The sequence below is a fragment of the Pelodiscus sinensis genome, chromosome 20, assembly GCF_049634645.1.
Source record: "Pelodiscus sinensis isolate JC-2024 chromosome 20, ASM4963464v1, whole genome shotgun sequence".
Classification (NCBI taxonomy): domain Eukaryota; kingdom Metazoa; phylum Chordata; order Testudines; family Trionychidae; genus Pelodiscus; species Pelodiscus sinensis.
In genome coordinates, this window is record NC_134730.1 from 21,147 (window position 1) to 82,094 (window position 60,948).

At 47.4% G+C, this 60,948-nt stretch overlaps 1 protein-coding gene across 1 annotated transcript; it reads right to left on the reverse strand.

Moving 5' to 3' along the window:
• Positions 1-31,238: 31,238 nt before the first annotated feature.
• Positions 31,239-60,718, reverse strand: LOC102446383 (myosin-1B). Its single transcript, XM_075903408.1, has 40 exons — positions 60,615-60,718; positions 60,347-60,396; positions 58,061-58,298; positions 57,833-57,976; positions 57,584-57,740; positions 56,317-56,344; positions 56,108-56,216; positions 55,912-56,004; positions 55,647-55,710; positions 55,445-55,543; positions 52,387-52,490; positions 52,169-52,307; positions 50,480-50,598; positions 50,231-50,380; positions 48,865-49,035; positions 47,995-48,301; positions 47,778-47,848; positions 46,679-46,766; positions 46,467-46,584; positions 46,036-46,159; positions 45,705-45,841; positions 43,825-44,080; positions 41,941-42,183; positions 41,658-41,834; positions 41,426-41,571; positions 41,242-41,332; positions 40,339-40,728; positions 38,625-38,751; positions 36,976-37,094; positions 36,444-36,640; positions 35,849-36,032; positions 35,597-35,762; positions 35,319-35,443; positions 34,765-35,073; positions 34,460-34,663; positions 33,840-33,965; positions 33,576-33,746; positions 33,388-33,492; positions 32,999-33,094; positions 31,239-31,516 (listed from the first exon to the last, which is right to left on the reverse strand). The coding sequence occupies exons 3-40, from the start codon at positions 58,262-58,264 to the stop codon at positions 31,364-31,366; spliced, it is 5,811 nt and encodes a 1,936-aa protein (XP_075759523.1). The 5' UTR covers positions 58,265-58,298; positions 60,347-60,396; positions 60,615-60,718; the 3' UTR covers positions 31,239-31,363.
• Positions 60,719-60,948: the final 230 nt, after the last annotated feature.

A 60,948-nucleotide genomic window follows, 5' to 3' on the forward strand; every position in this document is an offset into this window, starting at 1 on the left:
CATTCCACCAGGTTTCAGTGATGCCTATTATGTAAATCTCCTCATTTAATACGAGATTCTCTAGTTCACCCATTTTATTAGTCAGACTCCTAGCATTTGTGGACAAGCACTTTAAAAATTTGCCACTGCTTATTTGTCTGCCCTTCCCTGATGCATTGGATTCCTTTATATGAGGTTGTTTGTCTGCTCTGGGCCACCGTTTGCCCTCTCCCCTCCTCTCTTTCTGACTACAGCTTAGACAATCTCTATCAACGGATTCTCCTCTAAGAGAAGTCTCCCTCCGATTTACATGCATCTCCGCACCAATCGGCTTTCCCCCAAAGAGAGAAAACACAACACAGTCACTGTCGGGACGATCGAAACATTAGATTCTGCCTCCACGTCCCACCCACACTCCCAGGGAAGTGAAATCAGGGAGGGAAACTGACTGATCTTTGCCTTGATGCTATGATGCCTGCTGACTGCAGCCCTGTTCTGGGTGAGATGGAGCAGCATGAGGGCTCTGGCTCACAGCACATTTTGGGAGTCCCATTTTTTTCCTTCACTCGACAGATGTTTCCCTAACTCCTCACCTGTGCAGGTACCTCTTGAGCTCTCCATTTCCTCGATGACCTGGCGATCCAGGACCCACGGCTCTTCCCCTCGTTCCAGATGAGTGATGAGGGAAGGTTTGGGAATGGGCAAACCTGTGCAGGGGGTAAAATGAGGCAAGGTCAGGGTGCATGGAGCATTGGTAGAGTATTGGTCACAAGGAATATTCCCAGAGTTTAACATGGCTCTCCAGGGGACTGTGGTCACTCAGAACCCTTGGGAGCAGCAAATATCTGGGGTGGGGGGGGTTGTTACACCCTTACTAGGTGTTCTCAGGGTAGAAGTGCTCTGGGGAACTTGCTGCCACACACACAGCTTGGGTGTTAAACTCCTGCCTCTTTCCAAACCTGCAGAACCTACAGCCCTTTCCACATCTGGAGCTAGTCCCAAGACTGCAGGCGAATGGTCTATGAAGGAGAAATACTATATAGGGCAATACCCTGCCTCTGACTCCTTGAAAGCTGGAGAGATGGGGATGACTGAGCACGTCCATTAGGTGCTCCCTCGGAGGGAGTATGGAGAAGCAGGTCTCTCTCACACTAGCATCTGGGATCCGCTGCCTTAATCCAACTGACCAGGGAGAACCTGGCCAGGTTCAAACCTATGGCTTCTACTAACCAAGGGGACAGGAATCCTTACCCAGCGAGGTGACCATCTCGTAGTTCTCCTGCATGACGTCCCTGTAGAGAGCTCTCTGAGCGGGGTCCAGCAGAGCCCCTTGCCCCGCAGAGAAATACACAGCCACCTCCTCGAAGGTCACCCGCATCTGAAACAACAGGGGCCCCCACTCAGTGCCTGCTGCCTCAGCTGCAACCCCACTAGTCATGGAGGAGGAAAGCCGGAGAAGCAGAATCCCACCCCACCCTGCTCAGAGCAGCCACGACACTGCAGGAGGTGGGAGATGGTTGGGAACAGGGTAGGCTCTTCTCCTTTCCCACACACCTGCCAGCCATAGGCTGATGCAGGAAGAAGGTCTCTGGGAAGTCCCCACAAGATCTACTGGCCCCGGGTCTGGGGAGCAACTTCTCAGCTGGGGGCCACATCTGTGAGGAGTTTTGTTCTCCTCGCCTGGAGACCAGGTCGGGGAGGAGGGGTTGTTTTTGCTTTTCACTTGTGTGTGGCCCTTGACTTATTTCTCTTTGTCAGTGGCCCTGGACCCCGAAAAGGTTCCCCATTCCTACGTTCGGGGCTGCAGCTCAGGGCCCCAGACCAATGCCCTTAGTCCGGGGCCTTGGGCTGCAGCCCACAAAGCCCCTGTGTTCTGGGCCAGCCCTAGGGGGTGCCACACACTGCTGTTCCTTCCCTGCCCTGACTGGAGCCACATCCCTGCGCTGCTCTCCAGTGGGGGCTCTGCCCCCACAGCTCACACTGGCTGGGATTCATGGCCAAAGACCTGCAGGGAACCACCTGTGTCCCCGCCACCACCAAATGGGAGCTGCCCCAGGTAAATGCCCTGCACGCCAACCCTCTACCTTGGTCCTGAGCTCCCTCCCACACCCTAAGTTCCTAACTCTTTCCCACACCCCACACTCCAACCCAGAGGTCCAGCTCTTAACCTGCTCCACCACCCTAGCTCTCTCCTTGACCCCATACCCCAACCCTGAAACCCCTCCTGCACCCTAACTAACACCCAGTCCTTGCGCGCTCACCCAGCCTCCTGCCCTGAACCCACTCCCACACTCCAAACCCCTTGGCCCCAGCCTGGAGCCCCCTCATGCACTCCAAATGCTCAGCCCCACCCCAGAGCCTGCACCCCCCAGCCAGTGTCCTCAACCCCCCAACCCTGAGTCCCCTCCCACATGCTGAACCCCTTGGCCTAACTCCTACCATGGATCGTCCTCGTGCAGAATGGATGTGGTTATGTGCACTAATTTGGAGGTGATGTGTCACACATTTTGTTTCATCATCTCCATATTAGTGCACATTACAAAATTCATTCTGCACATGGACATAAAAAATGGAGGGAACACTGGCCCGCAGCTCCCTGAAAACCCCCTACCTGACTTGGCTCCATCACAGCCATTTCCCTTGCTTGTGCCCTGGAAGATGGGACGACCTGAGGTGAAATGTGGACGTAATTCCTCAGCCTGTTGGGGTGAAAGAGGTGATAAGAGAAGTTGTAGAAGGGGCTTGAGTCCATTTCACACCTCGAGTCCCCAAGCAGCCAGCCAGCCAGCCAGCCACTGGACTTTGCCATGCTGGAAAAACCCTCAGTCACTTGATCACAACGTAGACCCGTCTCCCTCCTCTCTGGGCAACCTTTCCAGGGACAGAGTCCTGCAGCCAATTGTTTTAGTATTTTGGTCATTTATTGTGAGATCATATGATTAATTAACAGGTGATGTCATATATAAACACTGTATGCTGAATAGAGTGAAACTAGGATTATAAAAGTACAAGATTGCCTGGAAGTTAGAAGGGATAATTATGCATTAGGTATCAAAGTAAGCAAAACGCAAATCAAGGCCTACAGGTTGAAGTCTGTAAGGGTATGTCTACACTACAGAGTTAGTTCGAACTAACTTTCATAGGCGCTACACTAGCGCTCCGCTAGTTCGAACTTAATTCCAACTAGCGGAGCGCTTAGTTCGAACTAGGAAAACCTCATTTTACGAGGATTAAGCCTAGTTCGAACTAGCTAGTTTGAATTAAGGGCTGTGTAGCCACTTAATTTGAACTAGTGGGATGCTAGCCCTCCCCAGCTTTCTGAGGTAACTCTTCTGCCCCCCTCCCGGCCCCGGAGCCCTTAAAGGGGCACTGGCTGGCTACGGTGCCCGTGCCAGGTGCAAGCCTGCCAGCACCCAGCCAGCAGACCCTGCACCTGGCACGGCTCGAGCCACCCACCCACTGCCACCCAGCCCTCCGCCTCTTCCCAGGACCAGGCTGGCAGCTCCCAGGAGCCTGCCCGGGTCCGCAAGAGGCGGGTGCCCACCTGGTCTAGTGTGGACATTGTGGACCTCATCCACGACCTCCGCACTAGGCACAGGAAAGTGGCCGGCTAGGGCAGGAGAGCTGCCAGCCTGGCCACCCAGGAGCAGGTGTGCAAGAGAATCAAGGGGGTCCACTGAGACCCCCGACCCTGAGCCCTGAGCTTACAATGGCCGTCCTGGGTCAGACCAAAGGTCCATCTAGCCCAGTAGCCTGTCTGCCGACAGCGGCCAACCCTAGGGACCCTGGAGGGGATGGACCGAAGACAGTGACCAAGCCATTTGTCTCGTGCCATCCCTCTCCAGCCTTCCACAAACCTTGGGCAGGGACACGACTCCTACCCCCTGGCTAATAGCACTCCATGGACCCAACCTCCATGACTTGATCTCACGTCCCTTTAAGCTCTGTTCTAGTTCTAGCCTTCACAGCCTCCTGCAGCAAGGAGTTCCACAGGTTGACTCTTTGCTTTGTGAAGATCAACTTTCTGTTACTAGTTTGAAGCCTGCTACCCATTCATACAATCATAGAATCATAGAATAATAGGACTGGAAGGGACCTCAAGAGGTCATCGAGTCCAGCCCCCCGCCCTCAAGGCAGGACCAAGCTCCGTCTACACCATCCCTGACAGATGTCTATCCAACCTGTTCTTAAATATCTCCAGAGAGGGAGATTCCACCACCTACCTTGGCAATTTATTCCAATATTTGACCACCCTGACAGTTAGGAATTTTTTCCTAATGTCCAATCTAAACCTCCCCTGCTGCACTTTAAGCCCATTACTCCTTGTCCTGTCCTCAGAAACCAAGAGGAACAAATTTTCTCCTTCCTCCTTGTGACACCCTTTTAGATATTTGAAAACAGCTATCATGTCCCCCCTTAATCTTCTTTTTTCCAAACTAAACAAGCCCAGTTCATGAAGCCTGGCTTCATAGGTCATGTTCTCTAAACCTTTAATCATTCTTGTCGCTCTTCTCTGTACCCTTTCCAATTTCTCCACATCTTTCTTGAAATGTGGTGCCCAGAACTGGACACAGTACTCCAGCTGAGGCCTAACTAGTGCAGAGTAGAGCGGCAGAATGACTTCACAAGTTTTGCTTACAACACACCTGTTGATACAACCTAGAATCATATTTGCTTTTTTTGCAACAGCATCACACTGTTGACTCATTCAACTTGTGGTCCACTATGACCCCTAGATCCCTTTCCGCCATGCTCCTTCCTAGACAGTCGCTTCCCATCTTGTATGCATGGAACTGATTGTTCCTTCCTAAGTGGAGCACTTTGCATTTCTCTTTATTAAACCTCATCCTGTTTACCTCTGACCATTTCTCTAACTTGCTAAGGTCATTTTGAATTATGACCCTATCCTCCAAAGAAGTTGCAACCCCACCCAGTTTGGTATCATCTGCAAACTTAATAAGCGTACTCTCTATCCCAATATCTACATCATTGATGAAGATATTGAACAGTACAGGTCCCAAAACAGACCCTTGAGGAACTCCACTTGCTATCCTTTTCCAGCAGGATTTAGAACCATTAACAACAACTCTCTGACTATGGTTATCCAGCCAGTTATGCACCCACCTTATCGTGGCCCTATCTAAGTTATATTTGCCTAGTTTATCAATAAGAATATCATGCGAGACCGTATCAAATGCCTTACTAAAGTCTAGGTATATGACATCCACCGCTTCTCCCTTATCCACAAGGCTCGTTATCTTATCAAAGAAAGCTATCAGATTAGTTTGGCATGACTTGTTCTTCACAAACCCATGCTGGCTATTCCCTATCACTTTATTACCTTCCAAGTGTTTGCATAGGATTTCCTTAATTACCTGCTCCATTATCTTCCCTGGGACAGACGTTAAACTGACCGGTCTGTAGTTTCCTGGGTTGTTCTTATTCCCCTTTTTATAGATGGGCACAATATTTGCCCTTTTCCAGTCTTCTGGAATCTCCCCTGTCTGCCATGATTTTTCAAAAATCATAGCTAAAGGCTCAGATACCTCCTCTATCAGCTCCTTGAGTATCCTGGGATGCATTTCATCAGGACCTGGTGACTTGCTGACATCTAACTTTCCTAAGTGATTTTTAACTTGTTCTTTGTGTATCCTATCTTCTAAACTTACCCTCTCTCTGCTTGTATTCACTACGTTAGGCACACCTCCAGACTTCTCGGTGAAGACCGAAACAAAGAAGTCATTGAGCATCTCCGCCATTTCCAAGTTCCCTGTTACTGCTTCTCCCTCCTCACTAAGCAGTGGGCCTACCCTGTCCTTGGTCTTCCTCTTCCTTTTAATGTATTTATAAAAAGTCTTCTTGTTTCCCTTTATGCCCGTAGCTAGTTTGATCTCATTTTGTGCCTTTGCCTTTCTAATCTTGCCCCTGCATTCCCGTGTTGCTTGCCTATATTCATCCTTTGTTAGTTGTCCTAGTTTCCATTTTTTATATGTCTCCTTTTTTATTTTGAGATCATGCAAGATCTCCTTGTTAAGCCAAGCTGGTCTTTTGCCATATTTTCTATCTTTCCTACACAGCGGAATTGTTTGCTTTTGGGCCCTTAACAACGTCCCTTTGAAATACTTCCAACTCTCCTCAGTTGTTTTTCCCTTCAGTCTTGCTTCCCATGGGACCTTACCTACAAGTTCTGAGCTTATCAAAATCTGCCTTCCTGAAATCCATTACCTCAATTGTGCTGGTCTCCCTTCTACCTTTCCTTAAGATCATGAACTCTATTATTTCGTGATCACTGTCCCCTATACTGTCTTCCACTTTCAAGTTCTCAACTAGTTCCTCCCTATTTGTTAAAACCAAATCCAGAACAGCTTCTCCTCTGGTAGCTTTTTCAACCTTCTGAAACAGAAAGTTGTCTCCAGTGCAGTCCAGAAACTTATTGGATAGCCTGTGCCTCGCTGTGTTCGTTTCCCAACATATGTCTGGATAGCTGAAGTCCCCCATCACCACCAAATCTTGGGCTTTGGATAGTTTTGTTAATTGTTTAAAAAAGGCCTCATCCACCTCTTCCACCTGGCTAGGTGGCCTGTAGTAGACTCCTAGCATGATATCACCCTCGTTTTTTACCCCTTTTAGCTTAACCCAGAGACTCTCTACACAGCTATCTCCTACGTTCATCTCCACTTCAGTCCAAGTGTGTACATTTTTAATATACAAGGCAACCCCTCCTCCCTTTTTTCCCTGTCTGTCCTTCCTGAGCAAGCCGTACCCTTCCATACCAACATTCCAATCATGCGTCCCATCCCACCAGGTTTCTGTAATACCAATGATATCATAGTTGTATTTATTGGTTAGCAATTCCAGTTCTTCCTGCTTATTACCCATACTTCTCGCATTTGTATATAGGCATCTAAGATACTGATTTGATCTTGCCTCCCTGTTGTGCCCTGACCCTCCTTTCTCCTTGCCATTATAGGCCGTAGTCCCCCCCATTTCCAACCCATCTCCCAGTCCCGCACATTTAGCACTTACCTGTGGGCTTTGCTCACCTGCCCCCGTCGAACCTAGTTTAAAGCCCTCCTCACAAGGTTAGCCAGTCTGTGTCCAAACAAGGCCTTCCCGCTCCTGGAAAGGTGAACTCCATCTCCGCCAAGCAGTCCTTCCTGGAAGAGCACCCCGTGATCAAGGAAGCCGAATCCCTCCTGGCGACACCATCGTCGCAGCCAGGCATTCACCTCCAGGATGCACCTCTCTCTGCCTGGGCCCCTACCTTTGACAGGAAGGATAGAAGAGAATACCACCTGTGCTCCAAACTCCTTCACCCGTACTCCCAAAGCCCTGTAGTCACGCTTGATCCGCTCAGTGTCACACCTGGCAGTATCATTTGTGCCCACGTGGATGAGTAGCATGGGGTAGTAGTCAGAGGGCCGGATAATCCTCGACAATGCCTCCGTAACATCTCGGATACGGGCCCCTGGCAGACAGCATACCTCTCGAGATGAGCTGTCAGGGCGACAGATGGGTGCCTCTGTTTCCCTCAGAAGAGAGTCTCCAACCACCACTACCCTACGTTTCCTCCTCGCAGTGGTGGCAGGAGACTGCTCAACCTTGGTGGTGCAAGGCCTGGTCTCCTCCACTGTGGGGGGTGACTCCTTGTCTCCTGCAGAAAGTAAAGTGTAACGGTTATGTAACAACACAGTGGGAGGGTTAGGAGCAGGGGTGGAACACTGCCTGCTGCCGGAAGTAACCAGCTGCCAGTGCTCACCCTGCACCACTGCCTCCTCCGTAAGTGGCTGGTCAACAGTCCCACATCCTAGGACAGTGACCTCCGTGGACTCCACAGGAATACTGTCCAGGAATTCCTCATGGCTTCGAATGCTCCTCAGCCTGGCCACCTCCTCCTGTAGCTCTCCCACCTGCTGCTTGAGAGATTCCACCAGCAGGCACCTTTCACAATGGTTGTCTCCCCCAGCCTGGAGATCACTCAGTGGGAATTGCAAGCCACAAATACAGCAAGACCACACCAGGACCTGGGTAGAGGCATCCATGCTCAGGTTCTCTGTCTGGATACAGGCACAGGTGGAGGAGACAGGAGAAGTACTGGCACACGCGCTTCGGGTCTTCATCACCATCAGTCACTCCCTCTGCCCAACTCCCTCTTCAACTCCCCTGTCTGCAGTCCCCTGTCCACTTCGCTCCCCTGGTCGCACTGCTCTGGCTTTTTAAAGCCTGCTTGCCTAGGTCAGGCCTGCCCCCTTCTGAGTCACACAGGGGAAGGCTGAGCCTGAGGCTAATCAGAGGCAATCAAGGGAACAGTGGCAGGCTCTCAGTCCCAACTGCCACAGAAACTGAAACTGAAACTGCTAGCACTCACCTGGAATCAGACTCTCAATTCACACTTCAAACTGTAAAATTCAAACTGTCAGGCACAGGCACAGGCACACACTCACACCACAGCTTGTACTCTCACCGGGTAGCCTCTTCGGCGGTGGGGTCGCTTTGCTCTCCCTCTTCAACTCCCCTGTCTGCAGTCCCCTGTCCGCTTCCTTTCCTTTGGTGTCCTCTAGTCCTTCTTTATGGGAACTAATGAAGAACTTTTCTGTATGCACCCTCTCCACCCAGCTCCTGTGTTTAGAGACCTCTATCCTGTCCCCCCTCTGTCTCCTCTTTTCTAAGCTGAGAAGTCCCAGTCTCTTTAGCCTCTCTTCATATGGGACCTGTTCCCAACCCCTGATCATTTTAGTTGCCCTCCCCTCTTCTAGCCTCTCTTCCCCTCTCCCACCTCCTTTTTCCAATCTCCCCCAGTTTTGTTCAATAAAGACAGATTCCATTTTGGAAGACATGTTATTTTTATTTTGTACATCAAGAAGAGGGGCTAGGGAAGGGTAAGTGGAAGGAGGTGAGGGAGAAATGGGGCACGAGCCCCCGATGGGGAGGACTGGGCTGGCTCTGCGGGCTTCTGGGGGTATGTCTACACTACCCCGCTAGTTCGAGCATACCTCGAGGTGTACCGGTAGTTCGGAATAGGAAGCCTAGTCCGAACTACCTAGTTCGAGCCCCGTGTAGCCGCGCTGCACGGGGTTCGAACCAGCGGGGTTTTAAAAATGGCGGATCCCCGCTTATGCAAATGAAGCCTGGGAAATTCAAATCCCGGGCTTCATTTGCAAGTGCGGTATGCCTACATTACCCTCCTAGTTCGAACTAGCGGGGTAGTGTAGACATACCCTGGGGGTGGAAGCTCTCCTGCAGCCCCCCAATTGCCCCCTCTCCCCAGATGGCAGCCTGCGGCAAGTGCAGCCGGGCTGATGGCCGAGTGGTGTGATGTGCCCAGTGTGGGTAGTCCAGGCAATCCTTAGCCAGGACTGCTTTGCAAGCGGGGCACCCCTGAGAACTGTCTGTCCGGGGTGGGGGTCGGGACCCTTTAAGCACAGCCCTCGGCTAGCCTGAGACAGCATCTCCACGCTCTAAGTCCTCCTCTGATGCCCTGCCGGTGCTGCTTCCGGCCATCCTTAACCCCGGTTCAGGGTCCACTTAATGTGGACATGCTAGTTTGAATTAGCAAAACGCTAATTCAAACTAGTTTTTTAGTCTGGATCCGTTAGTTCGAATTAGCTTAGTTTGAATTAACTAATTCGAACTAAGTTAGGGTATGTCTACACTACCCCGCTAGTTCGAACTAGCGGGGTAATGTATGCATACTGCACTTGGTAATGAAGCCCGGGATTTGAATTTCCCGGGCTTCATTAGCATAAGCGGGGAGCCGCCATTTTTAAATCCCCGCTGCTTCGAACCCCGTGTAGCGCGGCTACACGGGGCTTGAACTAGGTAGTTCGGACTAGGGTCCTATTCCGAACTACCGTTACTCCTCGTGAAACGAGGTGTACCGGTAGTTCGGAATAGGCACCCTAGTCCGAACTACCTAATTCGAGCCCCGTGTAGCCGCGCTACACGGGGTTCGAAGCAGCGGGGATTTAAAAATGGCGGCTCCCCGCTTATGCTAATGAAGCCCGGGAAATTCAAATCCCGGGCTTCATTAGCAAGTGCGGTATGCATACATTACCCTCCTAGTTCGAACTAGGAGGGTAGTGTAGACATACCCTTAGTTCAAATTAACATTGTAGTGTAGACATACCCTAAGGCTACGTCTACACTGGCCCCTTTTCCGGAAGGGGCATGTTAATTTCAGCGATCGCAATAGAGAAATCCGCGGGGGATTTAAATATCCCCCGCGGCATTTAAATAAAAATGTCCGCCGCTTTTTTCTGGCTTTTAGAAAAGCCGGAAAAGAGCGTCTACACTGGCCCCGATCCTCCGGAAAAAGCGCCCTTTTCCGGAGGATCTTATTCCTACTTCAAAGTTGCCCTCCCCTACTTCAAAGTAGGAATAAGATCCTCCGGAAAAGGGCGCTTTTTCCGGAGGATCGGGGCCAGTGTAGACGCTCTTTTCCGGCTTTTCTAAAAGCCGGAAAAAAGCGGCGTACATTTTTATTTAAATGCCGCGGGGGATATTTAAATCCCCCGCGGATTTCCCTATTGCGATCGCTGAAATTAACATGCCCCTTCCGGAAAAGGGGCCAGTGTAGACGTATCCTATATGTTCCTACAGACTGTGAATCTGGAGCAAGCAGAAGAGTGGATGTTCGAACCCATGGTGGTGTAAACCCATATTACTAAATTCACTTTAAATACAATATGCCGCTACAAATACTCTGACAGACTAGAAAAGAGGGAATCAAAGGAGCTACTTTCGGGGAGCCCCCTGACATTGTTCCCAAAGGCTGAACGTCCCCCCAGCAGCGATGGGACGAGGAGGGACAGGACCCAGCTTTTCCTGGGCCAGCTCCTCGCCTTGTTCCCAGCAGAGTCACACTGCCCAGGGTGATGCAGCGAATGGACTTGGGCAGGGCTAGGAACTGGGATCCTCCCTCCCCACTTATTGATCCTGTTGCCCCTTTTGGTCTCACCATTCCCCTTTCTGTCTCCTTCCCTCTCCACTCGCCCTGTGGGAACTGGTGACTGTCCTGCTCCCATGGGCAATTGCTCTCTACTGAGCTTGTGCCCCTGAGGGCAGCAGTTCTGGGACCCACAGACACATGGGGACCCCTCCCTTCTGCTACAAACTCACCAGCAGACCCCAGAGAATGTCCTTTACACAGAGCCGCTTTTCCGCCTGGCCCCAGCCCTTTCCAATAGTCAGCTGAATGCTGGGGGCTACCCCATAGAGCCAGTACAAGGCATCAGGGAATGGCCCCGCCTAGGCTAGGCACAGAGGGACTTTACTGAAGGTCTCACCCTGGCAGAGACCCCCACTGGGGGAGCAGCAGCCACTCAGTCTGGGCTCCCAGAGCACAAAGGAGGAGGCAGCACCAACTGACGACGAAGCTCAAAGATCTGCAGGGCTCTACTATCATGAGCAGAGACACCAGTGCAGCAGAAATAGACACTGGCATTAAAAGCAACCACCCTACTGGAGAACAGGTGGGGAGCAAAGGGCCCAGCTCTAATGATGCTACAGATTATTAAACACTGTACAGACCAGCCAGCTGCACTGCAGCCCCTGGCAAACTACCTGAAAGTCTCCTTGAAAACAGAATTCCAAGATGCAAAGAGAATCATGCTGTGATGAGGGGAGGGAAGTGCGGAGCAAAGGACAATGCAGCCTCTGCAAAGGACAATGGTAACACCCCTCCCCTCAGCCCAGCTGGACTCGCACCAGAGCAGAACCAGACCAGCTGGAGCCGATCTGTTACACCGACCTGGAACCGGGTTCAAACCATCATTTTCCTCTTCAGCAGCAAGCCTGCATCAGAGCCACACTCGGGAAAATGGCTGCCCGTACAGTAAAGATGCAGCGATTTTTCAGCTCAAGATTTGACAAAACAAAACTAACCCATCTCTGATCTCGCGTTCCCTGCAAAGCCAGGCAACAAAGCAGCGGCCTGGCCCACGAGAAGGGGCAGGGGGGCTCCCTGGTCCCATGAATTAACAAGAACCCCTCAAGCCCAGGGAACAGGCTGCTCAATTCTTCTTCCCTTAAACAGGCCTCCTCTCACACCTGTTACCCCCACGGCCTCTCACCTACACGCCCGCCCTCTTCAACCCCGCACCGGCCCCAGCTCTCTGCCCGCTCCCAAGCCGTGCCCCCGACTGGCCGCCGGGCTGCCCTCCCCCACGCCGAGTTACACATCCCAGTGTCTCCTAGTGCCCTCTGGCTCTCGCCCCGCAGCCCCTCTCCCTGGGGGGGTCTCTCTTACCTGCCCCAGCGCTGCCCTGCCTGGGTCCGGGGTCCTGGTCGGGCTGGGGGCGCTGCCCTGGAGGGGGGGATCTCTCTCATCTGCCCCAGCGCTGCCCTGGGGGGAGTCTCTCTTACCTGCCCCAGTGCTGCCCTGCCTGGGTGCGGGGTCCTGGCCGGGCTGGGGGCGCTGCCTGGGAGGGGGGTGTCTCTTACCTGCCCCAGCGCTGCCCTGGGGGGGGTCCTGGCCGGGCTTGGGGCGCTGCCTAGGAGGGGGGGAGGTGTCTCTTACGGGGTCCTGGCCGGGCTGGGGGCACTGCCCTGAGAAGGGGGGTGTCTGCAGCACCTGCCGCTCTACAGCTGATCTGCAATCAGCTGTTCAGGCCCGCCCAGGCACGTCTTTTGAGACTGCCTATTGGCGGAGGCTCTTCTGCTGCCTTAAAGCAACAGCTGCTCTCTCCTTTTTGCTACACTGGATCCTCTGCTATCGGCTGTGGATCTGCTCCGCTGGACCTGGACCTGGACCTGGACCTGGACCTGGACCTGGACCTTCCTGCTGCCTTTGGACCTGCCCCTGCCTCCTGCTTCTGCTTCCTGGGACCTGCTCTGGACCTGCTCCTGTTCCCTGCTCCTGGGTCCTGCTCCTGCCTCCTGAGACTTGCTCCTACCTCCTGAGACCTGCTCCGGACCTGCTCCTGCCTCCTGGGACCCACCCCTACCTCCTACCTTTGCTCCGCGTCTGCCTGGTCTGCTTGCCCTCCCCGGCCCCCCCCCCCCCCGGTCTGCTGCCCCCCCAGCAGACCAGGGAGATGCAGCAGAAGCTATAGCATGGCAGCGTGGGGCCATCGCCTGCCCAGGGGCAGCTCAGGCTCCATGGCCAAAAAGAGTGAAAAGCAGAAAAATACCCTGCAAATAAACTGTGTCTGGTGTCCGAGGAAGCAGGGCAACCAGAGCAAGAACTGCAGCAGCTTTGCTTTCCCTCTAGGAGGTAGGCAAGCCAGAAGCAGGAGCAGAGCAATGGCTGTCCAGGGGGATCCCTTTAAGCACGCGTCTCTGCAAAGGGCAGGCAGCAGCACCTGGAAATAAAGGCTGCCCCCATGCCCTGCCAGAAGGACTTCCGGGTGCCTTCTTTTTTCCACAGAACGTCCGGCAGGCTGGACGCTCCTTTTTGAAAAAGCGAATCGACAAAAACAGAACCCAGTACTTTGTCTAAGGCACTAGCCACTGTCTTGCACTTTGAGTAGTCAGTGAAAAATGGGTGTAAATGCTGCCAATGTGTGTATACAAGTGGCTCATTCTTACTAACAGCTTACAAATTCATCAAAGAGAAAAATCAACAGTCAGATGGGATCACGATAGTCCTTAACACTAATCCTAATACCAGCACGTAGCTCTTATTGACAGAACTGGAAACTGGACTCCATGTCTCTGGAGTCCTCGCATTCTACCCGCTGGACCCCACGCCCATAACCACCTGTACCAGTCCGGGTCAGTGGGCAGCCATGCTGACTCCCTACAAAGGCTAGGCATGCTAGGAATTTCTCGTTTATTGTTCAGGATGGGCAACAAACAGTCAGGCAGTTATATAGTTTCAATACTGTGCCCCTAGGTCAGGGCAGGCCAGAAAACAAACAGGTAAATCTATAGCCCTGTTACCATAGCCCTGGGTCCGGGCAGGGTAGCAAACAAACAAAGAAGTCTATAAGGGTATGTCTACACTAGTCCCCTAGTTCAAACTAGAGAACCTAATGTAGGCATCTGAAGTTACAAATGAAGCCCGGGATTTAAATATCCCGGGCTTTATTTGCATCTTCCCATCTGGGCGCCATTTTTAAATCCCCTTAGTTCAAACTAACTGCCCGTGGCTACACGCGGCAGTCAAACGTTAACTCAAACTAAGTCCTTAGTTCGAGTTAACTGTTACACCTCGTGGAATGAGGGGAAGATGCAAATAAAGCCCAGGATATTTAAATCCTGGGCTAAATTTGCAACTTCGAATGCCTACATTAGCTTCCCTAGTTCAAACTAGGGGGCTAGTGTAGATATACCCTAACAGTTTGAGGCTCCAGCCTGTCTGCAGGCTGAGTTGGGGGTCAGCTCTCCTAAGCTTTGGTGGAGAGCCAACAAGCACCGGGGTTTTTCCCCTACAGAGGGAACCTGCCACCCCCAAGTGAAAGGGTGGGCAGAGGGGGACAGAATCCCACCCATTCCACTGTGTCCCAGCCCAGGGCCATAGCAGTGGCTGCACAGGCTGCCACTCGGTCGGCGAGGATCCATGGTACTGCCCACCTGACCTCCATCTCATGAGCTGGCCTGGGGTCAGCTCTATCTAGACCATTTCTTAATTCTTTCTGTTGGGTTTCCACATGCTCTGGGTCTGGGCCTCTCTGGAGTCCTGGTGCTGCAGCCCAGGCTCCGGGGCCTGGTGTGGGCTCAGAACCCTGCTAGACACCGAGGAGGGACTGAGGGGACCAGAGTGGCCTTGGTTTATCTCCAGGGTCAGGCAGTGCTTCTGGGGGCCCTATCATTCTCTGGGACTGTGGCCGTCGGGCCTCCTTCCTGCAGAGGCCAGAGAGAGTGTCTGGCCCGATCACCCGCTGGGCTCCCACTGATCTCTTAAGTCCTGCTCTTATAGTTCCAGCCCTGCCCTTCCACTTCCTGGTAGAGTGGCTGGGTTGCTCTTGCCTTGCTCACCAAGCAGTCTTATGGAGGGCTTTCCCTTCCAGGTCAGTGGGCGGCCATGCTTACTCACTATACCACCCCTCACACCATCAGTTTGGTGAATCTACATCTCAGCTTTCTCTGCCTAAAACTGAGCTTTTGCTCTTTCTCCCCATCCTGCCTTTCTTCCCCATCCTATGTCACTGCAGACAAGAAACATCCCCCATGACTTTTCCTACATTCATGGCCAATATCGAGGTTGTGTCCAAATTTTTCCACTTATTTTTGTACTTTTTTCTCCAGACACCTAGAAAATTCTCTTCTCCCCTATAATAAACTCACACTGCAAATAGTCAACCTGTGGAACTCCTTGCTGCAGGATGCTGTGAAGGCTAGAACTAGAACAGAGTTTAAAGAGAAGTGAGATAAAGTCATGGAGGTTGGGTCCATGGAGTGCTATTAGCCAGGGGGTAGAAATGGTGTCCCTGGCCTCTGTTTGTGGAAGGCTGGAGATGGATGGCACGAGACAAATGGCTTGGTCATTGTCTTCGGTCCATCCCCTCCCGGGTACCTAGTGTTGGCCACTGTCGGCAGACAGGCTACTGGGCTAGATGGACCTTTGGTCTGACCCAGTACAGCCGTTCTAAGCTCAGGGCTCAGGGTCGGGGGTCTCAGTGGACCACCTTGATTTTCATGCACACCTGCTCCTGGGTGGCCAGGCTGGCAGCTCTCCTGCCCTAGCCGGCCACTTTCCTGTGCCTAGTGCGGAGGTCGTGGATGAGGTCCACAATGTCCACACTAGACCAGGTGGGCACCCGCCTCTTGCGGACCCGGGCAGGCTCCCGGGAGCCGCCAGCCTGGTCCCGGGAAGAGGCGGAGGGCTGGGTGGCAGTGGGTGGGTGGCTCGAGCCGTGCCAGGTACAGGGTCTGCTGGCTGGGTGCTGGCAGGCTTGCACCTGGCACGGGCACCGTAGCCAGCCAGTGCCCCTTTAAGGGCTCCGGGGCTGGGAGGGGGCAGAAGAGTTTCCTCAGAAAGCTGGGGAGGGCTAGCATCCCACTAGTTCAAATTAAGTGGCTACACACCCCTTAATTCGAACTAGTTAATTGGAACTAGGCTTAGTCCTCATAAAATGAGGTTTACCTAGTTCCAATTAAGCGCTCCGCTAGTTCCAATTAAGTTCTAACCAGCGGTTCGCGTGTGTAGCGCCTAGCAACGTTAATTCGAACTAACGTCTGTTCGTTTGAATTAACTTGGTAGTGTAGACAGACCCTTTGAAACCATCTACCAAAAGCCCAAATGCAGTAACGAAGTCACGTGCAGAATGAGACTGGATTGCAGAGGGGCAGAACAAAAGATCACAGCCCTGTGGCCTGGCAATGCTGAAGGGTTTGCTGGGCCATGTTGCTGCCTGCCTGAGCTTGTTTTAGCCTTAGGAGCAAAGGGGAGGACGTGCAGTTTAAAAGTTCCAGTCCCACCAGCATGGCTGCACTGTGTTAGTGCCCTCCCATTCCTGGGCAGGCTGCAGGCATCCGGACTATGCTGGAGGGAGACCTTAAGCTCTTTTGAGCCCCACGTTTTGCAATGCCAGTGCAGTGGCACTCCTTGGGTGTACGTGTGCACAGGGCCTAGGTTTGGGGAGGTGCCGGGTGCTATGCCAGAGGAGGGTCCGCACTCAGACTTGTGAAAAGCATGAGTGTGTGCAAAGGCTGCTGTGCTTTATAGTACAAGGAGTAGGTCAGTGAGGCAGGAATGTTGGCCAGAGGGTACTAACAGGCCTATCATCTCCTTACAGGGGGGCAAGGGAGGGGCAGGTCCATATTCCTGGAAGAGGTGGGGCCTCAGGTAGAAGGGGTGGGGTGGGGCAAGCCAGCCCTCAGTGCTGCCCACCTACCAGCCTACCCAGCTTCCTGGAGCACAGAGCACCGTGCTCCAGCGGTGATTTAAAGGGGTCAGGGTTCCAGCCGCTGCTGCTTCTGTAGTAGCAGCAGACAGGAGCCCTGGGCTCTTTTAAATCGCCATGCCCTGGGGCAACAGTCCCCTTCCTGTCTCCCCACCCCCAGTGGCAGGCCTGTTCCCTGCTGACCATATTTTTGCGTGCATTGCCAAGCACTGGGAACTTCTGCCATGCCCAGGACACCCTTGGGCATGGTGCTGTGCAGGCCCTGAGTGAGAGCTGCCCCACACCCTGCGGTACTCACCTGTAGCCAGCAGCTCCTCGCTGTCTTGATGCCAGCCACAGTGAGCGCGCCCTGGCTCACAAAGGGGAAGCCTTAGGGGTTGGTGAAAATGAGAAGCAGTTCTGCATGTCATTAGTTTGGGAGCCCCCAGACAAATGGCTGCAGGATTCTAAAGCCATGGAACTGAACACCACATGGCCAGCACGCACCAATGATCTCCCACTTCTTATTGGACATTATCTGGTAAAAAATGTGATAGTCTCTTTCACTAGGCAACTGACGGTTACTCGGGATTTCTCCAGAAGATTTAAAGGGAAAAGAGTCAGACCAAGTTATTGTCCCAGGCAAATTCATTTCCATGGCTGGTCAAGTGCTGCCTGGAACCGCTTACTGCCACTCACAAGTTTCAATATCTGCTGAAGCCAGCTTCCTTGTGGCGGATGTAAGCAGGGACTGAACTGCTGCTTGCTGTCAGCCAGCTGAAAGGAGGGGTGGGTGTGCCCACTACAGTTGTTTAGCTCTACAAGGTAATTAACTGTTAACTGTTGAAATGCAAATACTGCTCAGGAGAGAATCCGAGGTGTGGCTATGGAAATCCCATTCAGCCAGGGCTGATGGAGGGTCGGTGTTGGAATGGAATGTGGAGAATTGTATATAATTTGGGACTGTTGTGGGGGTCACTAATCATGCTACCCCTAAATGTGGGAACTGTCAAACATGCCACCAGTGCTTGCAGGAGAGACACCACCATCATGGGAAGAGGTCTCGGAAGAACAAGCCTCCCCCCTTCCAGAGTTGAGTGAACAGAGCTGGGGGAAAGGGTTAAAGGACCTGAGTCAGCCTGCTTCACACCTGCCAGGTGTGAGCTATAAGATTGGCCCAGCCTGCACCTTTCCCTCTTTGTTTTAAGGACAGACTGAAAGCAGACTCCCTGAGGAGTCTTTTTGTTTACTAGTCCAGTGAAAGCTGGATTCGTTTGACAGCCCAGCTGGTGGCTAAAGAGTTGAAATCACTGAGAGCCAGACCTATTGCAGCCAGTAAAGTGGTGGCAGTCAATGGCCTGGCGTGGAGCAGCGGCAGGCGAAGGGCAGCCATCAGCGGCATGGCGTGGAGTGACGGCGGATGAGGAGCGGCTGTCAGCGGCGTGGCGTGGAGCAGCGGCAGGCGAGGAGCGGTGACCAGCGGCGTGGCGTGGAGCGGCGGCAGGCGAGGAGCGGCCGTCAGCGGCGTGGCGTGGAGTGACGGCGGATGAGGAGCGGCTGTCAGCGGCGTGGCGTGGAGCAGCGGCAGGCGAGGAGCGGTGACCAGCGGCGTGGCGTGGAGCGGCGGCAGGCGAGGAGCGGCCGTCAGCGGCGTGGCGTGGAGTGACGGCGGATGAGGAGCGGCTGTCAGCGGCGTGGCGTGGAGCAGCGGCAGGCGAGGAGCGGTGACCAGCGGCGTGGCGTGGAGCGGCGGCAGGCGAGGAGCGGCCGTCAGCGGCGTGGCGTGCAGCGGCGGCAGGCGAGGAGCGGTGACCAGCGGCGTGGTGTGGAGCGGCGGCAGGCGAGGAGCGGCGACAGGTGCCCAGCGGAGGTCCACAGGTGTGGGATGAGACAGCTGGTGAAGCATGGCGGAGTTTCGTATAAGGTGCCCCCTATCTTTCCCTCTGTGACGGACCGGGCCGTGTCTGGGCACAGCTGAGGGCGTCCACTCAGGGCGAATTGCTCAAATCCGGGGCTCCTTACAGCCCCCGACTGGCGACCTCTCCATACAGGCCACAAACCAGTCTCACAGAGCGCTTCAGCAGCCTGCCTGAAGCCTCCCGAGCAAAACCCCTCCGACATCCCAGCAATATCCGTGCCCCAGATGGCCCTGGGCCTATACACAGGTGGGGGGTCCTAGCACCCAATCCCACCTACCCCGAACAAGTTCTGTCCGGTTCCAAGAAACCAGCCACAGATCTCTGGTCAATTTACCCTCTGGACCTTACCCACAAATCACGCTGGGCCAATCCTTTAGAATCTATATCTAAAGGTTTATTATTACAAGAAAGAAAAGCCTGAGAATAAGGTTATTAAAGTACAGTACGTTACATGCACCGAATCTCCCAGTTCTCAATGCAGGCTCTAGCAGAGATGTTGCAGCTGCTGGTTTAAAAGTTCTTATTGCACATCCTACGATCAGGATGGGTTCACAGGTCTTCCGGGCTCTTCAATCCCTGCAGTGCTCCCTCTGGGATGAAGTGCTGAGCTGAGAACAAAATGGCATCGACCACATGGCCTCTTTGTACTCCTTCCTGGCCTCTTCTTGTATGCAGCAAGTCACCTGGTCAGAGGCCAATCTCTATGTTTCCTGCTGGCTGCCCTCAGGTGACACATCCCATTCTTTGGGTGTGTCCATAGCCTATTGAGAGTCATTGTTCCACAGGGCTTTGCTACTCAGCCTGTCCATAGCCATGCTTAACCACATTCAGAGAAATATTCAGCTTCCACACAGATTACAGATTCCTACCTACACACACAGACATTATACACTCACATAAATAGCGTACATAAGATCAACAAACAATAATCTCCCATTCAATGCCCCACATGGCTCCCCCCGCACCAATTTCTGGGGCCAACACCCCCACCTAGGGGTGCAGCAGCGATCTGGCTGCTTCCCTCCAATTCAGCAACGTGACACCCCCAACGCAAAATTGATGCAGGAAGTGATGCCAGTAACATCACTGAGGGCATCACAGGCCTCCCCCAACAAAATGGTGGTGTGCCTCAGTTTCCCTTCTTACACAGGACCTTCTGGCTGGAACCCTTTTTGTCCTGTAAGAAGTTCCAAGACCAGTTACAAGTGTTAACCACGAAATAGCAACATCACAATGTCCCCTTAGATACTGTCTGTCGTTTGGTACATCTCCAGACAGATTACATGGTATTTTCATAAGCTCATGCACACTGTATACCGTTACAATTCTCTGCAACAATAATACATTGGTTACAAGAATTAACATCAGTAACAAGAACAATCCTATACCAGGTGTATACTGAAATTCTCCCTCAGGCCCCTTCTCTGGCCCCACACCATTGCAGTTTTGGCCCCTCAGGTTTAAACTGCAAATCTTCTTGGCCAAAGCAAGTCCTGCTCCTCCCCCTTGTCCTCTGGGCTCCAGGCCTGAAACCTCTGGCCTGACCAAGACAATGGGCTGGCTGGGCGTGACTCCCTGGCTCACAATGGCCCTGGAATTCTCCCCCTTCCCCCACTCAGTGGGGTAACAGCAGTGAGCTGTAGACTCCCAAGTCTCTCCTCTGTCCACCTCCAACCTCTGTTTCCACATGGAACCAGATATCAACCTCCCTGATTGAGTATGAGTGTCCACTGTGTCCGGGGATGGGAGCTTAACTGCCATCTCCTGCATCCTAGGGAGAGTAACCACACAGCTGTTCTGCTCTGCATACTTGGCTACACAGTCCATCTCCTGAATCTGAGACACTAAGTTCCCACTCTCCTCATTCACCTGGGAAGAATCCTGTTCCAATTCGCTGGCTGTTCCTGCCTCATCTGGAACAACCCTCAGTCCCTCTGAGACTTCTCCACCACCATCCACTCTGGGTTTCCCTGAACCCAAGTCAGTGGAGTCACTGCTAACAGACAAATTCTGTCTGTCAGGCACCAAAACAAGTGCCTCACACAAGAAGCTGCTGCCGTTTACAGGCAGAGCTTTCTTGTCACCTCCCTCAGTCATAGCAAACTGCTTGCTACAAGCACTGCCAGGACTCTCCTCCCTATGAGCTTCCTTAAGCAACAGTTCACCCTTCTCTGGCTCTGCAGCAGCCTTGCCCTGCTGACCCACAACCAACTCCTCCTGCAATTCCCTAACTCCCTGAGTTATCTCCAGCCCCTCTGGTGGATTCACAAACAATCCCCTCTCAGGCACACAGATAGACTCACAAGAGACAGGGTCAGAGGCATCTTCACTCCCTGTGCAGCTCTCTAGATGGCTGTAAACGTCCACACCATCATTAGGCACCAGAGTTAACACACCCTCATTCTCTCCTTGTGCCCGGGCTAAGGGGTCTCCCTGCTCCCACAGAGTCACTCCCGCCCCTGCCAGCAACACAGCAGCATCAGGCACAATATCAGGGTCACCACTGTCCGGTCTCTGGGGTTCTGGTAAAACACTGACTGACTCTACCTGAGTCACCTCATCCCTCTCCCCAGCAGACACAAACCTTGGGCCACCCCCTTCCTGGGCCTTAGCCATATCCAGACCCAACTCTGGGATAACAACACTGCTCTCAGCCTTTACAGGCTGTGGGGCACCTTCCTCAGACAAAGGAAGAAACTCTTCCCCACACACAGCCAGACAACCAGAGACAGCTTCTCCCTTGTCCCAACACCCCTGGCTAATCTCAGGCATACAGCTAGCCACTGGGACAGCTTCCTTCCCTTCCCCATAGCTACTTCCACCCTCCAAATTGCCAGCTTGCACACACTGTGCTTCTTCACACAAATCACTTTCAGCTTGTGCAGGTTCAATTCCACAAACCTCACCAGCCACCAACTCCTCAACTAAAACTTCACTCTGGCCAGCCACTCCAGGCTGCCCCAGAGAAACATTTCCCTGATTTCTGGGCTCTTCCTGCCCTGGTTCTGATTCCAGCCTCACCTCTGAGGCATCAGATGGGCCCTCACCCACAGGCTCACATGTAGAGACACTTTCCCCTTGGTTACAGGGAGACTGACCAGCTCCAGGAAACTTTTCATACCCACATGCACCCCCTTTCCAAACCTCCCTGCTAGCTACAGGTAACACAAAAGGTTTGCATTTACACATGCTTTGGGGTTGGGTTCTCACATCAGCTGGGTAAAATACGTCTGCCATATAATAAGCACACCGCATACCCACAGAGTTATACATTGAACCTTCAGGAGAATACAGTCTCTCTTGTTCTTTTAGTCTCTTAAGCTGGAGGTCAAGTCTAGCATATTCCTCCTTGGCTAGGGCCATCTTCTTTGCATGCTCTGCCCTTCTCTCTGCATGTTCTGCTTTTCTCATCTCAAGTTCCCGATCCATCTCCTTCTGTCTCTTAGCAATTTCTTCATCTGCCTTCCGCCTTCTTTCAGCAGCCTCCTTGGCTTGCTTCTGCTCCCTTTCATCCACATCTCTGGTTAATAACAGCACTACCAGATCTAGTTTAGAGGCCCTTTTCCTAAAGGCAATGCCTCTCCCCAAGCACAAATCCTTCAGAGCACTTTTGCTCAGACTCTCATATAATTCCGGGTTCATTGCAGCGGCTCTTTAATCAACCAAACTCTCAACACCAAAAATCAAATTTAGACAGCGTGGGGTCCTGATCCCAAAGCTCAATTGACCAAGATCTGTGGATCCTGCCGACTACGCCACTGTGACAGACCGGGCCGTGTCTGGGCACAGCTGAGGGCGTCCACTCAGGGCGAATTGCTCAAATCCGGGGCTCCTTACAGCCCCCGACTGGCGACCTCTCCATACAGGCCACAAACCAGTCTCACAGAGCGCTTCAGCAGCCTGCCTGAAGCCTCCCAAGCAAAACCCTCCGACACCCCAGCAATATCCGTGCCCCAGATGGCCCTGGGCCTATACTCAGGTGGGGGGTCCTAGCACCCAATCCCACCTACCCCGAACAAGTTCTGTCCGGTTCCAAGAAACCAGCCACAGATCCCTGGTCAATTTACCCTCTGGACCTCACCCACAAATCACGCTGGGCCAATCCTTTAGAATCTATATCTAAAGGTTTATTATTACAAGAAAGAAAAGCCTGAGAGTAAGGTTATTAAAGTACAGTACGTTACATGCACCGAATCTCCCAGTTCTCAATGCAGGCTCTAGCAGAGATGTTGCAGCTGCTGGTTTAAAAGTTCTTATTGCACATCCTACGATCAGGATGGGTTCACAGGTCTTCCGGGCTCTTCAATCCCTGCAGTGCTCCCTCTGGGATGAAGTGCTGAGCTGAGAACAAAATGGCATCGACCACATGGCCTCTTTTATCCCCTTCCTGGCCTCTTCTTGTATGCAGCAAGTCACCTGGTCAGAGGCCAATCTCTATGTTTCCTGCTGGCTGCCCTCAGGTGACACATCCCATTCTTTGGGTGTGTCCATAGCCTATTGAGAGTCATTGTTCCACAGGGCTTTGCTACTCAGCCTGTCCATAGCCATGCTTAACCACATTCAGAGAAATATTCAGCTTCCACACAGATTACAGATTCCTACCTACACACATAGACATTATACACTCACATAAATAGCGTACATAAGATCAACAAACAATAATCTCCCATGCAATGCCCCACATGGCTCTCCCCGCACCAATTTCTGGGGCCAACACCCCCATCTAGGGGTGCAGCAGCGATCTGGCTGCTTCCCTCCAATTCAGCAACGTGACACCCTCCACCCCCATTTCTTCTCTGGTTGGGAGGTGAAACCCTGCGGGTGAACTTTGGGACTCTGAGTGGCACAGAGACTTGTGGGGACAGAGACTTTTGGGGAGTCAGATTCTGTGGACTTTGGGCGATTCTTGGCTGGGGTGGGGGCTTGGCTCATGTCTGGGTTATGAACTCTGTTTGTGGTGTTTTCCCCAAGCTAATGCCGTATGAATTCTCTCTCTGTTTCATTAAATGCTCTTTTCCTACACTCAGACTCAGTGCTTGCGAGTGGGGAAGCATGGCCTCTCAAAGGTGCCCAGGGGTGTGGGGGCTCGAGCTGGTTCTTTGTGAGATTGACCCCAAGATATTGAACCCAGCCCTGGTTACTGCCAGGCCTACCCGGCAGAAGGGTTACACCCCAAAGTGGAATTTGCCCCATTGAATTATAGAAACCCGTCTCAACATGGCTGCTGTGAGCTGAGCATTGGCCGTAGTTTTCTCATGGGATTTGTTCTCCGCCCACATTCCAGCCCCAGGACTGAACTCACAAAGCGCGATGAGTTGTCATTCCTCACTGTCTTGGCATTGCCAAAGGCCTGGATGATTTGATCCTCTAAGGTGTCCTAGGTTCAGCACAAAGACCTTACAAAAGAAGCAGTCATGGCATCCCGTGGGGCTTGGGCTTAGCAGGGCCTTTCCGAACATGTCCACTGCCAAGCAGGGGCCCACCTGCTGACTGCAGGGAGACCTGGTTAAAAACAGCCATTTCCTTAGCTGCTCAGCTGCAGTCTGGACAGTCGCCATGACGCCCCACCCACCCAGTGCCCGAAATGAAGGAGAAGTTCAGGCTTGTGCAGGGATAGTAAATCTGCCTAAGGGAATGAAGCCACCAATCCCACTCGCTGACGTGCAATGGAGTGTGGGCATGTGACTCCCTTTCACATGCTGCTGCCCACAGAGGTCACATAGGAGTGCATTACCCTCAGCACAGTCACACGTGTGTGCATCCCACCCCCTTGAAGTACACAGCCATCACACGTGCACCCCCCTCCAAAACCCACAGTAATCACACGTGTGTGGTCCCTCCCTGGGCAACCACCAGTCACACGTGTGCATCCTACCCCCTCAAGGTACACAGCCATCACACACGTGTGCATCCTGCCTCTGCCCCCCGGCACTTAGCTGTCATACTTCATAGAATCATAGAATCATAGAATAATAGGACTGGAAGGGACCTCGAGAGGTCATCGAGTCCAGCCCCCCGCCCTCAAGGCAGGATCAAGCTCCGTCTACACCATCCCTGACAGATGTCTATCTAACCTGTTCTTAAATATCTCCAGAGAGGGAGATTCCACCACCTCCCTTGGCAATTTATTCCAATATTTGACCACCCTGACAGTTAGGAATTTTTTCCTAATGTCCAATCTAAACCTCCCCTGCTGCACTTTAAGCCCATTACTCCTTGTCCTGTCCTCAGAAACCAAGAGGAACAAATTTTCGCCTTCCTCCTTGTGACACCCTTTTAGATATTTGAAAACCGCTATCATGTCCCCCCTTAATCTTCTTTTTTCCAAACTAAACAAGCCCAGTTCATGAAGCCTGGCTTCATAGGTCATGTTCTCTAAACCTTTAATCATTCTTGTCGCTCTTCTCTGTACCCTTTCCAATTTCTCCACATCTTTCTTGAAATGTGGCGCCCAGAACTGGACACAGTACTCCAGCTGAGGCCTAACTAGTGCAGAGTAGAGCGGCAGAATGACTTCACGAGTTTTGCTTACAACACACCTGTTGATACAACCTAGAATCATATTTGCTTTTTTTGCAACAGCATCACACTGTTGGCTCATATTCAACTTGTGGTCCACTATGACCCCTAGATCCCTTTCCGCCATGCTCCTTCCTAGACAGTCGCTTCCCATCTTGTATGTATGGAACTGATTGTTCCTTCCTAAGTGGAGCACTTTGCATTTCTCCTTATTAAACCTCATCCTGTTTACCTCTGACCATTTCTCTAACTTGCTAAGGTCATTTTGAATTATGTCCCTATCCTCCAAAGAAGTTGCAACCCCACCCAGTTTGGTATCATCTGCAAACTTAATAAGCGTACTCTCTATCCCAATATCTACATCATTGATGAAGATATTGAACAGTACGGGTCCCAAAACAGACCCTTGAGGAACTCCACTTGTTATCCCTTTCCAGCAGGATTTAGAACCGTTAACAACAACTCTCTGACTACGGTTATCCAGCCAATTATGCACCCACCTTATCGTGGCCCTATCTAAGTTATATTTGCCTAGTTTATCAATAAGAATATCATGCGAGACCGTATCAAATGCCTTACTAAAGTCTAGGTATATGACATCCACCGCTTCTCCCTTATCCACAAGGCTTGTTATCTTATCAAAGAAAGCTATCAGATTAGTTTGGCATGACTTGTTCTTCACAAACCCATGCTGGCTATTCCCTATCACTTTATTACCTTCCAAGTGTTTGCATATGATTTCCTTAATTACCTGCTCCATTATCTTCCCTGGGACAGACGTTAAACTGACCGGTCTGTAGTTTCCTGGGTTGTTCTTATTCCCCTTTTTATAGATGGGCACAATATTTGCCCTTTTCCAGTCTTCTGGAATTTCCCCTGTCTGCCATGATTTTTCAAAGATCATAGCTAAAGGCTCAGATACCTCCTCTATCAGCTCCTTGAGTATCCTGGGATGCATTTCATCAGGACCTGGTGACTTGCTGACATCTAATTTTCCTAAGTGATTTTTAACTTGTTCTTTGTGTATCCTATCTTCTAAACTTACCCTCTCTCTGCTTGTATTCACTACGTTAGGCACACCTCCAGACTTCTCGGTGAAGACCGAAACAAAGAAGTCATTGAGCATCTCCGCCATTTCCAAGTTCCCTGTTACTGCTTCTCCCTCCTCACTAAGCAGTGGGCCTACCCTGTCCTTGGTCTTCCTCTTGCTTTTAATGTATTTATAAAAGGTCTTCTTGTTTCCCTTTATGCCTGTAGCTAGTTTGATCTCATTTTGTGCCTTTGCCTTTCTAATCTTGCCCCTGCATTCCCGTGTTGCTTGCCTATATTCCTCCTTTGTTAGTTGTCCTAGTTTCCATTTTTTATATGACTCCTTTTTTATTTTGAGATCGTGCAAGATCTCCTTGTTAAGCCAAGCTGGTCTTTTGCCATATTTTCTATCTTTCCTACACAGCGGAATTGTTTGCTTTTGGGCCCTTAACAACGTCCCTTTGAAATACTTCCAACTCTCCTCAGTTGTTTTTCCCTTCAGTCTTGCTTCCCATGGGACCTTACCTACAAGTTCTCTGAGCTTATCAAAATCTGCCTTCCTGAAATCCATTACCTCAATTGTGCTGGTCTCCCTTCTACCTTTCCTTAAGATCATGAACTCTATTATTTCGTGATCACTGTCCCCTATACTGTCTTCCACTTTCAAGTTCTCAACTAGTTCCTCCCTATTTGTTAAAACCAAATCCAGAACAGCTTCTCCTCTGGTAGCTTTTTCAACCTTCTGAAACAGAAAGTTGTCTCCAAAGCAGTCCAGAAACTTATTGGATAGCCTGTGCCTCGCTGTGTTAGTTTCCCAACATATGTCTGGATAGTTGAAGTCCCCCATCACCACCAAATCTTGGGCTTTGGCTAGTTTTGTTAATTGTTTAAAAAAGGCCTCATCCACCTCTTCCACCTGGCTAGGTGGCCTGTAGTAGACTCCTAGCATGATATCCCCCTCGTTTTTTACCCCTTTTAGCTTAACCCAGAGACTCTCTACACAGCTATCTCCTACATTCATCTCCACTTCAGTCCAAGTGTGTACATTTTTAATATACAAGGCAACCCCTCCTCCCTTTTTTCCCTGTCTGTCCTTCCTGTCCTTGTGTGCATTTCACCCCCTGGGCACGTGTGTGCATTCCCCCAGCAGTCACATGTGTGCAATCACACAGCAGTCACACGTGTGCATTCCTCTGTCCTCCAGGGACATGCTAGACACACGTGTGTACCCTGCCCCCCCAAGGCCCACAGTCACCACACATGTGTGTTCCCTACCCTGGGCACACACCAGTACACGTGCACATTCCAGCTCCTGAAGCACACAGCAATCACATGTCGGTGCATTCTCCCCCCCACCGTATCACATTCCAGTCCCACACATGCACATTCCACCCCCCAGGCACACAGCTGTCATGGAGGTGCACATGACCTTCGACCTCATCCCAGCACAAAGTGCCCTTTCAGTGTGCTCTACATCAGAGGGACTTTCAGCTAAATATGGTCAGAATGTCATGTGGGTCTGTAGCAAAAACCCTATTAAAATCAAAGAGACCATGTCTCCTGCTTCACCCTGTCCCCTTGCTCAGTGAGCCTGACTATAAAGGTAATTAATTTGTTTGGCATGATTTGTAATTTACAAATTAACCCTGACTGGTTTTTTATTACCCTGCTATCCTCCAGATGCTCACAAATGATTGTCCTTCATAAATTATACAGTCAATTGCTCGATCACACTTTGGTTTGTTATAAAGTATATTCCAGAGACCAAATATCAATCAAGTGTATTGCTGTGGGCCAGTAATAATATAGTACAGGAGACAGTTCTCTATGATAACCGTTTCTAGGAAGCTGGATTGTGCAGCAATGTTTCATTCCCCTTACACAGAAGGGATGTACTCAGAGTGATTCATTTCTGTCAGTATTATTTATATGACAATTTTACAAGTTCTATGTCTCTTTTACACATCGCTAAAATCCACCCCAGCAATATGTCCCAGTTCTCGTGATTGCGTTTGAGTGCACTGTGTCCAGTGTTGTACCTGCAAGTGTTGTGTTTTGCAGAGCCTCTTACATTCAGCTTTGAGAACGTGGGCCTCAACATTTTGTCTGACATGATAAAAGAATCTGTGTATTTGACTTTAAAATGATGATCATTTCCCTTTCTTAAAATACTATTTTAAATAGTTCAAAATCGGAGCGAAAGTAACCAACATGGAAACTATATAAATGTCAATGATCCTTCTTGCTAGGTCTCTGCACTGCGAGAAGCCGTTTTGACATTCCCATGAAAGGCAGATAGGGTTTGATAGATTCCTTTCTAAAATATATCTGCGCGCTTGTTTCACCGCAGCCATCCCTATCCCACACACCAGAATAGTTTCCACTGTCAGCGAGTATGGGCAGGAAAAGAGGCATGCAGCCGGAGGCTGAGCACCGCAGCGGATAATCCTGCTGCACATCACAAGTCATTGGGAAATGATGTTCACTACAATAAGCCTCTCACTTTCACCTACCAGTATAAATCTGACAAATAACTACGGTCTGTCTGCAGCGCTCAGGGAATAACTGTTGTTGGATTTGCTGGCCAAAGACACTCACAAATAAAAAAGCATTCGTTTCAGATCAGCCAAGTCTTTCTTTTCACCTTCAAGGTTTTCTAAATTAGAAAAAGTGAACTAAAATTCAAAACTAAAAGTTATTTTGACTTGAAAGAATGTTTCATTAAAAATATTATTGACTGAAACAACAAAGTGAATCCAATACAAATCCACAAAATGTTTCAGTTAAAGCAAATCTCTATTCTTTGGTTAAAAAAAATTGTCCATAAAGTTTTGTCTGGCTCTAAAAATTTCATTATGTATTCTGAAAAGACAGTAACAGCTACTTGCAGTTGTTTTTTTTTTTTTTGAAGGTAGAGGGTGTAATGGATTCATTCCTAGATCGATAGGTGAACCCCTAGGTTTAATAATCTGTCCCACATTGTATTTAGCTTGGACACTCTGGTTACTTTGTCCACAGAGCTCTTCCTCTGGTCTGTAGTTCAAAAGCTTGGAATCATAGACGATTAGGATGGGAAGAGACCTCAGCAGTCATCGAGTCCAACCCCTGCTCAAAGCAGGACCAGACCAACTCAATCATCCCAGACAGGGCTTTGTCAAGCCAAGCCTTAAAATCCTCTAGGGAAGGAGATTCCACCCCCTCCCTAGGGAACCCATCCCAGTGCTTCACCATTCTCCTGGGGAAATAGTTTTTTCTAATATCCAACCTAGACCTTTCCCACTGCAATTTGAAACCATTGCTCCTTGTTCTGTCATCTGTCACTACTGAGAGCAGCCTGGCTCTGTTACTAGCTATCTCCAATCACTGATTTGCTCATCGTCTATGTAACTGTGATAATTGAACTGCACTCACTAAGCAGGGTTTAGAGGAGAGAGAGGGTGGCGAAAGGTGTTTGTGACTGATGGTGTGGACTGCCCAAAGAGTCCAAGGTACCCTTTGACCTATCCCCTTCTGCACTGTTTAATGATAGACCTGGTTAGTCTCAATTGGAAGTCTTTTATTTTGTCGTGGATAACAAGAGCTGAAATCACTGACAACCAAGTGTAAGTGCTATGTGTCTGCTCGGGGACAGGGGCGGCCTGTGAGTATAGGCAGACTCGTCGGTCGCCTAGGGCACCCAATGATTAAGTCACAGCCACTGACGGCCGTGCAGGCAGTGGCACTGATTGTGTGTTCCGCCTGGGGCGCCAGCTGCCACAGCCAGCCTCGGGCAGCTCCTGCTCGGTGACATATCTTCAGTGAAAGAGACTGACCAGCCTGCTGTAGTAGTGAGGGTCCTGCTTGCAACTACTACGAGCTGTGTTACGTGGTAGGGCCTAAACACACCACAGAGGTTGCAGTAGGCTGACCCTGCAGGTGAGAGTGCAGTGGTAGAGTAACTGGTAACTAGCAGATGTGTAGATGATGAAGCTGGGTGACGATGGAGTCTTAGGATGTGTCTGCACAGCACAGTTATTTCAAAATAGCAATGCAAGTGTTTACATAGCAATTCTATTATTTCACAATAATTTTGAAATAACGGACGGCTTATTTCGAAATCTGTAAATCTGATTCCACAAGGAATAATGCTTATTCCAAAACAGCGATTTCAGAATAACAATAGTGTGAATGCTCCACTGCTGCTCTTTCAAAATAGTTTAAAAAGGACAAATGCAAAGTGTTCCACTTAGGAAGGAACAATCAGTTTCACACATACAGAATGGGAAGCAACTGACCAGGAAGGAGTAGGGCAGAAAGGAATCTAGGGGTCATAGTGGACCACAAGCTAAACATGAGTCAACAGTGTGACACTGTTGAAAAAAAAAGCGAACATGATTCTAGGATGCAATGACAGGTGTGTTGTGAGCAAGACATGAGAAATCATTCTTCTGCTCTACTCTGTGCTGATTAGGCCTCAGTTGGAGTATTGTGTCTGGTTCTGGGCACCAAATTTCAAGAAAGACGTGGAGAAATTGGAGAAGGTCCAGAGAAGAGCATCAAGAATGATTAAAGATCTAGAGAACATGACCTATGAAAAAAGACTGAAAGAATTCCACATCATAGTCTTTAAGTACTTGCACAGGGGAGAAGATCTGATTTGTGGCATCAATTTAATCTAACACAAGTTCCAGGAAGCTGAATTTTGAAACATTCAAATAGGAAATAGGTTACAACTTATTAACGGTGAATAAATAACCACTGGAACAGATTACCTAAAGGTGTGGTAGCTTCCTCATTGCTTTTAGTCTTTGAATCAAGACTGGATGGATTGACAACTTTCACTTACATCATATGGAAGAATAATTTTCTCTACTTCAGGAATTCCTGGGTGAATGTTCTGGCTTTGTATTTGCAGGTGGTCAGACTGGATTAATTCTTTAAAAATATCGAGATGACAATTTACTAATGTTCAATTTATGTTTAGTTAGAAAAGTGTAGGGGCACAGACTTTAATGAGATTCTAGACCTATACAGAAACTGCTTCCAGTTCTCTCAATGCAATCTTTATTTCCTATACACTGGGGACAAGATAAACAATAAATACAAAGCAGAGTGACAGAGAGTTTCACATTTTGTTCATGTCTTCAGTCACTTTGCAGCACGGTGAAATCCTCACTCTTCTACTTCCGTTTTCTTATGAATCTCGCGGCTCTTCACCCGCAGCTTGTTGACCTGGGACTCCGCAATGTCAGCTCGCTCCTCAGCCTCTTCTAGCTCGTGCTGGATCTTGCGGAACTTGGTAAGGTTGACGTTGGATAGTTCCTCCTGAGGATGGAGAGAGCTTTGAAAACCAAAAGACTAATCTTCTCTCCCACATTTGGGACTTGATGGGAGGTGATTGTTTGCTGACAGGAAGGCCCAGATTTTGTCACTCATTAACCGTTTTTATTAAGGAATCATAGAATCATAGAATCATAGAATAATAGGACTGGAAGGGACCTCGAGAGGTCATCGAGTCCAGCCCCCCGCCCTCAAGGCAGGACCAAGCTCCGTCTACACCATCCCTGACAGATGTCTATCTAACCTGTTCTTAAATATCTCCAGAGAGGGAGATTCCACCACCTCCCTTGGCAATTTATTCCAATATTTGACCACCCTGACAGTTAGGAATTTTTTCCTAATGTCCAATCTAAACCTCCCCTGCTGCACTTTAAGCCCATTACTCCTTGTCCTGTCCTCAGAAACCAAGAGGAACAAATTTTCGCCTTCCTCCTTGTGACACCCTTTTAGATATTTGAAAACCGCTATCATGTCCCCCCTTAATCTTCTTTTTTCCAAACTAAACAAGCCCAGTTCATGAAGCCTGGCTTCATAGGTCATGTTCTCTAAACCTTTAATCATTCTTGTCGCTCTTCTCTGTACCCTTTCCAATTTCTCCACATCTTTCTTGAAATGTGGCGCCCAGAACTGGACACAGTACTCCAGCTGAGGCCTAACTAGTGCAGAATAGAGCGGCAGAATGACTTCACGAGTTTTGCTTACAACACACCTGTTGATACAATATAACACTGAGCTATCCTTCCCCCCATGAACCATGATAAGACATCTGGAGTGAGAAGGTCATGCTTGGAGATGGGAACAGCTATCAATCAAAGTAATCATTAGTGCTATTAGTGAGACAAGTAGAAATTTTAACCTGGCAAGGACTCTTTCAAGGAATGTATGAGCAACCCTGGAAAACAGCGTAAATGCCACACTAATAACTCCATGCAAAAAATTTACAAGAACTGTAACTGAACAGGTTCAGGCCAAAGAATTTGCAAGTGCTGCTGTTATGGCCATACACAAAAGAGTGTATTCAAATATTGATTTATTCTATGAACAAAGCACAACAGCTGATGCCTCAGGGGAAGAAAAGTTCTGTGATAGCACTATCTGGTTCTTGCAAATTACAACTTGAAGAATGATTTGTATTGCAGTGTTGCTTACTGCACCCTCCCGCCCTCATTGTTCTGGGGTCAGCATGTGTGTGGGAAGCCATCACCTAACGCTGGTGCTATGAACCGGTCAACGTATTCTTAAGGAATGTTACATTGGTGAACACAAACTAATCATTTGTGAACTTGAGCTGTTATGCAAAAAAAAAAAAATACCCACAAGGTATCAAACACATTCCAGAAGCTTAGTTAGACAAACAGACAGACAAACAAATTTTAAAAAGCTGCTTAATATCATTCTGCTCCAGGTAGCCAAACTTTTACCCCCCCCCCCCAGATTAATATCTTCCCATCTCCCAGTAATACTTACGGCCTCCTCAGATTGTCTCTTGTAAGCTTTCACTTTCAGTTGGAGCTTGTCTACCAGATCCTGCAGCCTGAGAACATTCTTGCGGTCTTCCTCAGTCTACAAAGAGTTTGCAATGGAAGAGATTCAAGTCATTTCCAAAGCATGTGTCTATGTCCTTATTAGGTAAAGGCACATTCTGTATAAAATATTTTGGTAAATATGTAAGCTGGATAATAAAGATTCAAACGTAAATGACTACATGTTGCACTCTTTCTTTTGTTCCATAGTACTCCTGTAAACTGACTTCCTGTCTGAGAATTCTAATAAAACTCCTCCCCTATAGGTTCAGGTGCAAACAGTTTGTGTTCCCCAGGGAAGGATGTGGCAGCACAGTGGCCCTTCCTCCTTACCTGGTAGGTCAGTTCCTTTACTCGTCTCTCATACTTGCGAACACCCTTAATAGCATCAGCGCTGCGTTTCTGCTCATTGTCAACCTCACCTTCCAGCTCACGCACCTGAAACGAGAAATGCATTGTTGTGTTTCACTGGGACCGACATAGGAAATGCTTCCACGTACACAAATATGAGGAACACGCACTCTGGCCTCCAGTTTCTGGATTTGCTTCTTGCCACCCTTCAATGCCAGCTGCTCCGCCTCGTCCAGCCGGTGCTGCAGGTCCTTCACCGTCTGGTCCAGGTTCTTCTTCATCCTCTCCAGGTGGGCGCTGGTGTCCTGCTCCTTCTTCAGCTCCTCCGCCATCATGGCTGCCTAGTGAGCAAAGAGAGGAAACCGATCCAGAAAACCAACCCTGTTGGGTGAAAACACGGCCATGCTCTCCACTGAAAGGTGCCTTCAACTCACATCAGTGATTGCTTTCTTGGCCTTCTCTTCTGCATTGCGTGCCTCCTGGATTGTCTCCTCCATTTCACTCTGGAGCTGGGAAATGTCAGTTTCCAGCTTCTTCTTTGTGTTGATCAGACTGGTGTTCTGTTTAACAACAACAATAGAAAAGATGTTCTTTCGATTCACCGCAACTATCGACTCTATTTGTATTCACTGTACAGGTTATGATGAACATTTTTCCACATCAGAACTCTCTTCCAAACACCTCATCTCTGCCGAACATAGACATCTACTGAGTGATGTGCTGTGAATATGTGAAGGGCTCTCACAATCATTACTCCAAGCCTGGGATGAGAGGCAGGGAAGCCAGTCCAGAGCCTTTGAGACATTTGCCTACCCCTCTCCTCACTGCAATTAAAACCTTTCTCGTCCCCATGTCACCTGAAGCAGAACAACATGAGGAAAGCTATGGGTGGCTTTGCAGTTTTCTGTTAAACCAAGGGCAATCCTAGGATGTTAGCATAAAGGCGATTTCAGAAACAAACTTCTCCAAGCACCCCCCAGCTGTACTCTGTGGAATGGACCCAGCAGTCTCCTGCTCTGGTGTTTGTAGTATTTTTTTCACACTAGACCCTGACCTGAGTGTGCAGGAGCTGCACTCGTTCACTTGCATCCAGAAGTTCCTGTTCAGCCACTTTCCTGGCCCTCTCCGTCTGCTCCAGAGCCGCCCTCAGCTCCTCGATTTCAGCCTGCATCAGGTTAGCTCTGCGCTCCACCATGGCCACCTGCTCCTTCAGGTCCTCTTGGCTTCGGAGAGCATCATCCAGGTGTAACTGGGTATCCTGTGAAAGCAGCGAGAGCAGTGACCTATGGGTTGCAAAGCCCCAGGAAAGCAGAGAAGCTCAGCTGAGTTATCGCACCAGGTGTGTTTGGCTGACTGTACCTTAAGCACGCCTTGTGTGTTTCGCAAATTCTTCTGTGCATCTGCAGCCAGGCGATTGGCATGGCTCAGCTGGATCTCCATTTCATTCAGGTCCCCCTCCATCTTCTTCTTCAGCCTCATGGCTTCATTTCGGCTCCGGATCTCTGCGTCCAGGGTGCTCTGCATGGACTCCACCACTCTGATGTGGTTTCTCTTCAGCTGCTCAATTTCCTCATCTTTCTCTGCAATCTTCCTGTCCACTTCAGACTTCACCTGGTTCAGCTCAAGCTGGATGCGGAGGATTTTGCCCTCTTCATGTTCAAGTGAAGCCTTAACCAGAGCAAGCGAAGGGTCAGCAAAGGGAGAAAATGGTATTTGCCTGCCAAATAGTGTTAAATGCTACCCAAGTCTGGAGCGTAGTGCTCTGTACAGCATGGACACCGAGTCCAGAGCCTCCAGCACAGCATGTGCTGTGCCCCTGTCCCTGTCAGGTATCCCACCATGTTCACAACAGCACACAGCTCCAAGCCTTTTGGATTCTCTCTTTGCAAGGCAGTGACTAATGGTGCGTGTACCTCAGCTTCCTCCAGAGCGGACTGGATTTCCGATTTCTCTTGCTCAATCTGCTTCTTCACTTTCTCCAGCTCATGGAGGGCCTTTCCCCCCTCTGCAATCTGCTCCGTGAGGTCAGAAATCTCCTCTGTTGGTTACAGACAAATAACTAGTCAAACAAAGGGCCGAGGGGAACGGCTCCTGAGCAATGCCCCCCCCCCCCCCGCCCAGACAGATTCAGGTTGCTGTGCTGCCCAACTTTCCAGATGCCCCGTGTTAGGAGACGAGATCAGGGACTTACGCTGCAGGTTCTTGTTCTCCCGCTTGAGAGTTTCAAGGTGATCCAAGGTTTCCTCATAAGCATTCTTCATCTTAAACAGCTCTGTGCTGAGAGCGCGGGACTCCTTCTGGGAAGCTTCCAGTTCAGCCTGCGTTTCCTCATATTTCTGCTTCCATTCTGACAGAACCTGGAGAACAAGAAGACCTTAATCTAAGCAACGGAGATATGAGAGGCTGCGCCATCCAACACCCCCAAAGGCAGAGCTCCAAATACCTTGTCGAAATTCTTCTGCTTCTTGTCTAGAGCCGCGCAGGCAGCATTAGATCTTTCCACGTCAATCATCAGGTCCTCCACTTCGTTCTGCAGCCTCTGCTTCGTCTTTTCCAGGGAAGCACATTTGGAATTGACAGCTTCCACGTGTTCCTCAGCATCCTGCAGTCGCTGAGCAAGCTTCTTCCTGGGAGATTGTCAATACAGCCCCCAGTTAGTGAGCAGTATGGGAAGCAAAGTGTGTGCAGCTGCTCAGGGATGTGAGACAGCACAAGTCACCTCTGCCGGGCTGTGAGCCCTGTGCGATACCCCATCTAGGCCCTTCCACAGTCACTTTTATCCAATTCATATGCGGTACTTTTTCTCCGATAATTCCTCTGCCCTCAGCGTGTGCACACACACACACACTTGACAGAGTTATCAGACTCTGCCTCTGTACACCCAAAGTGCCTAGTTGCCAATTTCCAACCCATACCACTAACTGCATATAGTCTTCCCTCCTCTAGTCTTCCCTCCAAAATGCACATTCTAGGCCTCTTCCGTTCCTATCCTGGTGTATCACTGACATCTTTGGGTGTTCCTCAGCCCCATCACCTACTTGGCCTCTTCCAGTTCCTCTGTGCGCTGAATGGCATCCGTCTCGTATTTGGTTCTCCACTGGGCCACTTCACTGTTGGCCTTGGACAGGGTGCGTTGCAGCTCACCCTTGGCTTCCTGCTCTTCCTCATATTGCTCCCGGAGCAAGTCGCAATCATGGCGAGCAGACTGCAAGGCGTGGGCCAACGCGTTCTTAGCCTGGAGAAAGAACAGGAGCAACACAGTGGTGTAGCTAAATGTCCTGGGAATCCCTCTGACAGTGAGCGCCATCATCTGATGGAGTGATAGAAACACCAGTGTGTATAGGGAGCATTTAATGCTGATCTGGCTGAATATAAACACAGTGCAGGAAATTTACCTGCATTTGTAGGGGTTGTGCTTGTAGACTAAATAGGTGATTGCCCACCCTTGTTTCCAAATCTGCATGATTTTATACGGTGTTAAAGCATATAAACCTTTGTAGACGATAGATCAGGCATCAAACGAATCCTACAACCTCCAGATCAAGACAGTGTTGTTGGAAAATTCCTTACCTTTATCTCCTCTTCTAGTTGCCTCTTCAGTTCCTCAACCTGTTGCGTGAAAGCCTGCTTGCCTCTTGAGAGCTGAGAAACTAATGTATCTTTCTCCTCTACCTGACGTGCAAATTCACCTAAAAAAGACAAAGTGAAATAGTAAGATTTAATGTGACAACTGAAAATTATGGAAATGCTTCTTTTTCACAAAAATGAGACAAAATCATATGCTAATGGTATGGGAAGCTCCTCTTACATCATCCATCTTTGCCCATCTCTTATTCCCTACATTTTGCAGTAGCCTTTTTTATTCCCATGTCATTTTCTAGACCCGTGGAAGCTGACTGCAGCTTGCTGTGAGGAAGGTTTTCCAATAGTGCTAGTTATGCCTCCCTCACCTTCACATTTCCATTCAAATATACTAAGCGATCGCTTAGCCACACTGTACGTTATTAGCTTATTAAATGATTTCTCATGACTTGTTCCTTGGTTAGAGCTGGGTTAAAGGATTTGAGGACCTTCTGCATGGGGGAAATTGGAGCCCTCATCTTCCTTAAATTAGAGACACTGCATGTGATATGCAGTCTGTAAATATGACAATATCACTTAGTCAGCTGGGATTGTGCCAAGACTCCAATGATTATTAATCCATCTGTCTGAGAAATGAGGAGAATGCATCTGAATCACAAACCTTTCCCTCTCGCACTTACTAATTTCCATGCAGGGCCATGGATTTGATTTCAGTGTTGAGAGGTCTTGCTACTGAGCAGCTTTTGCTTCTTGCTCCTTAAAGCTATTCCTTGACTCTTGCAAAAAGCACCGTTTATTATTATCATTCTCATCTTCCTAATCTCTAGCTCCTCTGTATTACTTTTATCCTTGCTGTGCTTTGCAACTCTCACCATATCAGTTTCTTCTGCAAATGTTATTAGTGTGTATTTCCCGCTCTCTTTTTATATTTAGCAGTAGCAGTGATAACAGAGTACTCAATTGTGTGTTAAAATTAAAAAAAATAAAAATTGTTCAGCCTTTATTCCATTCACAAGCAGTATTCAAGGAGGAACTTCTACCTGACATATGCTCATCTAGAGTGCTTATAAGCATCACATAGAATGGCAGGTAGTTTCTAAGCCACAGAGAGAGAAATCCATCATTGTCGGAAGTATCCCAATTCTGAGGCATAGATTGGCCACATTTCTATCTTGAAGCAAACACTTAGGGTATGTCTACACTAGCCCCCATTCCTAAATTGGGAGGCTAATGTATGCTTTCGAAGTTGCAAATCAAGCCCGGGATTTAAATATCCCGTGCTTGATTTGCATCTTTCCGGCCGGTCGCCATTCTTGAAACTTACAAGTCCAGACTAACTGCCTACTACACGCGGTAGGGACCCGGTATTTCGAATTAAAGCCCTAAATTGAACTACCTGTTATTCCTCCTGCAAGGAGGTTTAGGGCTTTAATTCGAAATACCGGGTCCCGGCCGCGTGTAGACACGGGCAGTTAGTCCGGACTTGTAAATTTCAAAGACGGCGACCGGCCGGGAAGATGCAAATGAAGCGCAGGATATTTAAATTCCAGGCTTGATTTGCAACTTCAAATGCCTTCTTTAGCCTCCCTACTTCGAAATAGGGGGCTAATGTAGACAGACCCTTAGAAGTGTCCTACCTGATTCTGTCTGTAGACGAGCTCTTTGAGTGCTCAGGTCATTGATCATACGCTGGTGCTCCTCTTCCTTTGTCTTAACCTCACTCAGCTGATCTTCCAGAGAGCGGCACATCTTCTCAAGGTTTGCCTGCAAGGTGTGAAATGGACAAAAGAGGCTACACACCTGGCTCCGTTGCATTCTGAGATCACGAGGTGCTGAGCCTCTGCAACTTCTATGAACCACAAAGTGATAGCCAGCATTTAAGAGTGAAAACAGTTCTATGGTAAGATCTTATATCTATAACACTGCCAGAAACATACAAGATATGTACCCCTCCGTGTAGTGGTGGGGGATAACGTATTGTCAGACAATTAAAATCTTATCTCACATGTTGATATTAATAAACTGATTGTGAGTGGAAATGCAGAGTCTTTAATTTTTCTTTAAATTTAGTGCTTACTTACCATTAACAAAACTTTACAATGATCAGTGGGAGGGGAGGGAGGACAGACAAGAAAAAGACGGGAAAGTAAAAGGAATGATGTTGAGACAAACAATCTGAAAAAAGTTTTATTTTTTCTTGTATTATTTAAATTTTAAAAAATGAATTAAAGATTCCAGTTAATAATTACTTTGAAGGTCTTTACTGCTAACATAGAATCATCAGTTCCAGTCCCTGGCTCACATGGCAGGGTCAAGCACCATCTATATAATCTCTGATAGATGTCTATCTAACATGCTCTTAAACATCTCCAATGATGGAGATTTCACAACCTCCCTTGATATTTTACTCCAGTGCTAAACCACCCGGACAGTTAGGAAGTTTTTTCCTACTGTCCAACCTAAACCTCCCTTGCTACAATTTAAGTCCATTGCTTCTTGTCCTATCACAGGAGGTTAAGGAGAATATGAATGTTTTTTTCTCCCTCCTCTTCGTAACATCCTTTAGATATGTGAAAGCTGCAATTATGTCCCCTCTCAGTCTTCACCTTTCCAAACTAAACAAACCTAATTCTATCAGTCTTCCCTCATAGGTCATGTTTTCTAGAACTTTAAAATTTTTCATGAGTCAGTTAGTCTATAAGGTGCCACAGGACTCCTCGCCGCTTTTGCAGATTCAGACTAACACGGCTACCCCTCTGATACTTTAAAATTTGTGTTGTTCTTCTCTTGATCTTTACCAGTTTCTCCACATCTTTGCTGAAATGCGGTTCCCTGAACTGGACAAACTACTCCAGGTCAGGAGTGCAGATGAGAGCGGAAGAGTTACTTCTCAGTCTTGCTCAAAACACTCCGGTTAATGCACCCCAGAATGATGTTTGCTTTTTTTGCAACAGTGTCCCATTGTTGACTCACATTTAACTTGTGGTCTTCTATGAACCCTATCTCCCTTTCTGCAGTGCTCTTTCCTAGACAGTCACTTCCCATTTTGTATGGTGCTAACCTCAAGAAATGAATAGAGAGACATTATGATTGCAAATATTCTTTCTTTAGAAAACATTGGGTGTCAGCCTCCAACTTCATTTAATTCCGCATTAGGTTCTTATAGACAAAAAGTACCACTTATTTATCATTAAAATTTGCTAAAATGCTCCACATCACCTCATAGGATTATATGTACAACTCTTATCCTTTTTTACATCTAAATTTGATATAATTAAATTTAAATCCTCCTTTCGTGTCAGCTGCAATATCACTTAGTCTACAGACAGCATTCCATACGCAGCTCTGTACCTTGGTTTTGGAGACAGTCTCCATGTTACTGGCCAGGTCATCAATCTCCATCTTCAGTTCACTCTTCTCCTTCTCCAGCTTCTGCTTGACACGTTGCAGGTTGTCGATTTGCTCCCCCAGCTCTGCTGTGCTGTCCGCGTGCTTCTTCCGGAGGGCGGCAGATGTGGCTTCATGCTGCAGAGTGGCCTCTTCAAGGTCTCGGCGCATTTTCTGGAATTCTGCCTCCCGCTTCTTGTTCATCTCAATCTGAGCCGCTGTGGCCCCACCAGCTTCTTCCAGGCGCTCACTGATCTCCTCAAGTTCCCTGGAGAGATCCGACCGCTGCTTCTCTGCTTTCGCCCGGGAGGCACGTTCAGCCTCTATCTCCTCCTCCAGCTCCTCAATACGGGCCTAGGGAACAGTAGGAAACAATAAGGCTGTGGCTTCTCCACAGGGACGACACCAATAGAGCTGTTGACAGAATTATGTGGGCACAGCATTGTTGAAGAGATGCTGCCTACATTGATACAAGGGATTTCAGGTGGCAAAGAAACAACACTTCCCTGAGAGAGGGTAGCTATGTCCAAGTCCACCGAGAGAATTTTGGGTCGTAGGTATATTATATTCATTGGGTTCATCTCTTTCCAATTTACTTCATTTACACAAAGCTTAATGATGTTCTGGGGCCCTGGTAAAAGTGTTCCTCCTTTCTCATCAGCACCTACATTGATGGGAGCTTTTTTCCACCAACACAGCTTCTCTGCACTGAGGGCTAGGTCAGCAGTGCTGTGTCAGTCCCAGACGTGGTTCTCTCAAACCCTTGACCAACATAGCTATATCACCCTAAGACCACAGTTAAGAAAGATCGTTTCCTTCTAATGGAACTTGTTCTGAAGGCCAGAAGAGAAAGAAATTATGACTTGCCTGCAATTCTTTGATCTTCTTCTGGAGCTGGATGCCTAGGACTTGCTCATCCTCAATTTTGCTTTGGAACTGACTTATTTCAAAGTCTTTCCTTTTCACACACACAAACAAAAACAGTTAGTGCCAGAACCAAATCCAAACATAATTGCATGGTGCCATGACACCCCCTGCAATCCATACTTACTTCTTCAGTTTTTCCTCCAGCTGCTGTTTATCGTTTTCTAAATCCATTGTGGATTCCTGGGCCAGCTTCAAATCTCCCTCAAGTTTCCTCTTGGCTCTTTCAAGGTCCATGCGGAGTTTCTTCTCTTGCTCCAGTGACCCTTCAAGCTAAATAGAAAAAGGCCATGAAATCTCTGCTAACGAGAGCCTAACTTCACACTGGTTGTATCCTCCCCACTTGTTGTTGTGCCTACATCGTCCACTTGCTGCTCCAGCTTGGTTTTCGCTTTGCTCAGTGTGTTCACTTTGTCCTCTTCTGCCTGCAGGTCATCCAGCGTCTGCTGATGGGCCTCCTGGAGGGCTTTCTTCTCCTTGGTTAGTTTAGCGATGGTCTCATCCAGCACTGCCATCTCCTCAGTGAGGTTTTTCACCTTTCAGGTTGAACAAAGATAATTAAAAACCACGGATTAAAAGGTTAGTGTGTGTGAAAGGACCAGTTCATATTTTAGAATGTGTGTTAGAGATTTTGGCACATACCTTGTTTTCTGTGGCATGCTTTTCCTTTTCAACCTTGGCCAATGTTAACTCGAGGTCATCAATATCTTTCTTTAGCTCTGAACATTCATCCTCCAGTTTCCTCTTTTTGGCTGTCAGTTCAGCGTTCATCTCTTCCTCATCCTCTGCTCTTTCAGTCAGCTCCTTAATTTTAGCTTCAAGTTGGATTTTGGTTTTGATCAGCTGGTCACATCTTTCCTCAGCATCCGCCAAGCCATCAGATTCCTGTAGGGGAACCATTATTAGGATCTTTTCTAAAAGTTTTTATATATATATATATATATATATATATATATATATATATATATATATATATATATTCACTATTGCTTGTCTCATAATGATTTTCACAGCATCTTCCATTTCTAAATTCTATTATCAGTCACTCATAATAATCTTCCAATAATCAACCATTCACCCTGAAATTTTTCTGTTTTCAACCAAGGATAGAAATGAAAAATAAATATATTGCAAATATGTAGTCATAAATGACATATTAGGCAAATATTTTTAGAGCATTAGAAGGGCCATACTAGGTCAGACCAAAGGTCCATTCAGCCCAGTATTCTGTCTTCCGATAGTGGCCAATGCCAAATGCCCCAGAGGGAGTGAATGGAGTGGAGAATCATCAAGTGATCCCTCTCCTGTCATCTTCTTTCATAGAATCATAGAACTGGAAGAGACCTCAGATGGTCATCAAGTCCAGCCCCCTGCTCTAGGCAGGACCAATTCCAACTAAATCAACCCGGCCAGGGCTTTTTCAAGTCGAGACTTAACACCTCTAGGGATGGAGACTCCACTACTTCCCTAGATAACCCATTCCAGTACTTCACCACCCTCCTAGTGAAATAGCTTTTCCTAATATCCAACCTGGACCTCTCCCACCACAACTTGAGCCCATTGCTCCTTGTTCTGCCATCTGTCACTACTGAGAACAGCCTCTCTCCATCCTCTTTGGAAGCTCCCTTCAGGAAGTTGGAGACTACATGGAGACTATGACTACGTATGAGTCTACATAGGTGAATTCTGCACCCACACAAAGTCCCACAGAAGTCAATGAGGCTCCATACTGGCAGAGATTCTTTCGGGGTCTAGTTTTCTTTGACATTTGCTTAGTATAAAAACTAAGGACTAATCCTTCAAAGAGCTTATCTGAGAATCACAGACACATAAGACCGGAAAGAACCTTGTGAGGTCATCAGTTCCAGTTCCCTGCTATCATGGCAGGACCAAGCACCCTCTAGATCATCATTGACAGATGTTCGTCTAACATGCTCTTAAAAATATTTAATGCTGGAGATACCACAATCTCCCTAGGAAATTTATTCCAGTGTTTAACCACCCTGGCAGTTGGGAAGTTTTTCCTAAGATCCAACCTAAACCTCCATTGCTACAATTTAAGCCCATTGCTTTTTGTTCTATCATCGGAGGTCAATTAAAAGTATTCTTCCTCCTCCTTGTAACACCCTTTTGGGTACTTGAAAGGTGCTGTCATGTCCTCTCTGTCTTTTCTTTTCCAGACTAAACAAACACAGTTCTTTCAATCTTCCCTCATACGTCATGTTTTTTAGACTTTAATCATTTTTGTTGCTCTATGGAATTTTTCCAATTTGTTCACATATTTCCTGAAATGTGGTGCCCAAAGATGGACACAATAGTCCAACTGAGGCCTAATCAGCACAGAATGGAGCAGAAGAATTACTTCTCATTTAGTTAAGTGGCTCTCACCCACCCACATACACAAGTTGCTCCAGTGCCCCTGCCCAGTGCTGGTAATGTGCTGCTTCCTGGGAAAGTTGCACTTGGAACTTTCAGCTTGGACTGTTCCAGTGTGCAATAAGGGTTGAATTGGTTGGCGATACTCACAGACTGCACTTGGAGCTGCAGGTCGTTTTTCTCCTGTAGCAGGCTCACCATCTTTTCCTCTAGTTCCTTCCTTTTGGCCTCAGACTTAGCAAGCTCTTCCTTGGTTTTCTCAAACTCCTCCTTCATGTTGGCCATCTCCTTCTCAGATTCAGCACTCTTCAGCAAGGGCTTGATCTTGAAGTAGAGCTTCATCCAGGGCCAGTGCTTGACATTCATGAATGAGCGAACATTGTACTGGATACAGAAGATGGACTCTCTATAATGTAATACAGATATATGGTCAGTGTTATTGGCCAAACTGGGTGAGTGCAAAGGACAGATTCTGCAATGCTGTTAATTGTCAGTGGCATTTATGCAGTCCAGTATCCTCATTTGAGTTCAGATGGGACCAATCACATGAAAAAGGACTTTTCTAAGAGTAACAATATCTGGTTTACTTGAGTCATAGAAAGCCCAGTGGTAGTCAGCTTGGCGGGCATTCTGAATTAATGTATGTTCTCAGCAGATTCACATACCAGGATGCAGTTTTCACTCCCTCTTCATACACCATGTCTGTAACTAACCCACTCAATCTGTTGAGTGTTTTGGAGTCTATGTAACTGTGGGTTGGTGTAATTCATGCTGAGGATCCAAAAAGAATTCAGGAGACAAGTGCAGAACTGAAAGCTGTAAGTTAAAGTTGGCCACTCCTCATCTAATGCTCACTTTCCTATATCTCCCTGCTCCTTGGCATACCAGCTATGCCAGCTTACACTCCCAGGGTGTGTCTAGACTACAGGGTTTTGTTGACAAAAGTTGACTTTTGTCGACAAAACTAAACCTGCGTCTACTCTACTGCTGAGTTCTGTCGACATAACGTCGACAGAACTCAACAGTTTTGTCAACACTGGTAAACCTCATTTTACGAGGAATAACGCCTTTTGTCGACAGAGTTCTGTCGACAGAAGGCGTTATTGCATCTAAACTGTCCTTTGCGTCTACACTGCCATGTCGACAAAGCAGCTTGCTTTGTCAACAGAACTGAATGTAGTCTAGACGCTCTTTGTTGACAGAAGCTTTGTCGACAGTATCTGTCGATAAAAATTCTGTCGACAAAAGCCTGTAGTCTAGACGTACCCCCAGAGAGAGCTGAGCAAATAATTAATTTGTTGATTCACTGGCAGTTCTGAAATTTAAAAAACATTCCGTTTGAATTGAACTTTGGACGGGTGTTTTTGTTTTTTAGGAATTTTCAATGAATTGAAAAAGTCAGAACATTTCCTTTTGAGTTGATCAAAACACTCCCTTACAACATTCAGCATTTCACAAAGCGACGGGAAAGAGTGATCTCTGCAACACCCCTACAATAGCCAGGCCACCCGTATAATTACCGCACCATGAAGTGACAGATTTAAATAGCTGAAATCATGACATTTACAATTTTTAAAATCCTATGACTGTGAATTTGACCCAAATGCACCATGAATTTGAGAGGGATCTGCCTATAACCTGGTGGCTATGGCACTCACCTGTAGGAATGAAGACTCATGTCCACATTGGTGCTTCCAAGTGAGGATTATCACCTGGATCTCTTACTCCCAGGTGCTCTATTGACAGTTATTCAGGGGTCTCCCTCTTTGTTTTGTGAAGGGCACCTATGTCCCCTTGTGACTCTTGCTCAGACATTTCCTTGGGTCAATGTGAAACTGCATTTGCCACCAAAGAAATTATTTGTCTGTATATTTTCACCCACCTCTACTCCCAAACTCTCACACACTGATCCAGTGGATTAATGAGACCTATATCAGCCCGAGAGAAAAGGAGCATATCCTATAATTTTGTTCATTTCACCTCTGGGGCTTGAGCACAGACCCAAGAGACCAGACACAGTTTATTGCTACCTCCTTTCCATCATTCTCTTGAACTCCACTCTCATCAGGAAGCCACGGCATATTGCTTGTGTGCGGGTGATCAGCTGTGCCAGTTTATCATCTCTCATCTCCTCTAGAAGACCCAGAAGTCCTGCCTTGAAGAACACCTTGAGGAAGAGAATGTTACAGAACATCACTTTCATCCTGGGAAGAACACAAATATTCACTGTCTTTTTTCTCCTTTTTTTTTTACCCTCTGTCTCCCTTCTTCTTTCCTCCCCCACCCCACCAGACTATTTGTTGTTTTTTAAGTTTTTCTAGAATACAAATAGACAGTGTTTGAATCAGATAGTGTGTGTACCTTGGTGTGACCAAATTTATACTGGGTCTGATCAATATCAATGGACCCAAGTAGTTTCTCAGAAGCCTTCTTGCTGTCCATGAACTGTCCTTCAGGAATAGCACTCGCATTTAAAACCCTGTATCTGTAGGAGAAAACAAAATATGAAGAAGGTCACATCACTTACAATTCTTGGGTGCACTGGTCATGTCTCTGTCACGACCTTTGTCCTCCCATGAATCCCCTGTTCAGACCCATCATGAAATTCAGCTTTATGATATTTAAAGGACTGTATAGTCACATGACTTGGCCACTCCTCTTCTTGCTCAGACTCTTTCCCTTCCTTCTCTCCTCCCCAACCACAATTTGGTCCTAAATTTCTTCTACAAACACAGAATATGTTGGGCGCTGAAATGACAAGATAGTTAAAGTTTTTATAAAATGAGTCTGACCTCTGTTTAAAATCTGCATAAACAATTCTGCTGGGGAATCCTTTCCTGCAAATTCTGATCCCTTCCAGCACGCCGTTACACCTGAGCTGGTGAAGTACGAGTTCATGTTCCATGGCACCTTAACAAATCACAGCATGAATTAGTACGTGATTGTGTAGCCCAGAGGGAACAGCTGCATCTCACCAAGATCTCGGTGTGACAGAGCTTCTCACCTGGTGTCTTTGTTTCATTGGGAATGAGGCAGCGCACGAAATGCGGATGGGTGCTTCTCAGATTGCTCATCAGCTTGTTTAAATTCTCCTGTGACACCATAAGCAGAGGTTTAGGTTAATCAATGTTACATCTGCATATACACCTACAGATGGAGTAAAATGTTGGTAATGGGATCATGATTTGTAGCAAACTGTAATTCAGACAAATTAGCTATCGGGTCTTTCCAGCTGGAGACATTCTAATCTAAACCTCCCTCTTTCTTATAATTTTGAAACTTGATAATAAATTGAAATTATTTAATTAAAAATATCACAACTGAGCCTATGGAAAATGGTCACGATGACTGGACAAGGAGCCACTGGCGTTGCTAAAACAAAGCATTTTTCAAAAATCTGGAAGAATTATCATAAGTTTATTCTGAACTTAAATTGCAATGGATTGTATGTGAAAATAAAACCAGGCCTGATGCCGACCCTCCATTTCCCACACTCTTGTCTAGTCTCCACTCATGTGAAGGAAGGAGGAATTCTGATTTGGAAGTGCTGTTCACCCTGTTTGCATTCCTTTGGACCAGTGAAAGTGACACCCAAGGTGCCAAGCGGGGTGAATCAAGATGCTTGAGAAGATGAGAAGGAAAGGGAAGGGGGCATAAATGACAAGGTTGTAACTGGGTGAGCTTTTGTTTTATAGTCAGACATGATGGGCCACCTACAGTCCTGACCCCAATAGAACATCCACTTATGGGGTGAGGGCTGCACAGTTTATGACCCTGACTGAGTCTCCTCTGAAAGAGTCAGTAGAGGAAGGAACACGTTAAGCCTCATAGCAGAAAATGATTTCATTTTATATCATTTGTGACATCATTCAGAGGAGAAAGCAACTCTGCCTCTTCCTTATTCTTGTGCTGTTAATTAGGCAGAGGCAACAGTGACCTGTCTGGAAGTATTTTTTGATTGAGGACTGCAGCCCTCTGCCCTTTGAAAGGAGGGATGTGCATGCCAAAATCAACTTGAAACCAGGCTTTGCTGAGTTAAAGGGAGTCAGTCTTCTTCTCTTATTCACATTGAAATGATATTTACAATGAGCACTGTACTGTACCCTGAACAGAGCAGAGACGGTCTGGAAAGAAGAACCCTTCTTCTTGCCTCCCTTCTTGCCACCACCGCTCTCTGAATAATACAAGAAAGAGTTGCAAAATTAAAAGGTAAGGATCTCATGGGTACATCTATGAAGGTTTATGTTTTGCATATTTCATTAGTTTGATACAAGTCATCTGCTGTGTATCAAAACCACCACCTAATTTTTCAGAAATTACCTGCATCTCCAGCAAGTGCGGCAAAGAGCAAAGCTAGTGTTTTTAGGGACGATTTCTGGTACAGCCCAATGACTGTTTCATTCAGTGGGTCCTTGTTCTTCTCCAACCAGCCGGTGATGTTGTAGTCCACAGTGCCAGCGTAGTGCACCAGGGCAAAGTGGGCCTCAGCCTTTCCTTTTCCAGGCTTGGGCTTCTGAAAGTTGTTGGACTTGCCAAGATGCTGGTCGTAGAGCTTGTTCTTGAAAGAAACATCAGTTGCTTTGGGGAACATGCACTCCTCCTCCAGGATGGAGAAAATACCCATTGGCTGAAATGAACGGCCACAGACGAGAGGAGAGAGGAAAAATAGATATTACAAATCAGCCTCCTGGCCAACGCAAGCATCTCTTGGTTGTGTTGAGAAGAACCAGGGAATCAGTGGATGTGCATTCAAAAAGCTGAAATTAGGCCAGCCTACCTATAGTATCTATTCAAATGTTTTAAAATAATAAAGATATCGCTCATGGAAAATTGCCTCGTGTGTGCAAGACTGACTTCCTGCATGCTAGAGAATCATTCAAAACCTGCCATGTCTGGGGACGAGGCAGTGCAGTTCCTTAGATACCCTTAAAATAGTTAACATTTCCCAGTGTTCTAAAGCTTACGCTACTCTTTTCTCCATGAGAGTGAGCAGGGACATGGAGTGTTGCCACACAGTTACGTGCTGCTCCCTTGGGACCTATCCCAAAGTTTACCAATTGTGGATCGAGACATTTTCATACCCCAAGACCCATGAGTGACATGCACTGGCGCATGCATTTGTTCATTATTGTAAGCATGCAAAAGTCTTTTAGACGCTAAAGATCCCTTGAGTACATAAAACCTAAGAACCTTCTCAATGAGCTCAATGCAGGCAGCCAGGTCCATCCCAAAGTCAATGAATTCCCATTCGATCCCTTCCTTCTTGTACTCCTCCTGCTCCAGCACGAACATGTGGTGGTTGAAAAACTGTTGCAGTTTCTCGTTGGTGAAGTTGATGCACAGCTGCTCCAGGCTGTTGTACTGCACAGAGGCAAAAAAGGAGATTTATCTACTTGTAAAATTCTCTGCACTCCTGCCCTGGGCTTCCCGAAATACATAAAAATGGCTCTTCTTTCAGCTCATCAGGTCTGTTTCACCAACCTCGGTTTCAGTGAGATTCTGAATTCTTCCCCCAAGAGCCAGCAGCTGTTTGGGGAGCTCTAGTCTCAGCCCTGCCTAAACATTTCTGCAATGTCAGGCCCATGCTTGTCCAGCCATTTCTGTGCTCTGGGGCCCAGGCCCTTGGTCCTGGTCATAATAGTATCTGGGCCTCCACAGCTTATTCTGAGCCCTCAGGTCTACTTGGATATTTCTGGGTACTCAGCCCCAAGCCTGCCAGAGACTCAGTGAGCAGTGACCTAAGTGCTCTAGGTGCCTTCAATGATGTGTTAGGTACAGGAGCATTTCTTCACGAGTAGGTACCGCCTGTTCACAGTTTAAGTGTCATTGCCATTTCTACATGTACTGCACATTTACCCAAACAAAGCCATTGGACAGTCATACTACTGTGAGAGAAAAGTCAGGCTTTTCCAGGAAACTATTTAAATATATGCTTTTTTTAAACCCTCCAAGTTCCTAAAGCCGCTGCTTGTTCCTTCCACGAATTTGCTGTCATAAGAACATAAGAATGGCTATCCTGGGTCAGACAAAGGTCCTGCTAGCCCAGTATCCTGCCTACTGACAGTGGCCAATGCCAGGTGCCCAGAGGGAGGGAACACAACAGGTAATCTTCATGTGATCCCTCCCTTGTTACCCACCTCCAGACAAACAGAGGCTAGGGACTCCATTCCTACCTAGCCTGGCTAATAGCCATTGATGGACCTAACCTTCACGAATCTCTCTAGCTCTTGGGTGTTTTTGAACCCCATTAAAGTCCTAATCTTTACCACATCCTCTGGCAAGAAGTTCCACAGGTTGACTGTGCGCTGAGTGAAGAAACACTTCCTTTTGTTTGTTTTAAACCTGCTGCCTATTAATTTCACTTGGTGACCCCTAGTTCTTATATTGTGGGAATAAGTAAATAACTTTTCCGTATTCACTTTTTCCAAACCAGTCATGATTTTATAGACATCTCTCATATCCCCCCTTAGTCTCTTCTTTTCTAAGATGAAAAGTGCATGTCTTTTTAATCTCTCTTCATATCTCTCTGTCTCTCTGTCAAATCCTTGCTCCTTACATCAAAGATCTCAAAGCCAGCAATGTCCAGCACTCCAATGAAGTACTGTCTGGGCTGCTTGGTATCCAGCTGCTGGTTGATACGAACGACCATCCACAGGAACATCTTCTCAAAGACAGCCTTTGCCAGAGCACCCACCGAATTGTGCACCTAAACCAGTGGGAGAAGGACTGGAGTTACCATGAAAAGCAGAGAAAGAAGCCCTGGGGTGTTAATTCATATCGTGCTTTCTAGTTCACCAATTGTTACCTGCTGCACTGTTTGACCTTTGGTCACATATTCATTCCCAACCTTGACACGGGGGTAACACAAGGCTTTGAGCAGGTCAGCTGAGTTCAGACCCATCAAGTAGGCAGCTTTATCAGCCACTAAACAAAGAGTGAGAGGAATGAATTAATAGCTCCGAGATAGGCTTCAGTATCTTTTATAGTGACTAGAAAAAACAATGAGATCTGTTTGAGTTTCACCTGCTGCCACATAATATTAACAACTCCAATAGATATAGAGTTTAGAGTTTCCTTTGGTTCTTGATTTGTTTCTGAAAAAATTTTGTATTTGATTGAGAGGGTCTGTACAATGAGGCTATGTCTACACTACAATGTTTTTTGGCAAAAACGGCCATTTTTGAGCAAAAACTGGCAGAGCATCCACACCTCAAGTGCATTTTTGTGCAAGAAAATTGACAGAACAGAGGGCTTTTGCCAGTAGAGTTATTCCTCTCCCCACGAGGAATAACTCCTTTTTGCGCTACAGCTCTTGCACAAAAAGGCAGGTGTGGACGCACCGGAAGGGTTTTTGTGCAAGAAACCCATATCGGAAAAAGCACAGGTGCTCTGATTGCCATTCTGTGCAAGAGTGTCCATGCAGTGTGGATGCTCTCTTGCGCAAAAGCACATCACTTTTGCGATGCACTTTGAGGTCTGTATGCGCTTATTCCACAAAAGGCTTCTTGTGCAAAAACCCTGCAGTCTAGACTAAGCCCAAGTGTATAAGAATTTGTCCAAAAATACCCCAAATGGTCTCAGTAAAAATCATCAGAGGAGAAAGAAGCAGATGAAATGGTGAAAGGACCTGATTTTCAAAAGTGAGGATCACTTCCAGGGGATTGTCAAAACCACTTCTGCAGATTATGTACCTGGGTCCCATTGGTTTTCTATTGATGTTTAGACACTCTTGAAATCCCAGTAGGCAAGTATCTGAATCTTTAGGTGTCTAAATACAGTTGTAAGTCAGAGCCTAAGTGGCTAAAACAATGCATTTCAAGCATACCTATAGAATCTCTGCCAAAGCATTCTAACACTAAAAGGTAACCTTGGACTCTAAAGCTTGTTCCCCAGAAGACTAAACAAAGTAAAGAAATGTATTAAAATCGTCTTTCATGTACGGCATTTTGTGCCTTCGGTTATCAGGGTACATATCCTGTTGAGTTTATGAAAGTTTCCATCTGAAAACAAAAATGGGCTCACTAAGGATATTTTATTCCATTAATTTGCTACATGTGTCTCAAATGCACTAAATATAAACATTTAATTTTTAGTATTCAATCATCTTTCATCTCTGTAGCCTAAGAACTAGTTTTTTGGCCCCTTCTCTGGCTGCCCTTTGCAGTCCAGGCAACCCAAAGCACAAGAAAGATTATCTAAAAAGGTGGCCTATGATTTGTATGGTGTCAAGATGGTTCAGTGGGGGCATAGTAAGGATGTAGAGAATGTATGCTGGGAGTTGGAGGGAGTGGGGCCAGAGCCCTTTGCATTTTAGCATTTCATGGCCAACAGAATGGTCCATAGAGATCAATGCCAGCTGATGCAACTAAGATCAGCTCTTATAGTCAACTTCCCAGGCCTCAAACTGTGCCAGAACCAAGCTCAGGCCAAGTGATGAGTAAGGCTTCAGTTTTTGTTTGTGTTATTGAGAGTTTGGCTCAGCTTTCACCAATACCTTCTGTGCCATCTGGCTCCGCCTGCTCCTCTCGCTGCTTCTGCTTGAACTTCATGTTCCCATAGTGCATGACTGCCCCAGTCAGCTTGTAAATGGCTGTTTTTTCCTCAGCAGTGAAGCCCAGGATGTCAATGGCGCTCTGCCAACAGAATCAGTAACGTAAAGCTCTTGTCTAGTAGAGTTAATACTCTACATAATCATTCTTAAGTGTTACTCACGTCTGTGGCCATCAGCTCTTCCTGGTCATCGATGCTGGCTACAGTGATCTCACCTTGACTCACGAAGGGGAAGTCATAGGGGTTGGTGGTAATCAGAAGCATCTCTGAAAACAAGCATGGATACCAATGTTTATGTGCTGCAGTTTGTCTTTAGGCACATATTGATTCCTGACCTCGCTCAGGGTAACACAGGGCTTTAAGGATATGGCTACACTCCCTTATCAACCCTGCTTTGAGGACCTCATGCCTACAGATTCTGAATTTCCAACCTGGCATAGCTGCATCATGCTCCAATTTTATAATTCATGGACTCAGTTCTCAGAACCATGATGATGCATCCCTACTGCTCACAGAACTGAGTCATACATTCTGTTCTTAGGAATCCAGGCTTGAGCTGCATCCACACTGCAAAATGATGGAGCTTGGCCCAGAGTCGCACTGAGACTTGAGGTTGAACCAATCCCTAAGGGCATAGTGACCTGAGTCAAAACTGAGTCTGAGCCTGCACTAACAATGCAGTGTAGAAATGCCCATGTCAGCTTCCATAAGAACGGCCGTACTGGGTCAGACCAAAGGTCCATCTAGCCCAGTAACCTGTCTGTCGACAGTGGCCCGCACCAGGTGCCCCAGAGAGTGTGCACTGAAGACAAAGATCAAGCGATTTGTCTCCTGCCATCCTTCTCTAGCCTCTGACAAACAGAGGCCAGGGACACCATTTCTATCCCCTAGCTAATAGCCTTTTATGGACCTAACCTCCATGAAATTATCTAGCTTCTCTTTAAACTCTGTTATAGTCCTAGCCTTCACAGCCTCCTCTGGCAAGGAGTTCCACAGGTTGACTGCAGGCTGTGTGAAGAAGAACTTTCTTTTGTTAGTTTTAAACCTCCTACCCATTAATTTCATTTGGTGTCCTCAAGCTCTTCTATTATGGGAACTAATAAATAACTTTTCTTTATCTGCCCTCTCCACACCACTCATGATTTTATATACCTCTATCATATCCCCCCTCAGTCTTCTCTTTTCTAAACTGAAAAGTCCCAGTCACTTTAACCTCTCTTCATATGGGACACGTTCCAAACCCCTAATCATTTTAGTTGCCCTTCTTTGAACCCTTTCCAACGCCAAAATATCTTTTTTGAGGTGAGGAGACCACATCTGTACACAGTATTCAAGATGTGGGAGTACCATAGTTTTATACAGGGGCAGTAAGAGATTCTGGGTCTTATTTTCTATCCCTTTCCTAATAATTCCTAGCATCCTATTTGCCTTTTTGACCGCCGCTGCACACCGTGTGGAAGTTTTCAGAGAACTGTCCACGATAACTCCAAGATCTCTTTCCTGATTCGTCATAGCCAAATTAGCCCCCATCATACTGTGCGTATAGTTGGGGTTATTTTTCCCGATGTGCATTACTTTACACTTATCCACATTAAATTTCATTTGCCATTTTGTTGCCCAATCACTCAGTTTGGTGAGATTTTTGGAGTCCCTCACAGTCTGCTTCTGTCTTGACTATCCTGAACAGTTTGGTATCATCCACAAACTTTACCACCTCACTGCTTACCCCTTTCTCCAGATCATTTATGAATAAGTTGAAAAGGATTGGCCCCAGGACTGACCCTTGGGGGACACCACTAGTTACCCCTCTCCATTCTGAAAATTTACCATTTATTCCTACCCTTTGTTTCCTGTCTTTTAACCAGTTCTCAATCCAAGAAAGGACCTTCCCTCTTATCCCATGGCCATGTAATTTACACAAGAACCTTTGGTGAGGGACCTTGTCAAAGGCTTTCTGAAAATCTAAGTATACTATATCTACTGGATCCCCCTTGTCTGCATGTTTGTTAACCCCTTCAATGATCTCTAAGGCTGTGTCTAGACTACATGGCTCCGTCAACGGAGCCATGTAGATTTGTTTATTGGGCAAAGGGAAATGAAGCGGCGATTTAAATAATCGCGGCTTCATTTAAATTTAAATGGCTGCTGCACTGAGCCAACAAACAGCTGATCAGCTGTTTGTTGGCTCAGCACGCTAGTCTGGATGCTCCGCGGACAACATCAAAGCCCTCCTCTAATGACACTTCAATCTGAGACAGTTCCTCAGATTTATCACCCACAAAGGACGCTGCAGATTTGGGAATCTCCCTAATGTCCTCAGCCGTGAAGACTGAAGCAAAGAAATCATTTAGTTTCCCCGTAATGGCTTTATGGTCCTTGATTGCTCCTTTTATATCTCGATCGTCTAGGGGACCCACAGGTTTTTTAGCAGGCTTCCTGCTTCTAATGTACTTAAAAACCATTTTGTTATTTCTTTGAGAGTGTTTGGCTAGCTGTTCCTCAGAATCTTTTTTTGCTTTTCTTATTACATTTTTACACTTGATTTGACAGTGTTTATGTTCCTTTCTATTTATCTCACTAGGATTGGACTTCCACTTCTTAAAAGATGCCATTTTGTCCCTCACTGCTTCTTTTACATGGTGGTTAAACCACGGTGACTCTTTTTTAGGTCTCTTGCTATGTTTTTTAATTTGGGGTATACATTTAAGTTGGGCCTCTATTATGGTGTCTTTAAAAAGTTTCCATGCAGCTTGCAGGGATTTGGCTCTAGTCACTGTGCCTTTTAATTTCTGTTTAACTAACCTCCTCATTTTTGTGTAATTCCCCTTTTTGAAATTAAATGCCAGGGTGCTGGATTGCTGAGGTGTTCTTTCCACCACAGGAAATGTTGAATGTTATTATATTATGGTCACTATTCCCAAGCAGTCCTGCAACCGTTATCTCCTGGACCTGATCCTGCGCTCCACTCAGGACTAAATCGAGAATTGCCTCTCCCCTTGTGGGTTCCTGTACCAGCTACTCGAAGAAGCAGTCATTTAAGCCATTGAGAAATTTCATCTCCGCTTCTCTTCCTGAGGTGACATGTATCCAGTCAATATGGGGGTAATTAAAGTCCCCCATTATTATAGAGTTCTTTATTTTGGTAGCCTCTCTAATCTCCCTCAGCATTTCAATGTCAATATCACTGTCCTTTCCATCAAAAGAGTTAAACATTTCTTACCAATTAGTTCTGGCTTCTTGTTGGACATGATCTGATAAAAGATGTGGTAGCTTCTCTCCGCCTTGAGCTGGAAAGTGACTCTGGATTTCTCCAGCAGATCTGGCCAGGCAGGTAAAGTACAATTAGACACAAGAAAAGACACGGGGTGGGGGGAGGGGGGAAAAATACAGAGAATTGTGACCCTTTAAGGAACATTTCTTACATGTTTCAATGTCAGCAGAAGCCAGTTTCCCTGTCGTACCAAAGTGGATTCTGATGAATTTACCCTGTAATAGAAAAAAAATCATTTCATTAAAAACCTTCTGAGGTAGACTCCAGGAGTGGGATTTACAAAGCTGGGGAGTCCTTGCAACGTTAGAAATCTCAATTTCAGCCTAGATTTATACTATCACATTCTAATGATAGGACTGTCAATGGCCCATTGCACTGCACTTGTGACTAGGAATAATTCTGTCAAGAAGACTTACAAAGCGCGAGGAGTTGTCGTTCCTCACGGTCTTGGCATTACCAAAGGCCTCCAGCAGAGGGTTGGCGCTGATGATTTGATCTTCAAGGGTCCCCTACAAAGCAATAATTATTGTCAAATTAAGGTTGCTATAGACCTGTAAGTAGATGGCAGTTTCAGAACAGAGCATTTAATTCCATCACCAGTTTCCAACTCACATGCATTTTGCCTGGCTCTTCCTTCTTCTTCTCCCCAGAAACTGCAATTGTTGCGAAGTACTGGATGACACGCTTTGTGTTCACAGTCTTTCCAGCACCGGATTCTCCACTGTCCATTCAAACAGAGAAGCAGAGAACACATAACCAAAGAGTTCTCCCTGCAGCACTCAGCAAAGCCAGCGCAGACCAGAGCAGGGAAATATACATACGTGATTAGGATCGACTGATTCTCCCGATCTGTGAAAGAGACAGAACAAAGGAGACTTTTAAAAGAATTACTGGGGAACATGGAGCTGACTGAAAATGGAGTGAAACAAATAAGTGCTGGGATTTGCAAAGGGCCTCAGACCATCAGGCAACTAACTCAAGTCCATGGGAGCTGGGAATCTATCTCCCTCAGCCCCCTTTGAAGAACCTAGCCATAATAAATGATAAACATAAACCCACGCAGAACAATGGAGCCATCACAGGATACTTGTGCCCACTTCCCTTCCACACAATTCCCTCTTACAGAAATCCGATCAAGCAACTTCTCTGCACAGCAAAGGCGTATACCGAATAATAGCCTGACCCTCATTTTATAGCCATCGGTTTAGCAGCAGTACAAAAACAGTGTGACGTCCGTGTGTTTGAACTTCCACTCATGGTGTGAGGGCATGGAGGATTCTGATGTACCACTTTGCACAAGTGTAAATGACATACAGCACCCAAAGTAAGGGTTCCTGAGATCAGTGTTATGGTTTGTTTGACAATTCTTCGTTGGACTCAGCTAGAGCCAGGATGTTCAGTAGCAGATAAGGACGCTCTATACATTTTCAATTAACCACACCCTTATGAATTTTGGTAAAGATTTGATTGGCCTCTCTGAGGCCATGTCTACACGAGGAAACTATTTCAAAATGATTAAATTCAACTTGAGAATTCCCGATTTAACAAACTCGAACTTGCATATCCTCACTATGGGGAAGCATCAAAAGTAGTCCAAGACAGGCTCCATTAATGTGAATGTACTACCTCAGACTTAGAGCCCCAGGAAGCACTGGGGAATAATTAGTTCGAATTACTCTGCGGAGTAATTATTTCGAAATAGCAGCACTGGAGCGTCCACACTGCTGTTATTTCAAAATAACTATTTCAGAATTAGCATTACTCCTGATGAAAAGCAGGAGTACAGATTTCAAATTCCGTGGCCCATTATTTGAAAATAACAGGCTTAGTAGTGTGGATGCTCCACTTATAAATTCAACCTTAGGGGGGGTATTTCAAAATAAAGTCCTACTGTAGAAAAGGGCTGAGAGATGGGCTACTGCTTGGGTCAGGTTCAGTTTGTCTTTGAACAAATTCTCGTTTGCACATTTTTAGTATTGAACATTTTCAGTGTCTTTAGCTGCACATCATATTTCTTGGGCGGAAGATTGTGCCTATTCTTAGGAAACTTTCACCATATAATCACGTTTCAGTGGCTGAGCCGCTCACCCGTTAACATGAACTGATAGGCGTTGTCAGAGATGGAGAAGATGTGCGGAGGGGCCTCTTGGCGCTTCTTGCCTCTGTAAGCACTCACCACCTCTGGGTTGTACACTGGCAGCCACTTGTAGGGGTTGACAGTGGCACAGAAGAGGCCTGAGTAGGTCTGAAAGAAAGGGAGAGAAGGCAATTGGATTCCACATGGTTTAGTGTAGCTGCCAGTTTGGGAGGCACAGGAAGGCTTCAGCGTGTACTTACATAGATCATCCAGGCTGCATAACGCTCTTTGAGGTTATACAGGACAGCAGGTTCATGGAGATGGGTCATCATTGCCATGTCCTCAATTTTGTCATATTTGGGAGGGTTCATGGCGAAGACTTGATCTTCCTTAACAGTCAACGTCTGGAAGGAAACAAGGGACCCATTTTTGTCAGCTAGGACACAGGAGGAACAAAATGCTATTCTTTACCCCTTGGTTTTACTTACTTCTCCTTTTTCCGTCTTGACTGTGGCCTTCCCTCCTTCCCGACTCTGGAGTATTCCTTTCACATAGGATTCCTTGGGATGCGCCACAAAGACCGATGTCTTGGCATCAAAAGGCTTGTTCTGCGACTCAATTCTCTCCTTCTCCGACTTGCGGAGGAAAGGAGCTGCCACCCCAAAGACGGCCATCTCAGCATCCGAAGACATGGCTGCGGTTTAGCTAGGGCCCCTCAACAGCAAGCTGTGATGGGGAGAGAATGTGTGACATTAACCCATATGCTGTTTATTTAGAATATTCTGCCCTGTCTGTTTCTTATACTTGTTTAACTAGCCATGTGCTCCCAGCTGCCCCTGAGGAGGTCTGGGTGAGAGGTTCTCTCACCTATTTATGACCAGACACTAATTCTGAGCTTTTCTTATCACAATGTTAATTCCTCCCCTATTTATAACCTTACCTATTCATAGCTCTATAATCAGAGGCCCTGCAGTTCCTGGGATGCCTACCATTGGCTACCCACATTGGTTGATAGGAATTACATACACAGATCCTTACAGGAGAGAGCAGGAAAAGCCAAAAACATACTAGGAATTTTGAAAGGCCTCTCAGGTCCTCTTTCCTTGGCATAAACTAGACAGTGTGTGCTGCTTACAGTGAAAGAGTTGTTGCAGGCACTAGGGACTGAGCATGGAGAGGGATAAGACAGGCTGTTATTTTGAGGCAGAATTGAATAATAAAGATAGTGCTGTGGTTGTAATTTAAGCTGATCCTAGAATCCAGGAATTCAGGAATTCTGTTCCCCAGTGTATACATTCTTTGTATTTGGCTGTATTAAATCAACACAAGTTGATCAAATGAGCCCAGCTTTACAAATGATCCAGTCTGGTCTGTAGAACGGTACTCAGCATTATTTACCACTGTCATCTGCAGACTTGCGCATTGGCAGAGACTGGTTGGCATTGGGTTAAAACCAGCCCCTCTGTGCCTCTTTTAGAAATCTGCCATGAGTGATGAGCCTACATGTAAAATCGCTTCTTGAGATCTAGCAGGTTACTTGTTTTTAAATCATTGCAGGTGGGCTACACTGACTGTGCTTTTTTGTTTTATCGGAATGTCACATGGGACGAATTCAAACGTCTTATTGAAGACTAGGTATATTATGTGTACAGAGTTTCTTTTATCAACCAAACTCATGATCTCATAAAAAAAATCGAAAGCTTGTTTAACAAGATCTGTTTTCTGTGAAACCAGATACTTTGGTATTAATGAAACTTAATTAATTGATTACATTGCTTTACAAGTTCCCAGCTTTTCCATGGTTTTGCCTGGGGTCAACATCAGGCTACTAAGTAATCTTTTTTTATCCTTTCTAAATATTGACACAATATCAGCTTTTTTCATTCCTCTGAAATTATTCCAATGTTCCAAGATTTGTTAAAAATCAACATTAATTGTTCAGAGAGGTCCTCTGCCAATTATTTTCATACACTTGGGAATAAGTCAGTGCTGCCAATTTAAGCAATTTAATCTTAATAGTTATTCTGTCTGCCTATCTCTCTTGCATCAGTTAACTAAATATTACCAATACATCTTTTTTGCCATTACTCCTTTTATAATTTCTTTATTTAACTAGATAAGAACTACGCAGTGCATTAATGGCTCCGTCAGACTGGTCAGGGAGTTGGTGTGAAAGGGCCACGAGCTGCCTTCAGTTTTGCCCGTAACCCTCTTCTGAAGGCAACTCACGCCTGGCTCTCTACATGCCACTCACTACGCTGCTCTGTGCAGCAAGCGATGAAAACTTTGTTTGCATTTACCCCAGAAATGCGTGTCTCTGCCAGCGAGGCCACCACTACTGTCAATCATATTGGGGGCAGAGGAGGTTCCGGCAACATGCTCATTAAAAGAATGAATTTATTCTGAGGACATGTCATTAGATTCGGTCCCCTGGTAGGCACCCCTGTTGGGCTCCTCTGGCCTGGCTTGTTAGGGATCTAAGAGCTGGGGCTAGGAGCTCACTGCGTATAATTGTATTGCAACGTGGGTCATCGGGAGCGGTATCTCGAGGAGGGCACTGGGCAGCCCAGCATCAGCGGTCTGTGGTTTCAAGCCCAGTCACTTTAGGAGCTGGCTGTCATGGCCAACACAGCCCGAGCATAATATGCAGTGCAGTTACACAATGGGCATAAGCCCACTGGGGACACATTGACTATCATGCAGCTATATAGATATGCCAAACTAGAGGGTCATTCACACACACATCCTTGGAAATCAGGAAATCAGAATCTTACCTCTTTGGGGTTCCCAGGTGGATAGTATGCAGGCTGGAAGCCAGTCAGTACTGTCAAATAGAAACAGAAATTCCCTTCTTACTGCTGCATGAAACTCCAGTGATAAAGGGTAGCTTGAGAACGGATCGGTGCCTTGAGAAGTGGATTTAAAAATCCGGTTGGCACGGGCAGTCCCTGCTGGCTATGGGTGCTAGCAGCAGCAGGAATGGAATGGGATGTGTGGAATGCAGGGTGGGCTTCCCCCTGCTTTCAGACCCTACACTCTTACCTTGAGCTCTCTGTGAAAGGACGAGACAGACTAGTCTGAGGCGCCTTTTATAGGGTGTGAGCTGCATACGCAGCAGCCGCCTCCTCTTTCTTAGGTCAAAACCTTTCTAGCAGCCTTGTCTCCTAAAATAATTCTCATTCATATTAGATGTGAATGGATATAATTAGACACAGGTCCATGAATCAATCTCCTATAAATACTTTGACAAGGGAGCTGGGGGGGGGGGGGGGGGGGGGGCGTTGGGAAGGTAAAAGGGGCTGCCTAGAGTTTCTGCTTTAGGGGATCCTGAAATCAAGTAGAAGAGAGACTGTAAAGGGTCCAGTTCCTGTAATAG

Excerpts from the sequence above, each read along its gene's own strand:
- LOC102446383 (XM_075903408.1), bottom strand. The coding sequence starts at position 58,264 with ATGTCTTCGGATGCTGAGATGGCCGTCTTTGGGGTGGCAGCTCCTTTC. Across the intron at positions 46,585-46,678 it reads CAATGAAACAAAGACACCAG|GTGCCATGGAACATGAACTC; the intron begins GTGAGAAGCTCT and ends TGATTTGTTAAG. Across the intron at positions 33,966-34,459 it reads TGCAGCTCCTGCACACTCAG|AACACCAGTCTGATCAACAC; the intron begins GTCAGGGTCTAG and ends GTTGTTAAACAG.